We start from the raw sequence: 72089 nt of genomic DNA on the forward strand, positions 1-72089 counted from the left end.
TGATGATATGGAAGTTTTCAAACACATTGCCAGGATTCCCGATGCAATGCTAAAGAGGGTTGAGCCAACAAATTCTATGTTGGTTGAGTACTTGAAAACAATCAATCCTGATGTTGCGACTAGAAAGTTATTGTCGAAAGAAGAGGCTGGTCCTTCGAAGAAACCAAAACGTTCTAAGAAGGATGCAAAGGCTACACCTGAGAAGCCAGTGCACGAAACTAAGAAGTCTCCTGAGAAGCATGTACACGAATCCAAGTTGTCCCCAAAGAAGCCTGAGAAGCCAGAAGTAAATGTTTCGACTGTTGTAATCAAGCCAGTGGAACCTGTTGATGATACTCTAGTTAAGGAGAAAATTCCTTCAAAATCTGGTGTTTTTCGAAGATTACAGAAGAGGACTCGAGGTTCAATAAAATCTTCATATGCTTTGTTCAAATCTTCTCCTTCAAATGTTCATAAACCACAACTTTCTCATCAAGGAGTAATTTTTCGTGAGGTTCCAGCTCCAGTTTTGCCGTTGTCAAAGAAACGTAGAGCTGAAGACGTGGCTAAACACATTTCAAAGAAGAAGAAAAGGCAACGAAAGTTGGTTACACAAGAGGAGTCGTCCGAAGAAGAGATAGTTCCTGAAACACCAGAAACAATTATTTTTCAATCTCTATCTACTCCTGAGAAGACTACTGTAATACCACCCGAAGTTTCATTAACTGAATCACATACTGAGGAGGTTCGAACTTCAGGCATTTCTACACACGTATCTGATACGGTTGTAAATGTCAATATGGGTGAAGGAGAGTCTAACAAAGAAGTTGGTGCTACAACTCATGGTATTCCTGCATCTTCGATAAAGGATACTTTCGTTTCATTACCTCATTTTATTGTTCCGAATACTACAAATTCACCTACCTTTGAAAACATTCTCCATCAACCTTTTACAACTCTTTTTCCATCTCAATCCACTGATCCACCCAAAATCGATTCACCTGTTAAAGGTGTTGGATTAATGTCTAAGTCCATAACTATAATTGGTAAGACTTGACCCGACCCGGCATGGTCCATTTGGGTTGCATGGCATCGGGACAATTGGATAGACAAGATGAGAAAAAAGGATACTAGTGATTTATATTAACATATTATAATTTCTAATATATTAATATATAATCATATTATTTAATTAGTATTGATCAATAATTAATTTATAATTAATTAAGTGATCAAAAGGAACTAATTAAATATGGACTCTAAGATATATGTGTGTGATGGGCCAAGTTCATTTAGGTTGGGCTAAGCTTTCATGGATAGTCCATGGAGTGTTTAACCCATGGATCATATGAAATGAAAGGTCATGGGTATTAGGGTTTAACCCTAATCTCCACACTATATAAAGATGTCCTTGGTTGGTGAAATGGGCACTAGTGTGTGTACACAAAAGGGCAAGGCCGATTTCACTAGAAAGAACCAAAGTATCCTTATTCTCAAGGTTATTCCAAGTGTTCATGGTGTTGTGTGAACCATTTGAGGTGTCACACTTGGGGCACTAGGCACTCAAGCTTCATGAAGACAAGTTACATCAAAAAAAGGTATGTATTCTATCTATTTTATTACCCAAGTATATGATATTTGTATGCTAGTATAGGGAAATATCTTGGAAACTTCATATTTGCATGTATAATAGAGAAAACATAGATCCAAGGTAATTAGGGTTGTATGTGCACCATAGGATGTTGTAGTATACTAAAACCCAACAGTGGTATCAAAGCCTGGTTGTTTTCTATTATATTCATGCAAATGTTTGATTTTCAAAGTTGAAAAAAAAAAGAAAAAAAAACATGAAGTTTGTCAAATTTTAAGATAATTACTTGTTTTGTGAAAAACTAATTATTTGTAAAATTTGAATCATTTGCTATATGAGTTGAATTAAGTCAAATTTAGTAAAAGATAAAATGATATGATTATTTTATTAGTTTTAAAAGTTTGATCCAAATGTTTTACGGAGTTACAAATTTTGTCATAAAATTTTGGAGCTCAAAAAGTTTTTTTTTAAGTTGTGATCTTATGTGTTTTGAAACCTCCATAAGTTATGGATATGAAAAGGTTTTAAAAAAAAATTGATTCAAAGTTTTTATGGAGTTACAAAATTTGGTGTTAATGTTTTAAAGAATTCTATAACTTATTCTTAATTTATGGAACATGAAAAGTTTCATCATAAAACAAGCATTTAACTCCATAAGTTATGGATTACCAAAACTTCTATGTTTCCTTGATTTATGAGTTAGTTTAGATTAATGGAAAAAAAAATTTGTGTTTTAGTTGTTTTCAATCCTAATTAATCTAAAAGTTGTTCATAAAATGTGTTTTTTTGTAACTTGTCCTCAAGTTATATAAAAAGTCACATTTATGAATCTTAAAAACTCATAAATATGCCTTATGTTACAAAAAAAATGAAGATTCTTTTCTTATAAATAGTTTTTATGGCTCCATAACTTGTCCTCAAGTTATGGATGTCCAAGAGTCTCTTCATTAAAAGTTTTAAAGCTTTACTTAAAACTCATAAGTTATGAAAAACCAAGAGTTTTGAATAGTTTCAAAACTTGCCCTCAAGTTTTGGAATTTGAAAAGTTTTCTCTAATGAATACTTTAATTCCAAGTTAAGCCCTTAGAATTTTAAAAGTTAAAATTCAACCCTTATACTTTATAATATTATAAGTTAATAATATATATATGTTTATAAGAGCAAGTCAGTCTTACCATTAGTAGGCCTCATTCACGAAGCCGGTCTATAAGGGGGTATAAGGTTGTTGCCTATAAAATGGCAGCTTAATGGGTGTCCACTCTCATCCACCGCTTCCTTGACTGGTGGAGGATCGCTAGCCGAACAGGTAGGACGAGGACTATAATTCTCCCTTCATTAAAAGTATTAATGATAAATACTAAGTAACTAAACCTTTTATTAATTCCCAATCTTAGTTACTTAGGAAAATATGAATAAGGTGCTACTCCATGAAATTAGACTTTGCACTTTTTTTAAACCGTTAGTGGAGCGTGTGTGGTTAACCGGCACACTAACCTGGATTTAACAAAGTAGGCAAAGGGTAACTTAATATTTATCATAGTATCGGTGGAGCTCGTGTGGTTAACCGGCACATCGATTGAGGGGTAAATATTAAGGGTACCAAGTATATTTGCATGGTTACTTCACACCTTGTTTTGTGATCCTCGGCATTCCAGTCACATAACCTGAAGGGCACACTCGAGATTGAAACATGCCATTAAAAAGTTCAATGAATCTCAAAAGATCTAGGAGTTTCAAATCCAAGTAAAAACCTAATTAAATTATTTCGTTTTTCATGGTGGAAATTGGTAAATCGTCATTTACCTACCTTCAACTATTTTATAACTCGGATTACGGCATCCCTTTTCCAGTTATAAATAAGTTGTTGGATCCTAGCCTTAATATTTCATATTGGGTGTTATATTAAGGACTTTAGATCAACTATCTTGAATATCTCCCAAAAGATGTCTAGTTCAGACATCTATGATCTTCCCAAATCTCTTGGAACTTTACTTCCTCCACCTCCTCTAATTATTCTCCCTAACCCACAAGTTCAAGGTCACTCAAGCCCTAATGGCAAGCAAGGTCTATGTGTGATCACATCTTAGAGATGAAGTCACATATTGACAAGCCGGGAGAGTTGGGTGTCAAATTCTTGAGAAAGTTGGATGTTCAATCACTTTCTAAGTCACATAGTGAGTTCCTTTGGGACTACTATGAAACAGACTATGACATGAACCTTAATGATCATATCTATTTGCTTGGTGCTGCTGAATCATCAATGATTTGGAACGATAGTAAAGCAAATTTTATTAGAAGATCAACTTCCCAAAAACTTTATGGACAATGACAATGGTGACACTAGAAATCCAGAAAAAGCATTCTCTTCCCAATGAAAAGGGATTGGCCATAGTCAACCCGGTTGACCAAATGGTAAAGAGAAAGGCTAAGTCTGAGATAGTCCCATTACCAAAGGGTCCATATGTTTATTTTGCCAAAGGAAGGGGCGTTGATTGCAAAGCTGCCAAATTTACCTAAGGATGTTAAAGTCAATAAGTTTGACTCTACATCAGGTAGAGCCCATTATCTAACTCTGTTAAGTTCTATTCTGAGATCCTCATTACATGATGTGACTGGGTCACATGTTGATGTTTTAAGAATCAAAGAATAGATAGACATCTTAAAGGAAGTATAGGTTGATTCTGATCGCGAAGGTGGATTTCGATCGCATAAGAATTTTGAGCAGTTGCTTAAGAAGTTATGATATATTGCTAAGGAATAGATAACAACAATTTTCCATGTGGATTGTAAGGATAAGTTTTTCCGCAAAGTTTTAAAATAAAAGAAAATTGTTTAATTTTAATTATTTGAAGTATCCTTACAATGGCATTTGTGGAAAATTGTTGCTTATATGATTCCACTGACAGCAATATTGGAAAATGGATTTGATTCTTTCATTTGTGGTAGTGTCTAAATTTACCAAATCAGGAAAGTTCCTCATCGCCCAAGTTTCAATTGGACCGAAACTTGGAATCATGCAAGTTGAATAGTATGATGAATGAGAACTTTCAAGCATTGGAAAATCAAGACTAATTACTTGTTCACATGGATGTGTGAGTCAAGTGAAGGACTAAAGGGATCGAGTACACATTCTTGTGCACTGGTCATCTCCACCACAAAGCTCATTAAGACTATTTGATTTACTAAAGCTTAGTAAATATGGTTATACTTATAAGTTTAAGTATAATTCTGAAACATTGGAAAAGTCTCAATGTATGGCAGAACGAATGGGAAGAATCAAATTAGGCAGAAAGATAAAATTTTCTCAAATCTGAAAAGATGGGAGAGTACTTTAGTATCATGTTTGTGATCATCTTAATGATTTAGAAATCATATCACAATTAGTCCTCTAAAGGTCATCTTAGTGCATTCTTATGACTAAGAAGAGGAGTCATGAATTGTTGAAATGGTTAAATCAGGATGATGAGTCATACTTCGTTCCAAAACAATTCTTAAAGTCATACTCCAAGATTGTAACTTGAGTGACATATCTTAAAGAAAGGTTTAAAACACTTGTAAAATGTAAGAGTAAAAGTGTCCTACTCTTGTACATTTGAAATTGGTAAGTTGTGATGTTTTGGATAAAACAAAGACCAACTAAGGCCAATTGTGTGAAGTGTTTGTCTTGATAAAGAATCTTCACTATCTCTTGAATATTTGCCAAGATAGTCTTATATGTCAAGAGGACAGTGGGAGTCTTAAAGATCCTAAAAAGAATTTCAAGAACTAATCAAGAATAAAACCTGAGGTTCTTCACTAGCACACGACTTGAGGTTTATAACCTATCGTGTTGACATATTATGTGCCCATTCCAGTTAAAGTTGGCTTTGCATAGGAGTTCTGAAAGTTCTCAATTGGTTGCATAACAACTTGGAAGCAATGGCAGGCCCTGTACTGCCAGGTGGAAAGAAGTTAAGATTGCATAAGTTCAGTCCATATGAGTTTGGATTTATCATTATCCTTGTCTTGTGACTATGGTTTTGACGATTCACATGGATAAGAACACATACACCATAAAATCTAAGGGTCATAAGGTTTCTCTCCGATTCATGAAAATGATGGTGAGGAAACACTTCCACCAAGTAGATTTGAAGCAGATGGCAAAAGGTCTAAACAATTGAGACTATGATTACGACATCCCTTTTCATAGTTCTGAAATTGTTTAGACACACATGCATGCTATCTAAGGAAAGGTGTATGATTTTGATAAAGTTTTATCAAAGCATCTCGTATCAGAAATCTGAACTTTGGTAAGAAAGTCAATAAAGTATTCATTTCCAGAAGTCCAACTGATTTCTGAGTACATGTCAAAGCTAGTGGGAGCATAAGTGTTATGCTAATAATCATCATGTTAGTGGGAGCATGATAATTATTGTTAGTGTTGCAAGTTAGCAGTGTTAATTATAGAAAACAAAAGTTTCAATTCGTGAGGCTGCAGGGATTGAAAAAGTTGTTTTGCTATAATTAAGGGAGAGGATATACTTCATTTCAGTTCTAAAGGCTTAGATTGAGACCTTAATGTTGGGTTATGAGCATTCTAACACTCTGAAGTGTACATGCAACCCTAAATACCTTGGATCTATGTTTTCTCTATTATACATACAATTATGAACATCCAAGGTATTATCCTAGTCTAGCATACAAAATAATAAATATAACAAGATAGAATACATACCTCTTTGATGTAGAATGTCTTCATGAAGCTTGAGTGCCTAGTGCCCCAAGTGTGACACCTCAAATGGTTCACACAACACCAAATACACTTGGAATAACTTGAGAGAAACTTGAACACTCCTTGAAATCGTCTAGCCCTCACACTCACACATTAGTGCACGATTTCTTGAGCCATGGGATTCTTTTATATGGTGGCTATTAGGGTTACACCATGTAACTCATAACTTTACCCATTCTTTATGCTCCATGGATTTTAACCTCCATGGAGTATCGATGGGTCACCCCATGGACTTAGTCCAACATAAGGAATCTTGGATCACAAGCCCACATATATAAGAATGAATGATTTACACAATCAACCCATATATTTAATTAGTCTCCTTTTGATCACTTAATTAATTCCAAATTAATTATTGATCAATACTAATTAAATAACCTTATTAATATATTAGAACTTATAATATATTAACCAAGCTTAAGTGTTATTTCTCTCATTATAGTCTATCCAAATGCATGATGCCATGCAACCCAAATGGACCATGCCGGGTCGGGTCAAGTCTTACCAATTATAGTTATGGACTTAGACATTAATCCAACAGTCTCCCACTTGGATAAGTCTAAAACTATTATTGCGTATGAATTCAGGAACCGATCAGCAATCGTAGCTCTCAAAAGCTTCTGTCGAACTCTGACCTTGTCGATGAACTCTGACCTTTGTCAATGACTTGTCCATTAGATAAGGGATCATATATTCCTGCATTCTAGATATCATATGGACTGAGACATGGATTATCAATCATTCTCTCTGTCCATTTGTTGTTTCCCGATTTCCGATTCATGATGACTGAATGATTGAACAAATCAAATCAGTCCTGGCTTGGCCAAGCACTCACATGTATCATCTTTAAATCATCGAGGGGCCCACAGATATCGCTTTTATCCCGAAGGTAAAAGGAATGGATAAACTTCGACTCATATGGCTTGTTCTACTACTTGTTGAATCATACACAAAGGCACGTTTTATAACATCGAGTTACCAATGCGTTTTCGTGCAATCAATGTATAACCAACTCAAAGTAACAACTCATATCTCTAGGTTTGAAGAATATAAGATATTATCGTCTCATGATCACTCGTGATAAAATCCATGAAGTGATTCAAATGAGCGCGGGTTGAATCCAATACTCAGAACTTATGAGCACTCATGAGTGTTGTAGAACCACTTTTGTCCACCAACTTGGACCTCTACAAACCAACCCATGACAGTCTTGATTCATATCTACTTCCAACATATGACCGACTGTGGATGGTTTGAATAACTTAATCATTCAGGAAGAGCGACTTAGTTATTCTGGAAGTCAAAACATGCAAAGTGAAACACAAGAATAAATGAATCAAATATGGTATCAAACCCTATGAATATAAATAAACACTTTTATTTATCACCATACTGGTTACTCATTATTCATTGTTTCGTTTTTATCAACTTTATACTTGAATTTAAAACAATAGTTGTCCCATGCTCCAAGCATGTACACTATGTTTTCTAAACACTAGTCATGCCATACACCAAGTATGCATACTATGTTTGTCTATGATCTTTACTTTGTAAAATAGATCAATTGAACATCACTCCAATGATCCTCTTTTCACAGTCCCAAATCCTTACTGCAAATGCAAGAATTCCAAATTCATGCCATTTACTGAAATCTGTTAGATTCTAAACTTATATGCATTGATCCTCTTAATGATTATGCACGAAGTCAGAAAGACTTGACAACAATCATTACAGAGCATTCCAAAGGAGATCAGCTCCTTGGAAACATCCTTCTTTCATTAAGTTTCCTACTCTTACACAGATTGAATAATTTCTAACTTTGAAACATTTCCATATTCCATTTTGACAATCACTTCTGAACAAGAGTTCCCTCCTTACAGATTATGTCAATATGGTCCTTCCAGAATTAACATTATACTTCCAACTGTCCTTGAGCAACCAATCTTTGGTAAACCTTAGATTGTCCTCGACAATTGCTTAATCATTTTAGTCATATCCAATTCTAGACCTTTTCCCTTCATAATGCCCCAGGCATTTGGAAAATTTTAGAAAGGATGAATATAGCACATGTAATCGATCCTATATCCGAAGCATATGGGACACGATTCATGATGTCTCACATAAAGACTAAACCAGTCTTTTGCTATAATATTTCCATTTCAATTTTCCAAGTTCTCAAAATTCAGATTATGAAAAGGGATGCCGTAATAATAATCGAATTTTAGAACGCAAATAATGGACCCATATATAGAATTTCCTTATGTTGAGCCATTCCAACATGAAATTCATATATATATCCTTGATTAAATACGATTAAAATCTCAATCTAAGCTTTTAGAATTGAAATGAAGTATAATTTCCTCTCCCTTAATTATAGCAAAACAACTTTTTCAATCCCTGCACCCACACGAATTGAAACTTTTGTTTTCTATAATTAACATTGCTAACTTGCAACACTAACAATAATTATCATGCTCCCACTAACATGATGATTATTAGCATAACACCTTTCCTTAGATAGCATGCATGTGTGTCTAAACAATTTCAGAACTATGAAAAGGGATGCTGTAATCATAGTCTCAATTGTTTAGACCTTTTGCCATCTGCTTCAAATCTACTTGGTGGAAGTGTTTCCTCACCATCATTTTCATGAATCGGAGAGAAACCTTATGACCCTTAGATTTTATGGTGTATGTGTTCTTATCCATGTGAATCGTCAAAACCATAGTCACAAGACAAGGATAATGACAAATCCAAAGTCATATGGACTGAACTTATGCAATCTTAACTTCTTGCCACCTGGCAGTATAGGGCCTGCCATTGCTTCCAAGTTGTTATGCAACCAATTGAGAACTTTCAGAACTCCTATGCAAAGCCAACTTTAACTGGAATGGGCACAGAATATGTCAACATGATAGGTTATAAACCTCAAGTCGTGTGCTAGTGAAGAACCTCAGGTTTTATTCTTGATTAGTTCTTGAAATTCTTTCAGAATCTTTTAGACTCCCACTGTCTCCTTGACCTATAAGACTTTCTTGCCAAATATTCAAGAGATAGTGTGGATTCTAATCAAGACAGACACTTAACACAATTGGCCTTAGTTGATCTTTGTTTTATCCAAAACATCACAAATTACCAATTTCAAATGTACAAGAGTAGAAAACTTTTACTCTTACATTTGACAAGTGTTTTTAAACAACTTTTAAGACATGTCACTCAAGTTACAATCTTAGAGTATAACTCTAAGAATTGTTTTTGGAACGATGTATGAATCATCTTCTTGATTTAACCACTTCAACAATTCATAACTCCTCTTCTTAACTATCAGAATGCACTTAGAGGATGAATTGTGATAAGGTCTCAAAATCATTAAGATGATCTTAAAACATGATACTAAAGTACTCTCCCATCTTTTCAGATTTGAGAAACTTTTATCTTTCTGCCTAATTTGATTCTTCTCATTCGTTCTGTCATACATTGAAACTTTTCCAATGTCTCAGAATTATACTTAAGCTTGTAAGTATAATCATATTTACTAAGCCTTAGTAAATCATGACGAATAGTCTTATCAATCTTTTATGGTGGACTTGATCAGTGCACAAGAATGTGTACTTGATCCCTTAGTCCTTCACTTGACTCACATATACATGTGAACAAGCAACTAGTCTTAATTTTCCAAAGTTGAAAATTCTCATTCATCATACTATACAACTTGCATGATTCCAAGTTTCTATCCAACTGAAACTTGGGTGATGAGAATCTTTCCTTATTTGGTAAATTTGGACACTACCACAAATGAAAGAATCAAATTCATATTTTCACTCTTGCTCTTAATGGAATCTTATAAGAAACAAAGATTTTCACAAATGTCATTGTAAGGATATTTTAAAATAAATAAAATCAAAAATTTTCCTTTTATTTTAAAAACTTAGCGGAAAAAACTATCCTTACAGTGCAAAAGCACATGAAAACTTTGTTGTTATCTATTCCTAAGCAATATATCATAACTCCTAAGAAGTAGCTCAAGAATCCGATCTTCAAACTATACGATAGAAATCCATCTACGCGATCAGATTCAGCATATTCTTTCTTTAAGTTTCTTCACTTTTCTTTGATTCTTCAAACATCAACATGTGACCCAGTCACATCATGTAATAAGAATCTCCAAGTAGGAACTTAATAGAGTTAGACAATGGACTTTACCTGAAGTAGAGTCAAACTTATTGACTTTAACATCCTTAGGTAAATTTGGCAGCTTCGCAACCAATGCCCCTTCCTTTGGCAATGGACCCTTGATAATGGGACTATCTAAGACTTAGCCTCTCTCTTTACCATTTGGTCAACCGAGTTGACTATGGCCGATCCCTTTCTATTGGGAAGAGAGAGCTTTACTGGATATCCAATGTCATCATTGTCAATGTCCATAAAGTTTTAGGAAGTTGATCTTAGCAAATAGATAAGATCATTAAGGGTCTTGTCATAGTCTGTTTCATAGGAGTCCCAAAGGAACTTACTATGTGACTTAGAAAGTAGTTGAGCCACCAACTTTCTCAAGACTTTGACACCCAACTCTCCCGGCTTGTAAATATGTGACTACATCTCCAAGATGTGATCACACATAGACCTTTGCTTGCCAATAGGGCTTGAGTGACCTTAAAATTTTCAAGAACTTGTGGGTTTGGGAGAATAATTGGAGGAGGTGGAGGAAGTATGATATCCAAGGGACATCATCTTCATTTAGGAAAGCTTGTTTCAAGAGATTTGGGAAGATCATAAATGTCTAGACCAGACATCTTTTTGGGAGATATTCAAGATAGTTGATTTAAATTCCTTAATATGACACCCAATATGAAATATTAAGGCTAGGACCCAACAAACTATTTTATAACTTAGAAGAGGGATGCCGTAATCCAAGCTATAAAATATTTGAAGGTAGGTGAATGACGATTCACCAATTTCCACCATGAAAAACGAAATAATTTATTAGGTTTTAATTGGATATGAAAGTCCTAGATCTTTGAGATTCATTGAACTGTTCAAAGGCATGTTTCAATCTCGAGTGTGCCCTTCAGGTTTTGTGACTGGGATGCCGAGGATCACAAAACAAGGTGTGAATAACCATGCAAATATACTTGGTACCCTTAATATTTACCCCTTAATCAGTGTGCCGGTTAACCACACACGCTCCACCGATACTATGATAAATATTAAGTTACCCTTTGCCTACCTTGTTAAGTCCAGGTTAGTGTGCCGATTAACCACACACGCTCCACTAACGACTTAAGCAAAGTGCAAAGAGTAATTTCATGGGTTAGCACCAAATTCACATTTTCCTAAGTAACTAAGATTGGGTATTAATAAGAGTTTAGTTACTTAGTATTTATCATTAATACTTTTAATGAAAGGATAATTATAGTCCTTGTCCTACCCGTTCGGCTAACGACCCTCCACCAGTCAAGGAAGCGGTGGGTGAGAGTGGACACCCATTAAACTGCCATTTTATAGGCAGTAACCTTATACCCCCCCTTATAGACCGGCTTCGTGAATGAGGCCTACTAACGGTAAGACTGACTTTACTCTTATACATATATATAAATATTATTAACTTATAATATTATAAAGTATAAGGGTTGAATTTTAACTTTTAAAATTCTAAGGGCTAACTTGGAATTAAAGTATTCATAAGTGAAAACTTTTCAAATTCCAAAACTTGAGGGCAAGTTTTGAAACTATTCAAAACTAATTAATTCCATAACTTATGAGTTTAAAGTAGTTTTAATTAAAAAAAAAAAACTCTTCAAGTTCCATAACTTGAGGACAAGTTATGGAAGACTTTAAACTAATTAATAAAAAAAATAACTTTTTTATTGTAACTTATGGAACTAATTAAGGTTACACTTTTTTTTTTAATTTAATGAAGAGACTCTTGAACCTCCATAACTTGAGGACAAGTTATGGAGTCATAAAACCATTTAATTAGAACTAGACTCTTCATTTTGTAACCTTTGCCAACTTTTATGAGTTGTATGATTCTTAAATGTGACTTTTCATATAACTTGAGGACAAGTTACAAAAACACACTTTGGAATCAACTATTAGATTAAAATGTATTGAAAGCAACTATTTCACACAACTTTTCTATTAATCTAAGAACCTCATAAGAACAAGATAATTCAAATCATCAATCTTCAAGAAATTAGCATGAACATACAAACTAATACAAATCTTGAAATTATGACAATTATCTTAGAAATTGGATTAGCATGAACATTACCACATCAAAAACAAGTTTATAAGTCCAAAAACATCTTAGGGTAATGGTCCTAGTCCAATTCCAGCCAAAACAATCGAATATATGCATCCAACTCGATTTTTCAGCTACTTTTGCAAGTATAACAAGAAAACAAGCCTAGGTTCTGATACCACTGTTGGGTTATGAGCATTCTAACACTCCTAAGTGTACATGCAACCCTAAATACCTTGGATCTATGTTTTCTCTTTTATACATACAATTATGAACATCCAAGGTATTATCCTAATGTAGCATACAAAATAATAAATATAACAAGATAGAATACATACCTCTTTGATGTAGAATGTCTTCATGAAGCTTGAGTGCCTAGTGCCCCAAGTGTGACACCTCAAATGGTTCACACAACACCAAATACACTTGGAATAACTTGAGAGAAACTTGAACACTCCTTGAAATCGTCTAGCCCTCACACTCACACATTAGTGCACGATTTCTTGAGCCATGGGATTCTTTTATATGGTGGCTATTAGGGTTACACCATGTAACTTATAACTTTACCCATTCTTTATGCTCCATGGATTTTAACCTCCATGGAGTATCCATGGGTCACCCCATGGACTTAGTCCAACATAAGGAATCTTGGATCACAAGCCCACATATATAAGAAAGAATGATTTACACAATCAACCCATATATTTAATTAGTCTCCTTTTGATCACTTAATTAATTCCAAATTAATTCTTGATCAATACTAATTAAATAACCTTATTAATATATTAGAACTTATAATATATTAACCAACCTTAAGTGTTAATTCTCTCATTATAGTCTATCCAAATGCATGATGCAATGCAACCCAAATGGACCATGCCGGGTCGGGTCAAGTCTTACCAATTATAGTTATGGACTTAGACATTAATCCAACACTTAATCATCTTTAGTCAAGAATATATATATATATATATATATATATATATATATATATATATATATATATATATGAATCTCATGTTGGATTGGTTCAACTTAAGGAAATTCTATATATTGCGTTCTCAAAATTCGATTATGGTTTCGGCATCCCTCTTCATAGTCAAATTTTGAAAACATGGCAAATAAAAATATTGTAGCAAAAGACTGGTCTAGAATCATGTCTTTATGTGAGACATCATGAATCGTGTACCATTTGCCTTGGGTACAGGATCGATTGCATGTGCTATAATATTTGTCATTTCTAAATTTTTCCAAATGCCCAGAGGCATTAAGAAGGGAAAAGGTCTAGAATTGGATATGACTAAAATGATTAAGCAATTGTCGAGGACAATCTGAGGTTTACTAAAGATTGGTTGCTCAGGGACAGTTGGAAGTATATAGTGCTAATTTTGGAAGGACCATATTGACATATTCTGAAAAGAGGCATCTCTTGTTCAGAAGTGATAGTCAAAATGAGAATATGGAGTTGTCTCCATAGGTGGAAGTTATCTGTGTAAGATTAGAAAACTTAATGCAAGAAGCATGTCCAAAGCAATGTACTTTGAATATGAGACTTAGTTTCCATGGAGTTGATCTCTATTGGAATACCTTATAATGACTGTTGACGAGTCTTTGTGACTTTGTACATATTCATTACAGGAGGGTCGGTGCATATAAGTTAAAAATCTAAACAGATTTCGATAAATGATAGGAATTTGAAATTCTCACATTTTTCGATAAGGATTTGGGAGTGTGAAATTAGAATCATTGAAATTATGTTCAATTGGTTTATTTCACAAAGTAAGGATCATAGACAAACATAGAGTGCATACTTGGTGTATGGCAAAGCTATTGTTTAGAAAAACATAGTGTACATTCTTGGAGCATGGGACAACTAGTGTTTTTAATTCAGGTATAAAGTTGATAAAACCGAAACAATGAAATAATGAGTAATCAGTATGGTGATAAATAAAAGTGGTCTATTTATAGTCATAGGGTTTGATACCATATTTGATTCATTTATTCTTCTGTTTCATTTTGCATGTTTTGACTTCCAGAATAAACTAGGTCATTCTTCCTGAATGACTAAGTTATTCAAACTATCCATAGTCAGTCATATGTTGGAAGTAGATATGAATCATGACTGTCATGGGTTGGCTTGTAGAGGTCTTAGATGTTGGACAAAGCGGTGCTACAACACTCATGAGTGCTCATAAGTTATGAGTATTGGATTCAACCCACGCTCATTTGAATCACTTCATGGATTTTATCACGAGTGATCATGAGACGATAATATCTTATATTATTAAAACCTAGAGATGTGAGTTGTTACTATGAGTTGGTTATACATTGATTGGACGAAAACGCATTGGTAACTCGATGTTATAAAACGTGCCTTTGTGTATGATTCAACAAGTAGTAGAATAATCCATATGAGTCGAAGTTTATCCATTCCTTTTACCTTCGGGATAAAAGCGATATCTGTGGGCCCTTCGATGATTTAGCGATCACACATATGAGTGCTTGGCCAAGCGAAGACTGATTTGATTTGTTCAATCAGTCGATCATCATAAATCGGAAATCAGGAAACAACAAATGGACAGAGAGAATGATTGATAATCCCTGTCTCAGTCCATATGATATCTAGAATGGAGGAATATATGATCCCTTATCTAATAGACAAGTCATTGACAAAGGTCAGAGTTCATCGGCAAGGTCAGAGTTTGATAGAAGCTTTTGAGAGCTACGATTGCTAGTCGGGGTTTGAAGTTATACTCAATAATAGTTTTAGACTTATCCAAGTGGGAGACTGTTGGATTAATGTCTAAGTCCATAACTATAATTGGTAAGACTTGACCCGACCCGACATGGTCCATTTGGGTTGCATGGCATCGGGACAATTGGATAGACAAGATGAGGAAAAAGGATACTAGTGATTTATATGAATATAGTATAAGTTCTAATATATTAATATATAATCATATTATTTAATTAGTATTGATCAAGAATTAATTTATAATTAATTAAGTGATCAAAAGGAACTAATTAAATACGGACTCTAAGATATACGTGTGTGATGGGCCAAGTTCATTTAGGTTGGGCTAAGCTTTCATGGATAGTCCATGGAGTGTTTAACCCATGGATCATATGAAATGAAAGGTCATGGGTATTAGGGTTTAACCCTAATCTCCACACTATATAAAGATGTCCTTGGTTGGTGAAATGGGCACTAGTGTGTGTACACAAAAGGGCAAGGCCGATTTCACTAGAAAGAACCAAAGTATCCTTATTCTCAAGGTTATTCCAAGTGTTCATGGTGTTGTGTGAACCATTTGAGGTGTCACACTTGGGGCACTAGGCACTCAAGCTTCATGAAGACAAGTTACATCAAAAAAAGGTATGTATTCTATGAAGACAAGTTACATCAAAAAAAGGTATGTATTCTATCTATTTTATTACCCAAGTATATGATATTTGTATGCTAGTATAGGGAAATATCTTGGAAACTTCATATTTGCATGTATAATAGAGAAAACATAGATCCAAGGTATTTAGGGTTGTATATGCACCATAGGATGTTGTAGTATACTAAAACCCAACAAAAGGTTCACCTGTTGTTCAAACTGATACTGACAACGAAGGTTTTGGAGGAATGTTTGAAGATTTGGAGTTTGATGATTAAGAAGACAACTTTCCTGATCATATGTTGATGACGATGAAACAATTCAAGATTCTAAACAAGAAATTGAATTCTGTTCTTCAATCTCAAGCAAATTTGGGGAGTAGTTCGTCTCTGTCCAGTATGGAAGTTGACAGTTTGTTGAAAACCTTCGAAGCAAAGGTGGTGAGTAAAGTTTCTGGAATGGTTCGAGACTCGGAGACTAGACTCTTGGACAAGGTTGATCACAATGATCAGAATGATGAGTTACGAGTGAATTCTCTAACTTTGATGTTTAGAGGTGAGGTGAAAGAATTCAAGAATTTAGTGAAGGAACGACATGTGTTATTCGTTCAGGATGTAAAGAAAGTCAGGGAGGATGTGAATTCGCAAATTCAGGAGCTTCGTCAGGATATGCAAAAGGAGATTACAATCGTGCAAAAGGATTATGCTTCGATAAATCAAAAAGTTGACATTATTTGTGATGTTGTTACCAAATATGTCAAGTTGTACGAAAATTTGAGTCCTCAACTTACTCAACTTTCTACAACGGAAAATCAAAGTTTTATGGAAGTGCTCAAGTTGCTGAAGGAGCTGAAAGATTTAACTGTTAAATCAGTTTCATCTTCATTGATTACTCCGGAATTTTTATCTCAGAAGTTCATCCATTTCGAAGCCATTTTACACAAGCAATTGGCTCCTCTTTCTCAAATTTCGAGCCTTCTTCCAATGAATACCCCACTTGTTTACACAGGGGTGCAAGGGGGAGAGAAGAAAGTTGGTGGTACGAAGGTTGGTGGTGAAGATTCACATGCAGATGCAAAGGTTGTTGGAACGGTGTTTTTTCTTCGAAGATTCCAACAACAAAACCAATTATGTCAACAGCTGGGCCAGTTACTTCGACAGTTGTGATAACAATGCCAATGTCAACGAAGCCAATTCCAAGACCAATTTCTAAAGGAATTGTGATTGGGGAAGGTGGCAGCAGTTTGAAGATTAAGGAAGTTGTTGATAATTCCTCAGTTAAAGACAAAGGCAAAACAATTGTGGTCGAAAAATCGAAGGAGGAAAAGAAAGCTGAAGCAGAGGCTGAGGTTGAAAACTTACGAATTGTGCAAAGTATAATGCGACTTCGTGCGAACGATCCACCTGGAATGAACAAGGGTGATCCTTCAACGCATTACAACTATGAAACGATTGAGTCGAAAGTTGCATATAATTGTATGTATGCTTTTGAAAAGAAGCCGAAGCAGAGCTATGTTGTTCTCAACATAGACATGAATCAACTGGATTTTCCTGTTAATGAGATGATGTCTATTATGGCTCAGTATAAAATTGTTGAGAAGTTTGACAATGATGATGAGTACACATACATGAAAATCAGATTTCATGATGTAATTGGAAAGCTTCCGGAGTGGAAAGATACACAACGTCCCAATATACGAATTTCATTGTTCGTATGAATAGCTGCAAGAAGAATAACGAAGGAGATAAGAAGGAGCTAAAGAAGATTATCTCGTGGTACAATGAGATTCGAAGGGTAAAGTTGTATGCTATACAGATACTCTTGAACTGACGAAGGTCGACATTATTACAAAGGGGGAGATTGTAAGTGTCGAATTTAGTTGTAATATGTCGAAGTCTTTTGTACCCTTCAAAGGTTTGTTAAGTTTATTTACTAAGGTGTATTTCGTACGAAGCTTAAGTGTCAATGCCTAAGTATTTTTTGCATGCTTTCACTGTTCCTATAAATATGGAACTTTACTAGAGTTAGACAAGAGAACTTTTACAGAACCTGTCTATTATTCTCTGTAAACATTGAAAGCCTAAATGAGCAGAAACCAGATCTTATTTACATCGTTAGTTCAATCTGCATTCGTTTTACTTTGATATTGATTAATACTTGATTCCACGATTCATCAGGATGCCGTAATCCATTTGCAAAATATTTGAAGGTAGGTAAATGACGATTTACCAATTTCCACCATGAAAAACGAAAATTAATATTAGGTTTTAAATGAATTGAAATTCCTATATTCTTTTGAGATTCATTGAACTTTTCAATGGCATGTTTAATATCGATTATGCCCTTCAAGTTTGTGACTGCGATACCGAGGATCACAAAACAGGGTGTGAATAACCATGCAAATTAGTTTGGTACTCTCGATATCATTAATCACCTAATCAATGTGCCGATTAACCACACACGCTCCATTGATCAATGATAATTTACGAGAAATCCATGTCATCCTTCATTATTCCACATTAGTGTGTCGCTTAACCACACACGCTCCACTAACTGACCAATAAGGTGCAATGTGCAATTACATTCGCTAGCATCAAATTCACATTTTTCCTAAAGTAACTAAGATTGGGAATTTATAAGGTGTTTAGTTACTTTGTATTTCATTATACTTTTAATGAGGATTTAAGTGTCCTATCAAACCAGATCGACTAACGACCCTCCACTGGTCAAGGGTGCGGTGGGTAAGAGTGGATACCCAATCGCGGTCATTTTACAGGCCGCTTCCTTAAACACCTCTTATAGACCAACTTCGTGAATGAGGTCTACTAACGGTAAGACTGACTTTTTAACTTATACATATATAATATATTAGAATTTTAATTTTATATAGTATAAGGGTGTATTTTACACATTTAAAATACTAGGTGGTTTAATCTAATAATAAATTAAACTTTTAGTTTAATTAACTTTAAACCCTATTATTATGGATTTACTAACTTTCTCTTTTAATTAAACATTTAATCAATTTAATAAAATCCATAAGAGTGTAATTTGAACTATTCAAAGGAAACATCAAGGTTCTAAATACAAAATTCAAAATTAAAACTAATTAATTAATTTTGTTAAGTTATGAACCCAAGAGTTGCACCTTTTAAAATTACTACGTTTTTGGAATTCAATGTTTCATAAATGAGACTTTTCAATTTCCAAAACTTGAGGGCATGTTTTCTAACTCTTGAAAACTTTTTGATTTCTAAACTTGATGGCAAGTTTTGTAACTCCTAAAAAAACTTTTTGAGTTCCAAAACATGATAGAAAGTTTTGTAACTCTTCAAAAAACATTTAGAAAAAATTTTAACCAATTATGTCACACCCCCGAACCAGACGGCGGAAACGTCCGAGGGCTCGCGTGACTTAAATTGAAATATCATCACAATGAATATATATGAAACATAACACATGCATCACCAACCATTACATAGTACAACTGGCATTGTTTACATCGAGTACAAGGGTTACATTACATGATTTCAAAATATAAAGTGTTTGGTGATTAGCTACTACAAAAGAAAACTTTCAACACACCGGATGCCTCCTTGTCTAATGATTACCTGAGAATACAAGTTATTTTGAAAACGGTCAACATATATAATGTTGGTGAGTTCATAAGTGTGTTTAACGTAAAGTAGTTTATGTAAGTCCCCAAAATGCTTGTGTGTCAATCAGATCCGTTTGATGGTGCGGAATCCCAATCAAACGGATGATGCCAGATCAAAATAGAAGAGAAAGAGAAGAAGAAGATGATGAATCTTGTATGTATTGATATGAATGAAGATCCAGATACAAGATTCACACACACTAACACACACTTGTTCTTCTCACTAGTTTCTCTCTCTAGAACACCTTCAAATACACACAAACAAGCTCCTTGTTCTTACACTCCTCTAACGTTGATCAATCTCTCCTCAACCACCTAACACCTATATATATACTTGGGGAATATGCGCCATAAATGGGTTTACGGCCGGGAATGGGTTTACGGTCGTAAACACCCATTGGGCCGTAAACAGGGTTTACGGTCGTAAACCTGTTTACGGCCGTAAACACCTACCTGGTCGTAAACCTAACCGTAAACTCATAAAATATTACAGAAAAATACAATTGCCTAGAAAAGCAAAGTATAAACCATATTTTTGACCCAACAATCTCCCCCTTGGTTTATAGCTTTCTTTTCTTTTCTTAAATGACCCAACAAGCTCCCCCTAAAAAGTAGCTGGCTTTCCTTGTTAATCTTCATTGAGAGCTTGGCTTCAACATTAATCTTCAAATTCTTCACAACTTCAAGATGCACTTGATGAATCTTCAATGAATGACTTCATCTTGAGCAGTTGGGCTTTTCTTCAGAATTTGACATTGAACGCACATTGGGTGAGGAGGCTTTTTGTACTGATTCTTGAAAGATAGCGCTTTCAGTTTGAGAATCTTCAGAGAGAACATCAGAGAGAACAAATCTTATGGATCACTTCAGCAGCTTTAAGTCAGCAGCAGACTGATTGAGGAGGCTTCAATGCAATCCGACACATAATCTTCAAGTGCAGCTTCACCTTGCTTCTGGGGTTGAAAGATTGAATGTCGAAAGAATAATCTTCATTTCTTGCTCCTTCGAATGAGAATTCTTCGATGCTCACGGATGAAGCCTTGGCTCAGAAATTTTCGATTCAGTCTCCATGAGTCTCATCTACATCTAGATTCACTTTTAAGATAAAAACAAAACTAAAAGAAAACTTAGCACACAATATTTTTGGATTTTTCATATTTTCTGAAAAAGAAATAAAACATAAATAACACTATTTTTGGAATTTTCTTAATTTCTGATTTTTGTTTGATTTTTTTTAAAACTTTTAATTCTCCCCTAATATTTAAATTAGAAGAAAACTATGAACAAATTTAACAAAAATAAAAATGATATCTAACTTTAAGAGTGATTTGGGATCAAAGTTTTTGAACAACCTTTATCCGTTTATCAGTACCTCTCCCTTCATGAATAGATTTGGTCAATCGCCGGTATTGTGGTCAACTTAAACACGAGAGATTGTGACAAAATTAGGACATACTATAAGTGACAAGACAATGTGATCCTAAGTTGCTAGATAATATTCCTTAAGGACCATTCAGTTGACGACGACCAAAGATATTGTTGTCCACCTAAACTGAGCAGCGAGATCTACAGACAACTTAGTGATTGTTCAATTTTAAATGTACTAGAACATGTTTCCCGCTTCCTGACATACCCCAATAATCAGGAACTTCCAAAGTACTCCACACTTTAGGTGAGCAGACAATTATTATGAGAGAAGTTAGATTTAGAATGCATATGATATACACCCAGGTCGGATCTCTTCCAATCACGCAGAGGGTGAAACATATGACTAACTGAAGTTTTAGAGCGATTGAGAAGAAGAATGATGCATATACTGTGTACTAGGTCGGATTGTAAGTCACGCAAAGGAGACATTATATGGCTAACAGAAGAAAGAATTGCATAGATAGAAGATGCATAGAGATAAAGTTGCATACGTAACAGTCCAGGTCGGATGTATTTCAATCACGCAGAGCAGGCAACATATGACTAACAGAAAGAAAGCAAGAAAATAATTTCCTACAGACCTAATTTATCGGAATTCACCAGTCACACCCATCAATACCGAAATTAAGGACAAAGTCCGTACATCGAGGAAGAGTTAAACCACGGTTCTAGATACAGATTATTTTAGTGTGACCGGTGGATTATCATGTATATCTCCCTACTCAACCTATCCGAGCGTCGTATTGTCAGGCTAAATGGATCTATCTACGTCAAGATTTTTGAAGTCTCTAGATTCCTTAAGTTCATTAATGCCTAGTCAAGTCCATTTTAATCTTTCGTGCCTACCAGCGCATCGAACACAAAGCCTAGACAATTCAGATTCAGTCCCTTACACAGATTCAGATTGCCTGTTATCACATGATTATATCACTTCCCATCACATCACTTGCAAGCACATTCCATAACCAACATATATATATTTTTTTTAATTTTTTTTATAATGTTTTTTTTTTGTATTTTTTAAATTTTCTAATTTTTGTTTTGTTTTTATTTCTCCCCCTAAATTTGTGCATAGGAGAGAAACGAAAGTAAATGCGCAAATTTAAACTATCCTAAAACAAAAAGTAGTCTTTAAAGCGAATCATCTTAAGAAAAACTCAGGAGTATAGAGAAGAAAACTTAAACCGTAAGTCACCGATTGAATTTGCATCCAGAAGGTCTGAGAACAGCACGCGTAATCTCATAACAGATCCGAAAATTCTTCATGTCATTAAGCACTAACCCCGTTTGTGATCTCTTCTTTTTTTCCTTTCCCGCAAAGGACACATACTCTCAAACAAAGATCTGAATGTTGTACAGTTGAGAGATGTCCCCTATCATGTGCCTGGAACAGCCACTACCAACAAACCGAAGTCTGATGATATGCCTCCATAGCTCTTTCGACACAGAGCGGGATCAGTTGGTCTTTGGAACCCAGTCCATTTTGAAACTGGGTCGACCTTTGTCATTAACGCACGATACTCTCTCCCATGACATGTCCTGCTTATCACAAACAGAAGATGTAGAAATATTAGAATCGTTAGAAGATTTGGGAGAGTGAGCCTTTGGAACCCATTTGTATTTGGGTTTAACCCATTTCTTTTTCGATCTGATGGGTGGCTCAGTACTTGCTTTTGATCTTGATGTCGGCCGTTTAGATGACTTTGATTTTGGCTTCACGGGAGCATCTCATGGATTTGGCTTCTTGGCCGACATTCCCTTCTTGCCCTTGGGATTCAGATTCTTGGCCTTGTGGGATTGATTCTTTTCCTTCTGTGCGTTCCAGTCGCCATTGTCTGAGCGAGACCTTGAGGGGTTTCTTTTGGAGTATCTCCCTCTTGGTGCGTTCTGCCACCCTTGTGTATAGCAGGGAACGTATGTGCGATTAGGACAATTTCTGGCAATGTGTCCAGGTGTTCCACAGTGAAAACATGTCTTTTTCTTCACTATGAAGTTGTTTCTTCCTGCCCCTGGTGGTGTATCTTTTCCTTGTCGTTGGTTGTTCCCACATGCACAATTACAACAGGCACTCAGTTTCACTGGAATTGGTGGCCTGTATTTCTCAACAGCAGGTTGAATAGAAGCAGCTGAGTTCGAAGCAACAGATTCAGAGCTCAAGGAGATGTTGGTTTGTTCAGTGGTGTTCTCATTGTTCTCATCCTCTGCTACTTTACCTGCACATGAAGTAGATGTGCTAGAAACAGGAACATCAGTATTTTCAAACAAATAATCAAATATGTCAAAAAAAATTAACTCAACATGATCCGATGCAAAAGCATCAAAAGCATCACAATATGTATCATCAACTTTAATATCAGAAACATAAGGTTTTTAATTGGAAACAGAAACATCAGGTTCAGGCTCAGTTTTGTTATCAGAAACAGATCCTTCAACTTTGTGCTTTGACTGATCTAAGGATTGATCTGCAGGGGAAGTAGAAACGTTAGTACTTTCAACATTAATAAATCCTCCTGAAACGAAACAATATGGCTTGCCGTAAACCATGAATGGTTCGTTGGCAATCTCATCTTTGGATAAGGGTTGATACTGATATGTATGATTATAAGGAGGAGGTACACTATCGTATTCTAAACCCTTTTGTTGGTTTCGTTTGAACTGCATGCAGTGATCAATCATGTTGGCCACTACCTCGCTTGATCCATCAAATTTTCTAAAATCAAAATTTGCAGTTTCCAATTGTCTCTTTAATGTATCAAGCTCAGTAATTAACTCATTATTTTGTCTCATAACATAATCATAAAGTTCACATTTTTCACTGTATTCCGTCTGAATTCTCTTAAAGTCCTTTATTTTTGTTTCTAATTGGGCCTTAAGGGGTTTCTGTTCTTTCCTGAGTTGATATCCTTCATATCTCAGGTCCTCAACTTCTCTTTTTAATAAATCAATTTGTTCCCGAAAAAATTTAATCGTAGTTTCACAAGCTGGAGTACATGAAACTTTATTTACCGGAATGGATTCGGAACTCATTTTTTTTTAATTAAAAAAAATGCCCTTTGACTAAAAACTCAAAAGTCAACCTCAAAAGTCAAATTTAAAAGGTCAAACTCAAAAGTCAAACTTAAAAGTCAAGCCGAAAAGCTAAATTTGAAAATTTAGAAGTTAAACGAGAAAGTCAAAGTTTAAAGTCAAAGGTCAAATTTTAAAAATCAAAGTCAAGATTTTAAAAAAATCAAAAATAAAAGTCAAAATTTAAAAACTAAAATTTTTGGTTGAAAATAGAATTTTAAAATAAAAGAAATTGAATTTTTGGGCTAAAATTGTTAATTTGCGAAACTGGGAACTGAAGGTATTGTATTTAAGTTAAAAAGGGAAGGAATGTAACATCCACCAATCTAGATCAACTGGTAAGGCGGGAAGCTGATGAACCAAAGGTCGCGGGTTCGATCCCCGGTACCCCCAAATCCGTTCCCCCTTTTTTAATATGCAAAGGAAGATGCTGCTGCGAACTTCGGATCCTATGCGAGGCTGAGAACCGATGCGAGGATGCTTGCATGCGAGGACGAGGCCGTAAACGTTGCTGAGCCGTAAAGCACCGAGGACCGCAAACCGAGGCCGTAAACTCCGAGCCGTAATCTCGGACCGTAAACTCCGGACCGTAAACTTCGGAAACCCTAGCTGCTGGCCGTGAATGCCGTCACCCCCTCGCTGGTTACGACCAAAAACAGCGATTTTTGCCCTTTTTTGCTTCAAAACTCGATCAAAAACCCGTTTTTATGAAAAACGCGAAGAACAAACCCCCTCTAATTTTCAGAGATCTATCTAAAAACGCAGGAATTTTTCAAAAATAAGATCAAATAAGCTCCAAATCTGACAAAATTGACAGATACAATCCAAGCTCTGATACGAATTGTAAGTCCCGAAAATGCTTGTGTATCAATCAGATCCGTTTGATGGTGCGGAATCCCAATCAAACGGATGATGCCAGATCAAAATAGAAGAGAAGGAGAAGAAGAAGATGATGAATCTTGTATGTATTGATATGAATGAAGATCCGGATACAAGATTCACACACACTAACACACACTTGTTCTTCTCACTAGTTTCTCTCTCTACAACACCTTCAAATACACACACATAAGCTCCTTGTTCTTACATTCCTCTAACGTTCATCAATGGGTTTACGGCCGGGAATATGGGCCATAAATGGGTTTACGGCCGGGAATGGGCTTACGGTCGGGAATGGGCTTACGGTCGTAAACACCCATTGGGCCATAAAGAGGGTTTACGGTCGTAAACCTGTTTACGGCCGTAAACACCTACCTGGCCCTAAACCTGACCGTAAACTCATAAAATATTACAGAAAAATACAATTGCCTAGAAAAGCAAAGTATAAACCATATTTTTGACCCAACAGTTTATGTCATTGGTAAAACCCATAAAATCCGATATTTTCTGTAATAAAACTTTCTTGAAAAATATTGTGATGATCCTGTAAGTATATGCGTGAATGATTTCAAAACATGAATAAATGAGAAGTTTTGCATTATAATGTTTGAAAGTACAAGTGAGTGCGATTTATTTCCCCGGAAAACCCGATCTCTTCCGAATAAAAGTTATGATTGTTTTGCTTTATTGAATCGTTACATCGAATGAATATGATTTCCATTGATTAATGATCTTCCTTTGATTAATGATTTCCCTTGATTAATGATTTCCCCTGAATAATGATGTCGGATTTCTACGTGACTCGTTATAACCATGCATGATAATGACTAGTTCGTCTGTCTTAGTATTCTAATGAACACCGAATTTTGATCTTAAGACTTTGTCACCCTAGACTGGCCGAGATCTATACACAAACTCTCGCTCTCCCTCCAGGAGACTTTGATTACCACTACAGACTACGACCGACACTTTTTGGTGTCACCCGTTATTACTCACTCAATCCACATGAGTTTGATTAACCTTGATTAATGATCAAATTTTATTTTATACAAAAAGAAGGTAAGCCTAACAAACGAGGAGAAGAGGACTACTAGGCCCTACTAATTTCGTATGTTATATAAGGCTGTCGAGTATACGAAAAGCGCATTGGCCCCTTTCGCATATAATTTACATGGACCTTACTAGTAATGCATAATGGGCCACCGAGGCCCAATAGCATGTAAAAACCATTGAGGGTCCATTAAGCATGTAATTGGGTCACAGGAGGCCCAATAACATGTATTATTTATGTTGGGCCCAAAAGCCATGTTAATGAGTCACGAAGGCCCATTAAGCATGTTTAGAATCTCTCAAGCCCAACCACTTGAACGTTTACTTGTTTTATATAGAATTAATGTTGCGAGTTATTTAATCGATGTGTCGTATAATTCACGAATTTGTTTTATAACGATTTATAGATTTGTAAAAATAGCTATTTTTCTATTTACAACGCGTAAGTTATAAAGTTTTGCATATATTGACCAAATTTTTATTATCAACATAATTGACCAAAAACATTAGTTTGACCTATTCATCCCTTTATTTTTGTAAAGTTGGCAAATTTTGCCCTTTTTATAAAAACATGACATTTTAGGTCCTTGAACCATTTTTCTTGACATCTTTGACCCATAGACTTGTTTAAGTAATGTTTTTAGCTCAAAATTTACTCTTTGACAGTTTCAACCCTTTCAGCAAAGAGTTTTTTAGTTAATGTCCAAACTTTTTGCAACTTTTACAATTTTGACCCAATTTCAAAAAACTTTACATTTTTGATCCTTTTTGGAAAAAAAATCATTTTAACCCTTGAAATAGTTTTGTTTACCCTTTTAACCCCTGTTTTGAGAAATTTACCATTTCAAACCCTTGAAAATCACATTTTTCGCATATTTTGGGCTTATGGGCCGAAAAGCCCAAAATTTGGCCCATTAAGCTACAAATCACATTTCTAGTCCCTGAAAGAGCATAATATTCATAAAAACTTTTATTTTAATTGTTTTGACTCTTTTGGTCCTTAAGAAAACCGTGAATGACCATTTTTTACCCAACTTTTGTGTATTTTACAAATATAGTCCAAAAATGAGTTTTATGTTGCAATATGTTTATTACAACCTTAGAGGGTAATTTTTCATGACTTGTTTAGTGTAATACATCTTAGATCATGTTTGTTTTCCTTCTTTTGCCATAGATCTCGAGATTTCTTTCTTTTTGTTACATATTTACCACATAAACACATGAAATCACACATAACATACACATACACATAGATCTACACATTTTACTTGTATTCTCCCCCATAAAACTTGTTAAAAAACCGAAAATAGAGGGGTATGAACTCACCTTTTCTTGTTGTTTTCGATTTGAAGAAGAAAGGGAAGAGTTTGATGCTATTTTTCGGCCCTAAGAAGCTTTCTTGGGTTGATTTCGAACTTAAGAAGCTTCTAAGAAGTAGATCACGAAAATGGTGTGAGTTAGGAAGAAGTTTTGATGAAATAAAGAGACTAGGTTATGGATCTAAACAATAACTTACCAATGATGATGATTATTATGGAATAACCTCCTTGAAGAGCCCTAACTCTCGAAAATTTTGAAGGAGAAGTGAAGAAGTTGTTGTGAGTTCTTGAGAGGATTTAGAAGTGAAATAAGTGTGTGTGTGTGTGTTGATACTCTCGGCCGAGAGTAGTAGAAGGAGAAAAGAGAGAGGTGATAGGATGGATGCATGGAAGTATGTGACTGGATGCATGGATATCCCATGGATAATTATGAAGTGGCCCCATGGAAAGTCAACCCTCCCTTGTCCCTTCTTTTCCTATTTGTTTTGTTTTGTTTTACTTGGGCCGAGAGAGAGAGAGAGAGAGAGAGAGAAGAAAAGATTTGGGCCTTGGTGTTAGAGTCCAAAATATGGACCCCAATTTAATAGCTTTCGACCCATTTGAGCCTTTGGAGTGGGTTACGGCCTAAATGTGCATGCAAGAATGGATTTGTGGCTTTTTAGGGCTTATTGGATTGTTATGGCCCAATAAGGCCCATTAAAGGTAACTAGTCCATTTTAGACTTATAAAGCCCAAAAATGTTAAGCCTTATGAGAGTGGGTCCAATTAGAGCCCATTTAAGAGTTCTAAGCCCAAGATAGTCACATTGGAGGTTTATTGGCCCATTAGGCCCAATAAAGAAATCCTAGTCCATAATGGACTTAAACCGGGATTTATAGGGTTTCCAACCTTGTGTTGACTATTTGAGTGTTTTGAATAGAGTTTTTGATGGAATTTGGTTGTCATTCAATAAGCATCATACATTGCTTTCAAGTTTTTAGTTACAATGTTATCCTTGTTCAACGTTTACAAAGCATTAGAATTCCTAATTGTGACATCATCCCCCTGTTAGAGGGAATTTCGTCCCGAAATTCTATTTGAAACTAGATTTGAGAATGCGAGAATAGGTGAGGGTACTTTTGCTTCATCTGGTCTTCGCATTCTCAAGTGAATTCCGGTCCACGCCTTGCGCTCCACCGAACCTTCACTATTGGAATGCGGCTTTGCTTAGTACGCTTCACTTCCCCGTCCATGATTTCGACGGGTTCTTCGATGAACAGGAGATTCTCGTTGATTTCGATTTCTTCTAACGGGATGACGAGAGTCTCATCGGATAAGCACTTCTTCAAATTGGAAACGTGAAACACGGGGTTTACACTGTTGGGTTCGGTAGGTAGTTGCAGTGTATAAGCCACTGGACCGATTCGGGCAAGAATCTCGAAGGGTCCAATGTACCGTGGGTTTAGCTTTCCCCGTTTCCCAAAACGGATCACCCCTTTCGAGGGGGAGACCTTTAACAACACTCGATCCCCGACTTGAAATTCCAAAGGCTTTCACCGCTTATCGGCGTAGCTCTTCTGTCGGTCGCGTGATGCTTGAAGTCGAGCTTTGATTTGGGCTATCTTCTCTGTCGTTTCGCGTATGATTTTTGGTCCTGTCAATGCATTGCTAGATGTCTATCCTCTTGCCAGCTGAGTGTCGCCTACCTCTGTCCAACACAACGGTGATCTACATTTACGGCCATATAATGATTCGAAAGGAGCAACTTTGATGCTTGTGTGATAACTGTTGTTGTATGAAAACTCAATTAAAGGTAAGTGGTTATCCCACGACCTTCCAAGGTATATGACACATGTGATGGGTTTTGAGCATTCTAACACTTCCTAAGTGTACATGCAACCCTAATAACCTTGGATCTATGTTTGTCTAATTATCATGCAAAGTTGAATTCCAAGGTTATATTCCTATCTAGCATACATGGGGAACAAATTTTAACTTGCATGAAAGATAGAATAACTTACCTTGTTGTTGCTTATGATCCTTAAAACCTTGTGAGCCTAGCACCCCAAGTGTGATGCCTCAAATGCTTCACACAACACCAAATGCTTTTGGAATGACTTTAGACAGAATACACACTTCTAAAATCGGCCTAGCCCTCTTGTTTCTTATGTGTAGCCGATTTTGGTGGAGAATGGGTTTCTTATATAGTGTTGACACATCTAGGGTTACACCATGTAAACCCTAATGTGTCATGACTCTTCATTTCCATGACCCATGGGTTTGTAACTCCCATGGAGCATCCTATGGGTGGAACCCAACTTGATAATCCATGGAGCCTCTTAGCCCACTATATAAGATATGGAAGATTTACATAATCTACACATATATTTAATTAGTCATCTTTTGATCACTTAATTAATTCTAAATTAATTCTTGATCAAACTAATTAAATAATATTATTAATATATTAGAACTTATAATATATTAATAAACCATAAGTGTTATTTCTCTCATTTTAGTTTATCCAATTGCATGGTGCCATGCAACCCAAATGGACCATGCCGGGTCGGGTCAAGTACATACCAGAAATAGTTATGGACTTAGACACCTTATCCAACAGTCTCCCACTTGGATAAGTCTAATACTTCAGGAACCGATCGGCAATCGTAGCTCTTTCAAGGTCTCTCGGAACTGAGAAGATGATGATACGCCATTTAAGATAAGTGATCATATAATCCTCTGTTCTAGATATCAGCCGGACAAATGCATGGAACAATGTCTTACTTATTGTCCAGCAGTTTGTTTCCCGATTTCCGATTTGTTTGACAAAGCACTTAATTGAACACATCAACTTAGTTCTGACCGGGCCCGGTACATAGGTCAAAACAAAATCATCGAGGGGCCCAGATATCAGCTTCTAATCCAAGAAGGAACAGAAAAACTTCGACTCATATGTTTGTTCTACCAGTCATTGAATTATACACAAAAGCACATTTTATAACATCGAGTTACCAGTGCGTTAACGTACAATCAATGCATAACCAACTCATAAGTAACAAATCATATCTCTAAGTTTTAAGACTTATATGATATTACCGTCTCACGATCACTCGAGATAAATTCCATGAAGTGATTCCAGTGAGCGTGGGTTGAGTCCAATGCTCAGAACTTATGAGCACTCATGAGTGTTGTAGCCATGTCCAACAACTTAGACCTCTCCAACCAATCATAACCGTCTTGATTCATACCTACTTCCGACATATGACCGACTGTGGAGGTTCGAATAATATGATATACCAAACATAATTATTCTGGAAGCAAAACATGCAAAAGAAATATAGTAAACGATCGACAAGAGATAGCAAGACTTTACTCATAAATAAAACACCTTTTATTCATCATCTAATGTCAATTACACTTTACAAATTTCAAGGTTATCTAACTACTAAATCTAATATCATCCTTCAACCCGATGCTCCGAGCATGCTGGAGATGCTTAACCCGAGTCAGTCCCTTCGTGAGGGGATCTGCTGGATTCTCATCCGATGATACCCTCTTTGCCACGAGGAGTCCTTCTTCTATTCGATGTCTGATGAAATGGTATTTTCTGTCGATGTGTATGGATCTCCCGTGATCCCTTGGTTCCTTGGCTAAGGCAACTGCACTTTCACTATCATAGAAAATTTCCATTGGCTCTGTAATAGCTGGTACAACTCCAAGGTCTCCAATGAAGTTCTTCAGCCATATTGTCTCCTTTTCTGCCTCGCTAGCTGCTATATACTCTGATTCGCAAGTTGAATCAGCCACTGTCTCTTGATTGGAACTCTTCCAAGAAATTGCTCCTCCGTGTAAGGTAAAGACCCAGCCTGACTGAGAGCGGAAATTATCCCTATCAGTCTGAAAGCTAGCATCACTATACCCTACAACGCTCAAGTCTTCACTCCCACCGAGGGTAAGGACCCAGTCATTAGTCCTCCGTAGGTACTTGAGGATATTCTTTACCGCAGTCCAGCGTGCCTTGCCAGGGTTCCCCTGATACCTGCTAACCATGCTCAAAGCAAAGGCTACATCAGGTCGAGTACACGTCATAGCATACATGATCGATCCTACAGCCGAAGCATAAGCTCTTCGACTCATTTCTGCTATATCAGCCTCAGTACTAGGGCTTTGTGTCTTACTCAATCTGGCATTACTCTGGATGGGTAACTCTCCTTTCTTGGAGTCCTGCATGCCGAATCTCTTCAACACCTTATCCAAGTAAGTACTATGACTAAGTCCAATTAGTCTTTTACTCCGGTCTCTCAAGATCCTTATCCCTAGAATATAGGCAGCTTCTCCTAGGTCCTTCATAGAGAAACACTTGCCAAGCCAGGACTTAACTTCCTGCAGAGTTGGGATGTCATTTCCTATGAGTAGTATGTCATCCATATACAATACCAAAAGGCTAACTATACTCCCACTAGCCTTGACATATACACAAGATTCATCTTCACTCCTAGAAAAGCCAAATTCGTTGACTTTCTCATCAAAGCAAAGATTCCATCTGCGAGGTGCTTGCTTTAACCCATAAATGGATTTCTCAAGCTTACACACTCTATTAGGGTACTCTGTGTTGACAAAACTCTCTGGCTGACTCATGTAAACATCCTCAGCCAACTTTCCATTAAGGAAAGCGGTTGTGACATCCATTTGCCATATTTCATAGTCATGAAATGCGGCTATGGCTAACAGAACCCTAATGGACTTAATCTTGGCCACTGGAGAAAAGGTCTCAACATAATTAACTCCCGGAGTTTGTAAGAAACCCTTTGCAACCAGTCGTGCCTTATAAGTGTGTACATTACCATCCATGTCGGTCTTCTTCTTGAAGATCCATTTGCACCCTACAGTCTTACGACCTGGTACATTCTCAACCAAGTTCCAAACTTGATTGTCATACAGGGACTGTATCTCGCTGTCCATTGCCTCTTTCCACTTGGCTGACTCAGGGCCTGCCATGGCTTCCGCGTAACTGTTAGGTTCATCAAGATCTATCAGTGTCTCATCACTGATAAGTGTATCACCTTCCGCAGTAATATGGAATCCATAGTAATGCTCAGGTGCATTCCTAACCCTTGTGGAACGCCTCAGAGGTACAGACTTGTCAATTGGCTCAACACAAGTTTCCTCCTCAAGTTGAGTGCTAGGGTTTGAAGTTCCTTCACCACTTGACTCTTGAATTTCTTCAAGGTCAACTTGCCTCCCACTGTCTCCTTGGCTTATGAACTCTCTCTCTCTCGAAAGAAAGCCCTCCTAGCTACAAAGACCACATTCTCACTAGGTCTGTAGAAGAGGTAACCAAAGGATTTATGTGGGTTGCCGATGAAAATACACCTCTCACTTCGAGGTTCGAGCTTATCATGAGTCTCGCGTCTCACGAAAGCCTCGCAACCCTAAATCTTAATGTGGTCTAGTTTGGGTACTTTACCAGTCCACATCTCATGAGGAGTTTTGGCAACTTTCTTTGTGGGAACTAGATTAAGGATATGGGCGGCAGTCTCTAAGGCATACCCCCAAAATGAGATTGGTAGCGAAGCTCGACTCATCATGGAACGAACCATATACAACAAGGTTCGATTACGCCTCTCAGCTACACCATTCAACTGCGGTGTCCTGGGAGGTGTCAATTGTGAGACAATCCCACATTCCCTAAGATAGTCGAGGAACTCTGAACTAAGATACTCACCACCTCGATCGGATCGAAGCATCTTAATGTTCCTGCCCAATTGATTCTCGACTTCCTGTTTAAACTCTTTAAACCTCTCAAAAGTCTCTGACTTATGCTTGATTAAGTAGACATATCCATATCTACTGTAATCATTAGTAAAAGTCAAATAATAACGATTAGCATCCCTTGTGGCATGTTTGAAGGGCCCACACACATCCATGTGTATAAGATCCAACAAACCTTCACCCCTCTCACAAGAACCTGTGAAGGGTGACTTTGTTATTTTTCCAAGTAAGCATGATTCGCAACTATCATCTGACTTTAGGTCAAATGACTCCAATACTCCATCCTTTTGGAGTTGGCCTATGCGTTTCTTGCTTATATGTCCAAGACGACAATGCCATAATGATGCTTTATCCAAGTTATTATCATTAACAGAATCAATACACAATACATTATTTCCTAAGTTATCAACCACATATACAGTTTCATACACACCATCACAAGGTAATGCTTTAAAATAAAGAACATTATTAAAGAAAGCATTAATCGAACCAACTTCATTATCAAATGAAAAGGTGAAACCTTGTTTATACAATGCATGAAAGGAAATAATATTTCTTTCCATTTCTGGCGAATAACAACATTTATTCAAATCTAAACTAAACCCACTACTTAGCGATAAAGTATAAACTCCAATCTTGGTGACAGGTAAAGCTTTCCTATTCCCCATGATTAAGTTTATTCTTCCATGCTCCACATTCTCACTTCTTCTTAGTCCCTGCAAATCAGAACATATATGAATACCACAACCGGTATCAAGGACCCAAGAGTTAGAACGGGGTGAGTTATTAGATAAGATAGTGTAAATACCTGCATGGTTTGGTTTAACTTTCCCATCCTTCACATCTTGCTGGTACTTTGGGCAGTTCCACTTCCAATGTGACTTTTCATGGCAATAGAAGCATTCAGCCTCTTTAGGGTCAGAAGAAGGAGTGACAAAACCTTTCTTGGTTCCACTTGAAAAAGAGCCATCAAGGGTCCTAGCCTTGGTACCCTTCGAAGAGCTCTTCCTCTTCTTCCCTCTACCTTTCCCGATTGCCAAAACCGGGGCGGAGTTTGGAGTAGGAGTGTTAACAACCGACTTACCCTTAAGACCTGTTTCTGCGGTCTTGAGGAGTCCCTGAAGTTTGCTGAGTGTGACCTCTTCCTTATTTATGTGATATGTCATGCGGAATTGATCATAGCACGATGGTAAGGAGTGCAAAATGATATCTATTGCAAGCTCCTCAGGGAAGTTCACATTAAGCTTCAGCAACCGATCCACATACCTTTGCATTTTCTGCATGTGGCTCATGACGGATTCCGCGTCCTTCATCATGGTTGTTATGATAGAGCATATGATTTCATACCTCTCTTGTCGTGCACTTTGATGGTATCTTTCCATCAGATCTTGGTGCATTTCAAAAGGGTAGAAGTCCTCATAGGACTTTTGGAGTTCCGTTGTCATGTTGGCCAACATGATGCATGCCACTTTTGTAGCATCCCTTTCATGTGCCCGGAAGTCAGCGATCTCCTGGGGAGTTGCAGTGGTCTCATCAATCTCCTTAAGCTCCTTGTCAAGGACATATTCTTTGTCCTCGTAGCGGGTAATCATCCTGATGTTTCTGATCCATTCATTGAAGTTGGATCCATCAAAAGTGACTTTCCCACACAAGTTCATAAGGGTAAAGGAGCCATTAGGATTAGAGCCAGAAGCAACATTGTTTGAAGACATCTGAAAGAAGAGAACAAGATTAGTTTTGATATTAAGAGAGTCCTTAATAAAACACCCAAATGTAATATTAAGGCTAGGATCCAATCACAATATATTATAACTTAGAAGAGGTATGACGTAATCCAAGCTATAACATATTTGAAAGGTAGGTGAATGACGATTCACCAATTTGCACCATGAAAAACGAAATATAAATATTAGGTTTTTAATTGGTTCATAGAAATTCCTAGATTCTTTTGAGATTCAATGAACTTTTCAAAGGCATGTTTCAATCTCGAGTGTGCCCACCAAGTTTTGTGACTGGGATACCGAGGATCACAAAACGAGGTGTGAAGTAACCATGCAAATCACTTGGTACCCTCAAGGTTTATCACTCAATCGATGTGCCGGTAAACCACACACGCTCCACCGATGCGATGGTAAACCTTAAGTCACCCTTTACCTACCTTGTTAAGTCCAAGTTAGTGTGCCGGTTAACCACACACGCTCCACCAACGACTTAAACAAAGTGTAAAGTGTAATTTCATGGATTAGCACCTTATTCACATTTTCCTAAAGTAACTAAGATTGGGAATTTAATAAAAGCATTTAGTTACTTTATAATATTCATCATACTTTTAATGAGAATTTATAAGTCCTTGTCTTACCCGTTCGGCTAACGACCCTCCACCGATCAAGGAAGCGGTGGGTGAGAGTGGACATCCATTAAGTTGCCATTTTATAGGCAACAACCTTATACCCCCCTTATAGACCGGCTTCGTGAATGAGGCGTACTAGCGGTAACACGACTTGACGTTATACATATATATATTAGTAACTTATAATATTATAAAGTATATGGGTTGAATTTTAACTTTTAAAATTCTAAGGGTTAGAACTAAAGTTTTAATCAAGACTTTACATGTTCCAAAACTTGAGGGCAAGTTTTGTAAACTTCCAAAACTTTTCATTTCTTATAACTTATGAATTAATTGAGTAATAAAAATGAAGACTCTTCATTTTTATAACTCTTGTGTTCTTTTAATGGCTTTAATAAAAGTGAGACTTTTGGTTTTCCATAACTTGAGGACAAGTTATGGACTCCATTAAAACACATTATGATCATGAATTAAACTACCATGAAGGTTACAAACAATTCCTATGATCATCTAATCTTCATAAGTTCAAGAACATGAATATGAACACTTTCAAGAATCAAAAATTACACTTAAAAAAAACTTGTAATTTTAATAATTGCCATTGTAAATGGATTAGCATAAACATTACACCATCTAAAACAAGCTTTAAAACCTCAAAACAGTTTAGGGTAATGTTTCTAGTCCATTTCCAGCAACAAATGTGCAAACTTTCATACGAGCAGAAAACAGAAAAACGATTTTTTTCAAGCTGTTTGCACACAAAAAAAAAAAAAACAACAACAAACGAACCTGGCTCTGATACCACTGATGGGTTTTGAGCATTCTAACACTTCCTAAGTGTACATGCAACCTTAATAACCTTGGATCTATGTTTGTCTAATTATCATGCAAAGTTTAATTCCAAGGTTATATTCCTATCTAGCATACATGGGGAACAAATTTTAACTTGCATGAAAGATAGAATAACTTACCTTGTTGTTGCTTATGATCCTTGAAACCTTGTGAGCCTAGCACCCCAAGTGTGATGCCTCAAATGCTTCACATAACACCAAATGCTTTTGGAATGACTTTAGAGAGAATACACACTTCTAAAATCGGCCTAGCCCTCTTGTTTCTTATGTGTAGCCAATTTTGGTGGAGAATGGGTTTCTTATATAGTGTTGACACATCTAGGGTTACACCATGTAAACCCTAATGTGTCATGACTCTTCATTTCCATGACCCATGGGTTTGTAACTCCCATGGAGCATGCTATGGGTGGAACCCAACTTGATAATCCATGGAGCCTCTTAGCCCACTATATAAGATATGGAAGATTTACATAATCTACCCATATATTTAATTAGTTATCTTTTGATCACTTAATTAATTCTAAATTAATTCTTGATCAAACTAATTAAATAATATTATTAATATATTAGAACTTATAATATATTAATAAACCATAAGTGTTATTTCTCTCATTTTAGTTTATCCAAATGCATGGTGCCATGCAACCCAAATGGACCATGTCGGGTCGGGTCAAGTACATACCAGAAATAGTTATGGACTTAGACACCTTATCCAACAACATGCTCGAAGCATATCCTCAAGCGTTTGAATGGTTCGCTCACTCTGACCATCCGTCTGGGGGTGGTAAGCAGTGCTCATGTCGATTTGTGTCCCCATGGCCTTCTGTAGTGATTTCCAAAAGCGTGAAGTGAACCTACTATCTCGATCTGAGATGATAAATAGTGGTACTCCGTTGAGTCGCACAATTTCCTTGATGTAGATCCTTGTTAGTCGCTCCATCTTTATGTCTCCTTTATTGGCAGGAAATGAGCGGATTTCGTCAATCTGTCGACTATCACCCATATGGTATCCAATCCATCTGTTGTTTTGGGTAATTTGGTCACAAAGTCCATAGTAATCCTTTCCCATTTCCACTCGGGTATTACCGGCTGCTGTAATAGTCCCGAGGGCTTTTGATGCTCTACCTTCACTTTAGCACAAGTGAGGCATTTGCTAACGTATGTGGCAATCTCTGCCTTCATGTTAGGCCACCAATAACATTTCTTGACATCTAGGTACATTTTATCTGACCCTGGATGGATGGAGTATCGTGTCTTATGAGCTTCATTCATGACTACTTCTCTTAATCCTCCAAGTTTAGGGACCCAAATTCGGTTCATGAAATAATATGTTCCATCCTCCTTGACTTCGAAGTTCTTTTCCATCCCACGTAACGCTTCGCTCTTTTTGTGTTCTGTCTTCATGGCGTCGAACTGGGCTGCTTTGATTGGTGAGGATAGATAAGATGGGATGGTTATTGAAAGAGTCTTCACACGACGATGGGAGTATTCCTTCCGACTCAAGGCATCAGCTACCACGTTAGCCTTGCCTGGGTGGTACTTGATTTCGTACTCATAATCGTTTAGCAGCTCAACCCATCTTCGCTGCCTCATGTTCAACTCCTTTTGATTTAATATGTGTTGGAGACTCTTGTGGTCGGTGAAAATGGTGCACTTGGTACCATAAAGGTAGTGCCTCCAAATTTTCAAGGCGAAGACCACAACTCCTAATTCGAGATCATGGGTGGTATAATTCACCTCATGTGTTTTCAGTTGTCGGGATGCATAAGCTATCACCTTGCCACACTGCATGAGTACACAGTCTAAACCCTAATTCGAAGCATCGCAGTAAACTACGAAATCCTCTGTTCCCTCTGGTAGCGATAATACTGGTGCACTACAGAGAGCTTGCTTCACAGTTCAGAAGGCAACCTCCTGTTTTTCCGTCCATTTTAATGGTACACCCTTCTGTGTAAGCATGGTAAGTGGCTTGGCTGTTTTGGAGAAGTTTTGAATAAATCTCCTGTAATAGCCTGCGAGACCTAAAAATTGACGAATTTCTGTGGGTGTTGCTGGGACTGCCCATCCTTCAATGGCTTTGATCTTAGAGGGGTCCACATGTATCCCTTCTTGGCTGACAACAGGACCTAAAAAGTTTACGCTACGGAGCCAGAACTCGCATTTAGAGAGTTTTGCATATAACTTTTCAGTTCGTAGGGTTTCTAAGATTTGCCAGAGATGTCGGCCATGCTCCTCTTCGCTTCGAGAATAGACTAGAATATCGTCGATGAAAACGATGACAAAGTTGTCGAGGAATGGTCGGCAGACTCGATTCATTAGGTCCATGAATGCGGTAGGGGCATTCGTTAGACCGAAGGGCATCACAAAGAATTCATAATGTCCATAGCGGGTTCGAAAAGCGATTTTGGGGGTATCCTCTTCCCGGACCTTAAGCTGGTGGTAGCCGGACCGTAGATCTATGTTAGAGAAATAATTTGCTCCCTGGAGTTGGTCGAACAGGTCGTCGATTCGTGGAAGTGTGTAGCGATTTTTTATAGTGACCTTATTCAGCTCTCTATAATCGATACACATCCTAAAGGATCCGTCCTTCTTTTTAACAAAAAGGACCGGAGCTCCCCAGGGTGAGAAGCTTGGTCGGATGAATCCTTTACTCAAGAGCTCGCTGAGTTGGCTTGACAGTTCTTGACTTGTATTTTCGGGGGTATCTCCCGGTACCAGGTCAATTCGGAACTCGACTTGTATTTTCGGGGGTATCCCCGGAAGATCTTCGGGAAAGACGTCCAGGAAGTCGCAAGCCACTGGGATGTCTCGAATATTGACCTCTTCCTTGGACTTATCCACGATGTGTGCCAGAAACACCAAGTCCTTCTTTTGTGCTTTAATTCAAGAGATAAGATGAAGGTTCGTACTGGGTTTGTCTTCGTATATAATTAGGGTTTCGTGATTAGGGAGGTGAAGGCGAACGACCTTCTCGCAACACAAAATTTCGGCATGAAGGGGGCTTAACCAGTCCATCCCGATAATCACATCAAAACTCCTAATAGTTACAGGCATCAAGTTTATTTGAAAGGTATGCTGATTTAAAGTTAGGGTACATCCTACATAGATTTCCCCAGCTGATTCGGTTTTCCCATTGGCCATTTCCACCGTAAAGGTTTCATTTAGCTTCTGGGGTTGTTGTTTTAGCAAGTGTTTGAATTTGTTACTCACAAAGCTTCGCTTTGCTCCGGTATCAAACAGGATGCATGCATATGAGTGGTTAAGGAGAAACGTACCGGTGACGACAACGGGATCCTGAACCGCTTCTCCTTGCCCCATAGTCAGCACTCTTCCTGCTGCTCCTGTCGCCTGGGTGTTCGCATTGGGACAATTTCGTCTGAAATGTCCAGTCTTCCCGCACCCATAATAGGTATAACTGGGTCTGTCCTTGGTGGTGGTGTTGTTGTTGTTGTTGTTGTGCATCTGGTTTTGTGGAAACTAGGCCTTACAATATTTTGCTGTATGGCCCTTCCGGTTGCATCTTGTGCACATCATCTCTCGGCATTCCCCGAGGTGATGGTAGTTGCACTTGTTACACTTGGGAAGATTCCATGTGTACTGCTTCAGAGTATTCGGCGTGGATGAGGCTGGAGCATGTGGTGCTGGGGTAGCTTGGGTTGCTGCATGGACAGTCACTGTCTGTTGGTTCTTAGATGACTCTGAGTTTTGTTTACCTATTCTCTTGTTACTCTTTCCTTTCTTTTTCTCTTCTTCCTTCTTGACATCCGTTTCCACGATCTTAACACTCTTCTTGTTGCCATGAATATACAGTTTCTTGGCCAATCTTTTGGCGCTATCAAATGTCTCGGGGTTTGCCGCAATGACATTCCCTTGGATAGGTGCAGTCAATCCCCAGATGAACCTCTCAATCTTTTTCCCTTCTGAGGTGATCATACCAGGACACAGAAGGGATAGCTCGCTAAACCTGGATATGTATGCTTCGATGTTGGAGTTCTGAACCGTCAAGTTCCACTATTCTTGTTCCGTCTTTTGTATCTCGCCTCGACGACAGTACTCTGCCAACATCATCTCCTTCAGTTCTTCCCAGGGCATCGCGTTTGCCACTGGAAGGGTCATGGCTTCAATGTGACCATTCCACCATGAAAGAGCTTGATCAACAAAGGTACATGCTGCGAGCTTGACCTTGCACCCATCTGGACACCCGCAAATTTCAAAGACGAATTCGATTTTCTCAATTCACCTCTTTAGGGTTATGACGCCTCCCGTTCCATTGAAGGTTCGTGGCTTGGCGTTGGTGAAGTCTTTGTAAGAGCATGTTTTGGTAGGTCCTTGATTTATTCCATTGTTTGAACTTCCATCTCCATGCCTGTTTTCTCCGCCATTGTTCCCCTGGTGGCCTTGCGCCATGGCTGCTGTGACTGCAGCAGATACAGCGGCTTGAAACGTGGCTGAGTTGACTTCCGGTGGCATCGGTGGTTGCTTATTTTCGCGGTTTGGTCTTTGGGGCATCTTGCTGTTATGGAACAGAAAGATGTTGAGTATGAATTGTTTTTAAGTTGAAGATTTCGTGAATCGATTTTTGTCTCTAAGTGTTCCCATAAATTCGCACCACACAATAATAGTATAAAAACACATAACAGGTCACAACATCACCATAAAACACATAGTATTTTTCACTACTAATATTCGTACTTTGATACATGAAAATTTGCTCGAAAGAGCATACATAGAGGTACAAAGTTCGACAGCATAACGACTCTATGAGTAGTGTAATCACTTAAACATGGAGTCGGTAGTACATAATATAGCGAACAAAGAGAACCTAGCACTAGTAGGGAAAAGCTACTGGTCTGAAGTGCTCTGAGATGCATCGGGTGGTGGGGCTGATGATGTGGATGCGCCCTAAAGTCGCGCCACCTGACGTTCTGTGGCTCGTAGTCGATCCTCCCACATCGCTTGACGTACTTGAAAATTATGGATTACTTCTTGAGTTTCTCGCTCCGCCCGGGCCACTGCGGCTTGTATCTGATTTAGTTGCTCGGCCGTGTCCTGGGCCAGGTCGCCAGTGTTCCGTAATCGTCTCACCATGACAGGAAGTGCTCGGTCAGCCAGTCCTCCCTCCCTCAGGTCAAAGAACTGGCGAGCCATGCCAAACGGGGGTCGCTGTCCCTGTTGTCTGCTCTATCTCCAAATGTCGATACCCCAGGGAGGGGTAGGGCCGTTAGGGCCCATCCGGTGAGCTGGCACCCTCACTGGGTATGGGGGGTTGATGACTACAGACTCAGTGTCTGAATCATCGCTGCTGTCGCCACCCGACTCTTCTTCTTCCATGTCTGCCACAGGTTCTGCAGGTCCTTCTTCGATTTCCTCTTTCGGTTCCTCTTCTTCCATGGGGTCCTCTTCAGGCTCCTCGTCAGATTCCTCTAGCCATCCGTTATTTCCCTGATTGGGGAAATACGGATCTCCAGTTAGATGGAACCCAGCAATACTGTCTGCACGGGGGGGACGGGGGGGGGGGGGGGGGGGGGGCTATACGTGAAGAGGTATATAAATAAGCTATTTTTAATCCTAAAATATTTTTAGTTGTTATAAAAAGAAATTGGGTTGATGCATTCCTCTTGTTTAACAATAGGGTGTGCCTTAGGTTACTGAAGAAATGTAGATAATTGTATTACGAAGAAATGTAGTTGATCAGGCTATATTCATCCCTAATACAGCTGTGAACAGTCCTGGCTTAACCGGGATGTCAGGTTCTCCCAATTGTTTTATTCGAGTTGTTATTGTGTTCGTTTTTCTAAGTCGCACAAATAAGAGTGTTTATTGGTATATTTTATTTGTTTTGTTCAGAGTTATTTAGTCCCTTGCTGGGTTTATATTTGCATATCAATGTGTGGTTAGATATGCCAGTTCACTATAAACAGTGCTCTGATACCAACCTGTCACACCCCCGAACCAGACGGCGGAAACGTCCGAGGGCTCGCGTGACTTAAATTGAAATATCATCACAATGAATATATATGAAACATAATACATGCATCACCAACCATTACATAGTACAACTGGCATTGTTTACATCGAGTACAAGGGTTACATTACATGATTTCAAAATATAAAGTGTTTGGCGATTAGCTACTACAAAAGAAAACATTCAACACACCGGATGCCTCCTTGTCTAATGATTACCGGAGAATACAAGTTATTTTGAAAACGGTCAACATATATAATGTTGGTGAGTTTATAAGTGTGTTTGAGGTAAAGTAGTTTATGTCATTGGTAAAACCCATAAAATCCGATATTTTCTGTAATAAAACTTTCTTGAAAAATTTTGTGATGATCCTGTAAGTATATGCGTGAATGATTTCAAAACATGAATAAATGAGAAGTTTTGCATTATAATGTTTGAAAGTACAAGTGAGTGAGATTTATTTCCCCGGAAAACCCGATGTCTTCCGAATAAAAGTTATGATTGTTTTGCTTTATTGAATCGTTACATCAAATGAATATGATTTCCATTGATTAATGATCTTCCTTTGATTAATGATTTCCCTTGATTAATGATTTCCCCTATTTAATGATGTCGGATTTCTACGTGAGTCGTTATAACCATGCATCATAATGACTAGTTCATCTGTCTTAGTATTCTAATGAACACCGAATTTTGATCTTAAGACTTTGTCACCCTAGACTGGCCGAGTCTAACTGTAGCGAACATCTTAGGTGTGGGGGAGTCACCCCCGTATAGATCTATACACAAACTCTCGTTCTCCCTCCAGGAGACTTTGATTACAACTACAGACTACGACCGACACTAATTGGTGTCACCCGTTATTACTCACTCAATCCACATGAGTTTGATTAACCTTGATTAATGATCGAATTTTATTTTATACAAAAAGAAGGTAAGCCTAACAGACGAGGAGAAGAGGACTACCAGGCCCTACTAATTTCGTATGTTATATAAGGCTGTCGAGTATACGAAAAGCGCATTGGCCCCTTTCGCGTATAATTTACTTGGACCTTACTAGTAATGCATAATGGGCCACTGAGGCCCAATAGCATGTAAAAACCATTGAGGGTCCATTAAGCATGTAATTGGGTCACAGGAGGCCCAATAACATGTATTATTTATGTTGGGCCCAAAAGCCATCTTAATGAGTCACGAAGGCCCATTAAGCATGTTTAGAATCTCTCAAGCCCAACCACTTGAACGTTTACTTGTTTTATATAGAATTAATGTTGCGAGTTATTTAATCGATGTGTCGTATAATTCACGAATTTGTTTTATAACGATTTATAGATTTGTAAAAATAGCTATTTTTCTAGTTACAACCCATAAGTTATAAAGTTTTGCATATTTTGACCAAATTTTTATTATCAACATAATTGACCAAAAACATTAGTTTGACCTATTCAGCCCCTTATTTTTGTAAAGTTGGCAAATTTTGCCCTTTTTATAAAAACATGACATTTTAGGTCCTTGAACCATTTTTCTTGACATCTTTGACCCATAGACTTGTTTAAGTAATGTTTTTAGCTCAAAATTTACTCTTTGGCAGTTTCAACCCTTTCAGCAAAGAGTTTTTCAGTTAAAGTCCAAACTTTTCGCAACTTTTACAATTTTGACCCAATTTCCAAAAACTTTACATTTTTTATCCTTTTTGGAAAAACAATCATTTTAACCCCTGAAATAGTTTTGTTTACCCTTTTAACTCCTGTTTTGAGAAATTTACCAGTTCAACCCCTTGAAAATCACATTTTTTGCAATTTTTTGGCCTATGGGCCGAAAAGCCCAAAATTTGGCCCATTAGGCTACAAATCACATTTCTAGTCCCTTAAAGAGCATAATATTCACTAAAACATTTATTTTAACTGTTTTGACTCTTTTGGTCCTTAAGAAAACCGTGAATGACCATTTTTAACCCAACTTTAGTTTATTTTACAAATATAGTCCAAAAATGAGTTTTATGTTGCAATATGTTTATTATAACCTTAGAGGATAATTTTTCATGACTTGTTTAGTGTAATACATCTTAGATCATGTTTATTTTCCTTCTTTTGCCATAGATCTCGATATTTCTTTCTTTTTGTTACATATTTACCACATAAACACATGAAATCACACATAACATACACATACACATAGATCTACACATTTTACTTGTATTCTCCCCCATAAAACTTGTGAAAAACCGAAAATAGAGGGGTATGACCTCACCTTTGCTTGTTGTTTTCGATTTGAAGAATAAAGGGAAGAGTTTGATGCTATTTTTCGGCCCTAGCAAGCTTTCTTGGGTTGGTTTCGAACTTAAGAAGCTTCTAAGAAGTAGATCACGAAAATGGTGTGAGTTAGGAAGAAGTTTTGATGAAATAAAGAGACTAGGTTATGGATCTAAACAATAACTTACTAATGATGATGATTATTATGGAATAACCTCCTTGAAGATCCCTAACTCTCGAAAATTTTGAAGGAGAAGTGAAGAAGTTGTTGTGAGTTCTTGAGAGGATTTAGAAGTGAAATAAGTGTGTGTGTGTGTGTGTGTTGATACTCTCGGCCGAGAGTAGTAGAAGGAGAAGAGAGAGAGGTGATAGGATGGATGCATGGAAGTATGTGACTTGATGCGTGGATATCCCATGGATAATTATGAAGTGGCACCATGGAAAGTCAACCCACCCTTGTCCCTTCTTTTCCTATTTTTTTTTTGTTTTGTATTACTTGGGCCGAGAGAGAGAGAGAGAGAGAAGAAAAGATTTGGGCCTTGGTGTTAGAGTCTAAAATATGGAGCCCAATTTAATAGTTTTCGGCCCATTTGAGCCTTTGGAGTGGGTTACGGCCCAAATGTGCATGCAAGAATGGATTTGTGGCTTTTTAGGGCTTATTGGATTGTTATGGCCCAATAAGGCCCATTAAAGGTAACTAGTCCATCTTAGACTTATAAAGCCCAAAAAGGTTAAGCCTTATGAGAGTGGGTCCAATTAGAGCCCATTTAAGAGTTCTAAGCCCAAGATAGTCACATTGGAGGTTTATTGGCCCGTTAGGCCCAATAAAGAAATCCTAGTCCATAATGGACTTAAACTGGGATTTATAGGGTTTCCAACCTTTTGTTGACTATTTGAGTGTTTTGAATAGAGTGTTTGATGGAATTTGGTTGTCATTGAATAAGCATCATACATTGCTTTCAAGTTTTTAGTTACAATGTTATCCTTATTCAATGTTTTCAAAGCATTAGAATTCCTAGTTGTGACAAATTAAATAATCATATTATCCTTTACCAATTTGACCTAATTACAATTCATGTAGCAACATTAATCAAATAATACAACCAATTAGCTTATCATATAACTTGTAATTATCTTAATCGTTGACATTTATCTTTAAATTGGATGAGGTTAATCAGTACCATATTAAAAAATAGATTTTATGATATAAAACAGTTCATGGTAATGATCCTAATCCAATTATGGCCAAAAAAACCCGAAAAACTGCAACCAGCCTATCCAACTCGGTAAGTCAGATATTGGACTTGTTGAGTTTGTTGGGTTATGAGCATTCTAACACTCCTAAGTGTACATGCAACCCTAAATACCTTGGATCTATGTTTTCTCTATTATACATGCAAATATGATTATCCAAGGTATTATCCTAACTAGCATACCAAAACATTGATACTGGGATAATAAAATAGATAGAATACATACCTTGTTGTTGTTGCTTGACTCCATGAAGCTTGAGAGCCTAGTGCGCCAAGTGTGACACCTCAAATGGTTCACACAACATCATGAACTCTTGGAATAACCATGAGAAGAAGACATACATGTTCAAATTGGCTAGCCCTCAATATATGTATCACTAGTGCCAATTTCTTGAACTAAAGGGGTTCTTATATAGTGTGGCTATTAGGGTTACACCATGTAACTCATGACTTTACCCATTCCTTATGCTCCATGGGTTTTAACCTCAATGGAGTATCCATGGATCACCACATGGGTTAAACCCAACATAAAGGAATCTTGGATCATAAGCCCACATATATAAGAATGAATGATTTACACAATCAATCCCCATATATTTAATTAGTCTCTTTTTGATAACTAAATTAAGTCCAAATTAATTCTTGATCAATACTAATTAAATAACATGATTTCATATTAATATATTAGAACTTATAATATATTAATATGTCACAAAATGTCTTTTCCTCATAAACGGTCTATCCAAATGTTCCGATGCCATGCAACCCAAATGGACCATGCCGAGTCGGGTCAAGTACATACCAATTATAGTTATGGACTTAGACACTAATCCAATAGTCTCCCACTTGGATAAGTCTAAAACTATTATTGCGTATGACTTCAGGAACCAACTGGCAATCGTAGCTCTCAAAAGCCGCTGTCGAACTCTGACCTTGTAGATGAACTCTGACCTTTGTCAATGACTTGTCCATTAGATAAGGGATCATATATTCCTCCATTCTAGATATCATATGGACTGAGACATGGATTATAATCATTCTCTCTGTCCATTTGTTGTTTCCCGATTTCCGATTTATGACGATTGACTAATTGAACAAATCAAATCAGTCCAGGCCCGGCCGAGCACTTACATTTGTCATCACCAAATCATCGAGGGGCCCACAGATATCGCTTTTATCCCGAAGGTAAAAGGAATGGATAAACTTCGACTCATATGGCTTGTTCTACTACTTGTTGAATCATACACAAAGGCACGTTTTATAATACCGAGTTACCGAATGCGTTTTCGTGCAATCAATGTACAACCAACTCATAGTAACAACTCATATCTCTAGGTTTGAAGAATATAAGATATTATCCTCTCATGATCACTCGTGATAAAATCCATGAAGTGATTCCAATGAGCGCGGGTTGAATCCAATACTCAGAACTTATGAGCACTCATGAGTGTTGTAGCCCCTTGTCCAACATCTTAGACCTCTACAAGCCAACCCATGACAGTCTTGATTCATATCTACTTCCAACATATGACCGACTGTGGATAGTTTGAATAACTTAGTCAATCAGGAAGAACGACCTAGTTATTCTGGAAGTCAAAACATGCAAAATGAAACACAATAATAATAGAATCTAATATGGCATCAAAACCTATGAACATAAATAAAACACCTTTTATTTATCACCATATGATTACACATTATTCATTGTATACTGTTTTAGCTATCAACTTTATTCTTGAATTTAAAACAATAGTTGTCCCATGCTCCAAGCATGTACACTATGTTTTCTAAACACTAGTCATGCCATACACCAAGTATGCATACTATGTTTGTCTATGATCTTCACTTTGTGAATTAGATCAATTGAACATAACTCCAATGATCCTCTTTCACAGTCCCAAATCCTTACTGCAAATGCAAGAATTCCAAATTCATGCCATTTACTGAAATCTGTTAGATTCTAAACTTATATGCATTTATCCTCCTGTAATGATTATGCACAGAGTCAGAAAGACTTGACAACAACCATTACAGAGCATTCCAAGGAGATCAATTCCTTGGAAACATCCTTCTTGCATTAAGTTTCCTAATCTTACACAGATTGAATAATTTCCAACTTTGAAACATTTCCATATTCCATTTTGACTATCACTTCTGAACAAGAGTTACCTCCTTACAGATTATGTCAATATGGTCCTTCCAGAATTAACACTATACTTCCAACTGTCCTTGAGCAACCAATCTTTGGTAAACCTTAGATTGTCCTCGACAATTGCTTAATCCTTTTAGTCATATCCTGTTCTAGACCTTTTCCATTCTTAATGCCCCAGGCATTTGGAAAATTTTAGAAAGGATAAATATAGCACATGTAATCGATCCTATATCCGAAGCATATGGGACACGAGTCATGATGTCTCACATAAAGACTAAACCAGTCTTTTGCTATAACATTTCCATTTCTATTTGCCAAGTTCTCATAATTCAGATTATGAAAAAGGATGCCGTAATCATAATCGAATTTTAGAACGCAAATAATGGACCCGTATATAGAATTTCCTTATGTTGAGCCATTCCAACATGAAATTCATATATATATCCTTGACTAAATACGATTAAAATCTCAATCTAAGCTTTTAGAATTGAAATGAAGTATAATTTTCTCTCCCTTAATTATAGCAAAACAACTTTTTCAACCCCTGCAGCCTCACGAATTGAAACTTTTGTTTTCTATAATTAACATTGCTAACTTGCAACCTTTATCATAATTATCATGCTCCCACTAACATGATGATTATTAGCATAACACTTATGCTCCCACTAGCTTTGACATGTAATCAGAAATCAGCTGGACTTCTAGAAATCAATACTTTATTGACTTTCTTACCAAAGTTCAGATTTCTGATACTAGATTGCTTTGATAAAACTTTATCAATATCATACACCTTATCTTAGATAGCTCACAGGTGTGTCTAAACAATTTTAAGAACTATGAAAAGGGATGTCGTAATCATAGCCTCGATTGTTTAGACCTTTACCACTTCTCACAAGTCCATGTTAGTGTGCTGGTTAACCACACACGCTCCACTAACGACTTTGAGAATGCAAATATCACAATTGCTATCTAGCTAAAATCTACTTAGTGAAAGTGTTTCCTCACCATCATTTTCATGAATCGGAGAGAAACCATATGACACTTAGATTTTATGGTGTATGAGTTCCTATCCATATGAATTTTGTCAAAACCATAATCACAAGACAAGGTTACTGACAAATCCACACTTATATTTATTAAACTTGTGCAATCTTAAATTCTTGCCATTTGGCAGCTCAAGGGCCTGCCATTGCTTCCAAGTAGCTGTGCAACCAATTGAGAACTCTCAGAACTCCTATGCAAAGCCAACTTGAATAGGCACAGACATGTCGACACGATAGGTTATAAACCTCAAGTCGTGTGCTAGTGAAGAACTTCAGGTTTTATTCTTGATTAGTTCTTGAGACTTTCAAGACCTTTAAGACTCCCACTGTCCTCTTGACATATAAGACTTTCTTGTCAGATATTCAAGAGATAGTGTAGATTCTAATCAAGACAAACACTTCACACAATTGGCCTTAGTTGGTCTTTGTTTTATCCAAAACATCACAACTTACCAATTTCAAATGTACAAGAGTAGAAAACTTTTACTCTTACATTTGACAAGTGTTTTAAACCTTCTTTAAGACATGTCACTCAAGTTACAATCTTAGAGTATAACTCTAAGAATTGTTTTTGGAACGAAGTATAAATCATCTTCTTGATTTAACCACTTCAACAATTCATAGCTCCTCTTCTTAGCTACCAGAATGCACTTAGAGGATGAATTGTGATAAGGTCTCTTAATCATTAAGATGATTATATAACATGATACTAAAGTACTCTCCCATCTTTTCAGATTTGAGAAACTTTTATCTTTCTGCCTAAGTTGATTCTTCTTATTCGCTCTGCCATACATTGAAACCTTTTTCCAATGCTTCAGAATTATACTTAAGCCTGTAAGTATAACCATATTTACTAAACTTTAGTAAATCATGACGAATAGTCTTATCGATCTTTTGTGGTGGGCTTGATCAGTGCACAAGAATGTATACTCGATCCTTTACTTGACTCACACATCCATGTGAACAAGTACTTAGTCTTAATTTTTCCAATGCTTGAAAGTTCTTATTCATCATGCTATACAACTTGCATGATTCCAAGTTTCTATCCAACTGAAACTTAGGTGATGAGAATCTTTCCTTATTTGGTAAATTTAGACACTACCACAAATGAAAGAATCAAATTCATATTTCCACTCTTGCTCTTAATGGAATCTTATAAGCAACAAAAGTTTTCACAAATGCCATTGTAAGGATATTTTAAAATAAATAAAATAAAAAAAAAATTCTTTTATTTTAAAACTTTGCGGAAAAACTATCCTTACAATGCAAAAGCACATGAAAACTTTGTTGTTATCTAATTCTATGCAATATATCATAACTCCTAAGATGTAGCTTAAGAATCCTATCTTCAAACTATGCGATAGAAATCCATCTACGCAATCAGATTCAGCATAATCTTTCTTTAAGTTTCTTCACTTTTTTCTTTGATTCTTAAAACATCAACATGTGACCCAGTCACATCATGTATCAAGAATCTCAGAATAGAAACTTAGTAGAGTTAGATAGTGGACTTTACCTGAGGTAGAGTCAAACTTATTGACTTTAACATCCTTAGGTAAATTTGGCAGCTTCGCAACCAATGCCCCATTCTTTGGCAATAGATCCTTGATAATGGGACTATCTCAGACTTAGCCGTTCTCTTTACCATTTGGTCAACCGAGTTGACTATGGCCGATCCCTTTCCACTAGGAAGAGAGAGCTTTACTGGATATCGAATGTCATCATTGTCAATGTCCATAAAGTTTTAGGAAGTTGATCTTATCAAATAGATAAGATCATTAAGGGTCTTGTCATAGTCTGTTTCATAGGAGTCCCAAAGGAACTCACTATGTGACTTTGAAAGTGATTGATCATCAGCTTCCTCAAGACTTTGACACCCAACTCTCCCGGCTTGTCAATATCTGACTACATCTCCAAGATGTGATCACATATAGACCTTTGCTTGCCAATAGGGCTTGAGTGACCTTAAACTTTTCAGGAACTTGTGGGTTAGGGAGAATAATTGGAGGAGGTGAAAGAAGTATGATTTCCATGGGACATCATCTTCATTTAGGGAAGCTTGTTTCAAGAGATTTGGGAAGATCATCTTTTGGGAGATATTCAAGAGAGTTGATTTAAAGTCCTTAATATAACACCCAATATGAAATATTAAGGCTAGGACCCAACAACCTATTTATAAGTGGAAGAGGGATGCCGTAATCCAAGTTATAAAATAGTTAAAGGTAGGTAAATGACGATTTACCAATTTCCACCATGAAAAACGAAATATAATTAAGTTTTAATTGGATTTGAAACTCCTAGATCTTTTGAGATACATTGAACTTTCAATGGCATGTTTGAATCTCGATTATGCCCTCTCAAGTTTGTGACTGGGATGCCGAGGATCACAAACAAGGTGTGAATAACCATACAAATTGACTTGGTACCCTCAACAATATTACCTAATCGATGTGCCGGTTAACCACACACGCTCCACCGATCTATAATAAAGTTAAGTTACCCTTTGCCACTCTTACTAGTCCAGGTTAGTGTGCCGGTTAACCACACACGCTCCACTAACGACTTGGTAAGGTACAAAGTGTAATTTTATGGGCTAGCACCAAATTCACATTTTCCTAAGTAACTAAGAATTGGGAATTTATAAATGTTTAGTTACTTAGTATTTATCATTAATACTTTTAATGAAGGGAGAATTATAGTCCTTTCCTACCCGTTCGGCTAACGACCCTCCACCAGTCAAGGAAGCGGTGGATGAGAGTGGACACCCATTAAACTGCCATTTTATAGGAAGTAACCTTATACCCCCCTTATAGACCGGCTTCGTGAATGAGGCCTACTAACGGTAAGATTGACTTTATCTTATACATATCTATATAATTAGAATTATAATAATAGTATAAGGGTTTGAATTTTAACTTTTAAAATTCTAAGGGCTAACTTGGAATTAAAGTATTCATAAGTGAAACTTTTCAAATTCCAAAACTTGAGGGCAAGTTTTGAAACTATTCAAAACTAATTAATTCCATAACTTATGTGTTTAAATTAGTTTTAATTAAAAAACTCTTCAAGTTCCATAACTTGAGGACAAGTTATGGAAGACTTTAAACTAATAAAAGAATGTAACTTTTCTTTATTTTGTAATTTATGGAATTAATTAAGGTTACACATTTTATTACTTAATGAAGTGACTCTTGAACCTCCATAACTTGAGGACAAGACTCTTCATTTTTTGTAACCATTACCAACTTTTATGAGTTTTATGAAACTTAAATGTGACTTTTCATATAACTTGAGGACAAGTTACAAAAACACATTTTAGAATCAACTCTTAGATTAAAATGGATTGAAAGCACATAATCAATTAACTTTTCTATTAATCTAAGCAACTCATAAGAACAAGATAATTCAAATCAAACTTTTTCATGTAATTAGCCTAATCACTAAACTAATACAAAACATGAATCTATTGACAATTATCTTTGAAATTGGATTAGTATGAACATTACCACATCAAAAACAAGTTTATAAGTTCAAAAACATCTTATGGTAATGTTTCTAGTCCATTTCTAGCCAAAAAACTCGAAAATATGCTGTCTGGGGCTCCTACTCGTCGAGTGTATCAACCTACTCGCCGAGTAGGATGATTTTCTTCATGGACTAGGCGAGTTCATCAGTGGACTCGGCGAGTCCAGTGCCCAGAATGCCCGAAATTCGACTTTTTCAGTATTTTTCAGCAATTTGCATCAAGTATAATTGAAAACAAGCCTAGGCTCTGATACCACTGTTGGGTTATGAGCATTCTAACACTCCTAAGTGTACACGCAACCCTAAATACCTTGGATCTATGTTTTCTCTATTATACATGCAAATATGATTATCCAAGGTATTATCCTAACTAGCATACCAAAACATTGATACTGGGATAATAAAATAGATAGAATACATACATTGTTGTTGTTGCTTGACTCCATGAAGCTTGAGAGCCTAGTGCCCCAAGTGTGACACCTCAAATGGTTCACACAACATCATGAACTCTTGGAATAACCATGAGAAGAAGACATACATGTTCAAATTGGCTAGCCCTCAAAATATGTATCACTAGTGCCAATTTCTTGAACTAAAGGGGTTCTTATATAATGTGGCTATTAGGGTTACACCATGTAACTCATGACTTTACCCATTCCTTATGCTCCATGGGTTTTAACCTCCATGGAGTATCCATGGATCACCGCATGGGTTAAACCCAACATAAAGAAATCTTGGATCATAAGCCCACATATATAAGAATGAATGATTTACACAATCAATCCTCATATATTTAATTAGTCTCTTTTTGATCACTAAATTAAGTCCAAATTAATTCTTGATCAATACTAATTAAATAACATGATTTCATATTAATATATTAGAACGTATAATATATTAATATGTCACAAAATGTCCTTTCCTCATAAACGGTCTATCCAAATGTTCTGATGCCATGCAACCCAAATGGACCATGCCGAGTCGGGTCAAGTACATACCAATTATAGTTATGGACTTAGACACTAATCCAACAGAGTTGGCTTGATATGTGCTTGACTCATCGAGTCAGATCATAGGACTCGTCGAGTCCACTGTCCAGACAACAAATTTTCAATTTTTCCAGCTTTGAACAAATAACCAATACATCTATATAACAGAAAACAACCCATGTCTCTGATACCACTGCTGGGTTTTATGTACTCTAACATCCCTATGGTGCACATATAACCCTAATGCTTTGGATCTAAATTTTCTCTAGTTATACATGCAATAAAAAAAAATCCAAAACGTGAAACCTATAACTAGCATACAACTTGATTTTTGAAACATAAAAACAAGTTAAGTTATTACCTCTTTGTTGTAGCTTGTAGAGTTTTGGCCTTTCAAGACATTAGCACCCCAAGTGTGATGGCTCAAATGGTTCACAAAACACCATGATCAAGAGGATGACAAATTAGAGAGAGGTTGGAGCACACAAAATCGACTATACTCATGTTATGACACTTGTGTATCGATTTTGGGCTTAAGGGAATACATATATATAGTGTAGAATTCCAAGAGTCATATGTAAACCCTAATTCTTACAATTAGGCTTATGATCCAATAACTCATATGGACTAACTCTTCATGGACTCTCACATAAACTTAGTCCATCATGGATCAATAGCCCAAACCATATGTATCACTGATTTACATAATCATTCCCCCTTAATTTAATTAGTCTCTTTTGATCACTAAATTAATTCCAAATTAATTCTTGATCAATACTAATTAAATAATATGATTTCTCAACTAATATATTATACTTATAATATATTAATAAATGAAAAATAAGCTCATTCTTAAATATCCATCCTATAAAATTGCTCTGGTGAATGCAACCCAAAATGGACCATGCTACTCTCGGGTCAAGTACATACCAATTATTGTTATGGGCTTAGACACCTAATCCAACATGATTTCCCCCTATGGAGATTTTGGTATGATCCCTAGGCCTATTCCTATAAAGTTTAAGGATCCGTCAGTGAAGAATGTCCATGTTCCCATGCTTTCCTCTTATTGGAGTTATTTGCACTCCAACTCTACTTCATGTGACTTTATTGCTGATATTGGTTCATATTTGATGTGATATGTGATTAGTTTCACGGACCACTTTGCCATCCTTCTTGACATTAATGGTTCTCTCATAACATTTTTAATGGGATAATTAGTTCTTACATTTATAGGATGTGTTTCAAAATAGTGTCTTAATTTAGTAGAAGGAGTTACTAATGCAAGTATTACATTTTCAAGATGAGATTACTTGGTCCTAGGATCTAGGAGACTTTTACTTACATAGTAGATAGGATGTTGGTCCCCATTAAGATCCTTGGCTAAAACGGCACTTACAATGTTAAAGGATACTTAAAGGTAGAGTATGAGTGGTTCCCCATCTAATGGTTTTACCAATATGGATGTTAAAGTTAAATATCTTTTAAGTTCCTAGAATGTATTTCATGCTCCTTGGTCCACTCGAACCTTTTGTTTTTCTTCAAGATGTCGTAGAAAGGTTTTCACCTTTATGAGGATCTTGAGATGAACCTGTTAAGCACCACTATTCTTCCTGTTAGTCTCTGAATATTTTTTATCGAGGATGGGGATATTAGATCAATGATGGCCTTGATTTTCTCCAGGCTTGCTTCTATTCATCTTTTAGTCACCATGTATCCAAGGAACTTTCCTGACCTCATTCCAAAAGTGTCACTTGGAAGGGTTCAGCTTCATGTTATATTCGTCCAGTATGTTGAAGGCATCTTCAAGATCCTTGAGGTGATCCTCAGCTTTCTTTGATTTTACCACCATGTCATCAATGTAGACTTCCATAGTGTCCCCCAATGTCTCTTTCAACATCTTGTTGATTAGCCTTTAGTATGTTTCACCTGCATTTTTAGGACCAAATGGCAAGGCGGTATAAGAATATATACTTGTTGGGGTTATGAATGTCATATCCTCTTGGTCAGATGGTTCCATTTGGATTTGTTGAAACCCTGTTGATGCATCCATGAACGTTAGTAATTTATGGCAAGCTAGCGTCTATCATGGAGTCTATGTGTGATAGAGGTAAAGGATCCTTGGGAAAAGCCTTGTTGAGATCCATGTAATCCACACATACTCTCCATTTACCATTCTTCTTCTATACTACAAACATATTGGCTAGCCACCTTGGGAACTTCACTTCCTTCATCATTCCTGTTTTATGAAGTTTTTCTACTTCTTCTTGTATGATTTGGCTTCACTCTAGTGAAACTTTCCTTCACTTTTGGTGTATTGGTCTGAAAGAAGGCTCAATGTTAAGTTTATGGCTTACAATACTTTTGTCTATACCTGTCATGTCATCGTGCTTCCATGAAAATGTATTGCTTCTTGCTCTGAGGAACTTTAGTAGTTCCTGTTCGATTGGTTCTGGCATTGAGGATCCTATGAGAACTTTCGCATCAGCATCCTCAAGGTTCAGGGGCACTTCCTTTACTTCTTGCTATCTTGTTCCTAGCACATATTGTGCCCCTGCTTTAATTTCTATTCTTGTCGTGGTATTGTTGAGGATTTCATAGAGGTCTTGTAGTACTCTTTGGATTCTTGTTGATCACCTATGATCTTCAATATCCACCAAGGGGTGGGCATCTTCATAAACTCATGGTATGTCGAGGGGACATCCTTCATATCATGGATCCATGATCTACCTAAGATAACATTATAGGAGGACAATGTATCGATTACACAAAAGAGTTGCATAGAGTTTATCCCTTCAATGTACATAGGTAGCTTTATTTCGCCAACTGTATGTTTTGTGTCGCCACTTTATCCGATTAATACTGAGGGTCTTTTGATTATTTTGGACTTTAGGATGTTCATTATTTTGAAAGCAACCAAGAGTATAATGTTGACTGAAGAACCTCCGTCGACAAGGATCCTTCTTACGAAGTGGTTAGTGATGTAAATAGTGATCACCAGTCCATCGTGGTGAGGATCCTGAATGTCTTTGTCTATCTGCTTCATCGAAGGTGATCTCCTTCTCATTTTTTATTGACGTGTTCTTCCATGACCTTTCTTCTTTTTCTGTCTTTGACACCTTGGCATGACTTTTTGCTGTAGAATAAGAGGTACCACAAATATTAGTTCCACCAATGATCACATTAATTACCTTGGCGTCAGTAGGAGGGGATCCTGTCTTCTCGAGGATCTTCTGGGGATCCTGATCTTTTTCTTTAGACCATTCCTTTCTTCTTCCGAATATTTCTTTGAGGTATCTTTTTCTTTAGACCAAAGTACTCATGGTATGCACACCATTTGGATTTGTCTTTCCAAGTGGTGGATTTCTCTCCCTTTCTTGGCCATCTTTCTTTGTCGCCAAGATCATGTAAAGCAAATATTATACCTGAAATACCCATAGAAAAGAAATATTCAGTAATCTTAGGAAATTCTTCTTCCTCTCCTTCATCTTCAAGGGCATTGACCCTATGATGATCAGGTTTGGAATATGGTTTTGATTTATAAGATCCTTCTTACAATGCGTCGGCCTTCATATTGGGGTGATCGTATGAGCTTGGTGGGTAGCTCTCTTTTGGATCTCCTTGTCTTCTTCGAGCCTTATGAATCTTAGTTCTTTTCTTCGGACCTCGTCCATTCTCTTGCGTGGGGTCATTATAAGGTCTTCGTAGAAAGGGGAGTCTTTCATTAGGCCTATTTTGAAGGCTTCCATGGCAGTTGCAATGTCGATGTTAGGGATACCTAGAGCTTCCCTGCCAAACCTATTCATGAAATCCCTGAGGGATTCCTTAGGATCCTGAACTACCCGATAGAGATCACTAGTGATCTTTTCAAATGTTATGCTATAATAAAATTGGTTGTTAAAAATATTAACTAAATGTGCAAACGAAGTAATAGAGTAAGGAGGGACATTTAGTAGCCATTTCAAGGATGATCCTGTGAGGGTGGAACCGAAACCCTTACATATGAATGCTTCCTTCAAGTGTGTGGGAATAGGGATGATCTCCATTTTTTCCCTATATTGTGCCACATGTTCTTCAAGATTTGTGGTCCCGTTGTAAGGCTTCATGTTGGGAGTTTGAAGCGCTTTGGGACCTCGGTGTCAGCGATTGTCGGAGCGAATTTCGAGATCCTTTGGCTTGTTAGGGATACTTCTGGTATGGGTTGGTGTGACAATCCGATATTTCGAATCAATGTAATGACCTAAAAAGTCAAGAATTGTAATCTCTTTGGATATAATGAAATTATCGACAAAAAAATAAAATGTTCAAAAGTCTCTACTGGATTTCATAAATGATAGATATCGTGTCAAGGGTTTCAGAAATATAAAGAACACTAAAATCGGGGTTAAAACGAAGAAGTTATGACCAACCTAAGATACACAGCAAAACCGTCAATACTGTTAAACGTAAATCGTAAAGTTTCAATACAATTACTTTTAGCCTTAGGTATCTAAATGAAAGTTATAGATTTCATAAAACCGTAAACGTACGTGAAAAGAACGTCCAAATCTGACTTCGTATGAGGAAGTTATGATTTTTCGAAGTTTCAGATATAACAGTAAACAATCTAAATGAGAATTGAAGATCTCAACAATAGTAGAGCAACGGTAAAAAGTCTGACGAAAACGGGCATCGGATGAAGAAGTTATGGATTTATGACGGAGTTTTCGTGTCCATGCCTGTTAAAAGTAATTAATTAAAAATAAAGTCAAAATTAGCCGACGAAATCTAAACGAGAGTTGTAGAGCATATTCTCACCTACGCGTGCATATATAGAACGTCGAAAACGGAGCTCGTACGCGGAAGTTACGGATTTTACAAGTTCGAGACACAAAATCTGAGGCTGTCAGGCTGGCCACGACGTGGCACAGATGGCCACGACGTGGGGCCCTGATTGATGGGTTTTCAGGCTTGGGAGCAGACGTCTCGTCCATGGAAGAGGATGGGATCGACTCCACGACGTGGCAACCTTATGGCCACGAAGTGGGACCCAAAAATTGGGCTATAAATAGAGCTCAAGGGGTTCCGGGTTTCATTGCTCAATTCTCTTCTTTCTCGTGCCGAAGCTCTGCATTTTAACCCCCGAAGCCATCCCAAAGCCCCGGTCTTCGCATCCAAGTTCTGAAGGAAGGTCTTACACTCTCGAGAATTCCCGAGAATCCTGAGAAATCCGCTTTCTCCTGTCGAAGTTCTGCTCGGTTTTTATCTCACCATCTTCACTCTATCAACTGAGTTCATACCCCTATAACTACGTTTTCAAATGCTTTGTAAATGCTTTTATACACTTTTAAGGGGGGGGGGGAATACAAGTAAACACACGATTATCATCGTGTGAAAAACATCAATCTTTTGCTATGCTTTTTGTTATGAAATCAATCATATGTGATTTATAACTATCGTACGAAAACGTTCTCATACAACATATCACGATAACACTTGTCTTTTTGGAATGAAACATGTTGTTATGTAAATATCAAACACTTTATTTATATTTTGAGTATAAATATTCAATAATGTTATTACAAATGTTATACTTTACATACAAAGTCGACACTACACTAGGGTTTATCATACAAACGAATCACACTTTTGGAAAAACTATAATAGGTATAGTTGACTAGATATTCATGAGATTCTACATACTATAAATACCATTTCCAGGAAATACTTTCATATACAAGAACAAATGGACTTTTCATACGTAAATCTATTTGATACTAAGTTTTGTGAGACATTCAACTTCACGTACGTTCAAGTATGCAGTTAAAGTCCTGTATTATATACCATAATCTCTTGTAGGGAGAGCGTGATTCTTCTATATAGATCTATACGGGATTGACAATCCCGCACCTAAACTGTTACCTACAGTTAGACTGGCAAGTCTGGGGTGACAATCATCATAACATTCCAACGCCTGAAGAACGTTGTTACGGGCAGTCTGGGTCAATAGCATGGTTATAAAACTCATATGGAGTATTAAAAACACGTTGGTTTATGGGATTATCAAATGCCTTAGTGATTTTATACATACATAAATCTACTATTCTAGGCATGAAAAACACTTTTGCATTTCAGTTTTGGAACTTTTAAACTACCACACATTTATGGAAAAACATTGGATATCTAGAAGCAAACATTTAAATCAGTCGGGTCTTGGTAGAAGACTACCTTTATACTAGTAGGAAATATGCTATTTGTAGGAGTTTTCAAACATCTACAAACAATTTCATACAGATTTATACAAACATTAACATTAAATACTTATGAACTCATCAGCTTAAATGTTGATCTACTCTTTCAAATCTACTTGTATTTCTCAGGGATTCAGTAATACAGGTAAACTTCAGCTTTTGGATAAGTGATGCTAATGCGTCAGTATAAAACTCATTTTATCATCATATTGTAATTTGTTTTGAAACAAGTATCATTCAACAATGTAACTTTTAAATTATATATATGATGGTTGTTTTACTTTCTTTACTATGTATTCAACTGTTACGATACTACATGAAGTCATCCGCCCTCGAACGATTCCGCCGTTCTGGTTTGGGGGTGTGACAGATTGGTATCAGAGCATTGTTTATAGTGAACTAAGTATATCGAACCACATAGGATATACAAACTATAAATGCATAGGGACTAAAACTCTCTGACTAAACATTTTCCTTTTCACCTAAATCGTGTTTCATTCAACTTAAATTATTTGGGTCGTAAAAGCACAAATACATGCATACAACAATTCATTTTCATAGTTAGAACTATACAAGAAGTATTAAGACAAGTTGGACACTACGACTAGGCCTCGGAATATGTAATCAGATTTGGGACGAATATAGGCTGATCAACTATATTTATCCGAGATCGGACTAATGTATGTCGAGGAATGGTCGTAGTGAGCAACAAGTCAAAACTTACCAAAAACATGACCTTTTGAATCAAACATAACATTTAGAATACTACAGGAGTATTTGGTAAATGCAATAAGTTAAACTTTGATACTTCAGTACGTGCTTTAGATAATAGTCAATTCTTAACTCGATTCTCGTATAGACACAATGGCTGGATTCCACCTACCAGGGGACCCCTACTACCCCAATCAAGGCAATGGGGGATGGGAGGATGACGGCCCAGAAGAGGAAGAGGAACCCATGGAGGAGGAGGAAGAAGAAGGCTCTGATGGGACAGACTCAGAACCAGAAGTAATCAATCCACCAGTCGTCCGACCTCCTGCGGTTCGAAGAGGTTTTCAGGGACCAAATCCCGTCTGGGGAAGTCACATTCACCATTGGAGTCAAGAGCAAGGACTGCGCCCTCCCTACAGCATGTGTCGAGACTTCTACGACGTCAGTGGTGGAAGTTCAGCTGACCGAACTCTCCCAGTCATGGTGGGCAAAATAGCCAACCAGTCCTACCAATCAGGAGTCCAAGCGAATCGGATTCGCTAGGCCGACGTAGAGGTACAAGGTAACACAGCCGATATCTGTCGCCTGGACAGGTTGCAGGAGGATGCCCAACTCCACACCGACGCACTCCGAGACCAACTAAACACAGCCCTCTCTGAGATAAGGGAAATGAGGGAGCAGCAAGCCACCTTTGACAGGCTTATTATGGGGGCAAAGTAATCAGACACGAAGTCAAGCTCCAAGTGCAAACCACATCGCAAGTAGTACTTGCCCGACTCCCAAAATTTTGTCATAGAATAGGATCTCGGCTAAAAGTCTTACTTTTCTTTAACTTCTGTATCGGAAACCCTTAAAAGGGTCGAAATTTTCCTAACTTCAAATGTAACTCAACGTATGTTTAATATATATGAAGAAATTCCTTTGTGTGTTAATTCTTTGAATACCAATCAGATTCATAAGGTTATATATCACTATGCAAACTTTTATTATGAATCAAGCTCTAAACCTTGGGTAGGTCAGTCAAATTCATAAATTGATAAAAAAAATAGCAAATTTATTAACACACGGCTTCCAATCATTAAAGACTTAGGTTCTTCATTCTATTTCTCTAGCAGAACGATGCCGCCCCGTAGATCTGCACGCCGTGTCAACAACACAACACCTCCACCACCACCACCTCTATCAACGGATAACGCCGCCTTGATTGCTGCTGTAACAGCTGCAGTAACAGCAGCAATGACACAGATAAGTAATAGTGGGTCCGGAGGGGGAGTAAATAGCTCTACGAATGGCCAACGTCAGGGTCGTTCAGGGGACTTCACCTTCAAGGACTTCACCAATAGCAAGCCCATATCTTTTAATGGGTCAGGAGGGATAATGGCTCTATCACAAGGGATAGAGAAAACAGAAGCGGTTTTCGAGATTTGTGCATGTCTGGAAGTGAGCAAGGTAAAATTTGCTGCTTGTACATTCTCCGAGAGAGCTGTGACGTGGTGGAATGGCCATGTCAAGTCACTAACTCTGGTAGTGGCTAATTCTATGGGTTGGGAGAATCTAAAGCAAATGTTAACGCAAGAGTACTGTCCACGGGGCGAAGTACAAAAGCTAGAGCACGAACTTTGGGGCCTTACTATGGTAGGCTCGGACATCACAACCTATACCAATAGGTTTAGTGATTTGGCAATCCTTTGCCCAGGGATGGTTGCTCTAGAGAGCAAGAAGATCGAAAGATACATCTGGGGACAGTCACCCCAGATTCGAGGAAGTGTACTAGCTTCCAAACCAGTCACTTTCGATAGCGCCAAACAGTTGGCACAAGCTCTCGTTGACCATGGAATCTGTCAAGGCTTCACAACTGCTGTCCCGGAGCAAACCATAGGAAACAACAACAACAACATCAGTGCCAACAACAACAACAACAAGAAGTTTTGGAACAAGAGGAAGAGTCAGTTCTCACAGGAACCTTCCAAGAAGCAACAAATAGTGGCAGTCCATGCCGCTACTACCCACACTGCTGCTCCTGTTACCCCTGCACCAGCGAAGCAATATGCTGGGAACCTATCGAAGTGCAGCAAATGCAATTTCCATCACAACGAAAATTGTCGGGAGATGCACTGCAACAACTGCAACAAGAAAGGACACATTGCCTATTAATGTAAGGCACCGGCAAGACCAATCACCCAAGTCCCTGGAGTCGGTGTGGGCCAAGCGTGTTATGGGTGTGGTGAGGCTGCACACTACAAGAGAGACTGCCCTAAGGCAAGGAATGTTGGCGGCATAGGAAGAGTGCTGGCAATAGGGCAGAACGAAGCAATAGCTGATCCCACGGTGGTTACGGGTACGTATCTCCTCAATAGCGCTTATGCATGCATACTCTTTGATTGTGGTGCGGAGAGGAGTTTCGTGAGTCATAAATTCAAACAGATACTAAAACAGAACCCTAAATCACTCAATAAGATATTTACAGTAGAAATGGCAAACGGTAGAACAGAAAGCACAAACGATATGTACATAGGCTGCACACTAACTCTAAACGAGTATTCATTTCCAATCGATCTAATGTCGATCACTATAAAGAGCTTTGATGTCATCATCGGTATGGATTGGTTAAGCCTGCACCATGCCGATATACTTTGTCACGAAAGGGCCGTTCACCTAAATCTGCCAAACGGCGAAACTCTTGTCGTTTATGGTGACAAACCCGGTACCAATTTACAAATCATCTCTTGCGTCAAAGCCCAGAAACACCTGCATAAGGAGTACCATGCCTTCTTAGCCCATGTAGTAGATAAGGAAAAAGAAGCGAAAGACCTCAAAGATATTCCAAAAGTCTGCAATTTTCCCGATATCTTCCCTGAAGATCTTCCAGGAATCCCACCAGAACGACAAGTCGAGTTCAGAATCGATTTAATCCCCGGAGGTACCACAGTAGCTAAGTCGCCGTATCGTCTAGCGCCAGCTGAGATGCAAGAATTATCCAGCTAATTAAAAGAACTACTCAACAAAGGATTCATCAGACCGAGATTCTCACCTTGGGGAGCGTCGGTCCTGTTCATAAAGAAGAAGGATGGATCTTTCCGCATGTGCATCGATTACCGGGAACTCAACAAGCTCACTATCAAGAACCGATATCCCCTACCACGCATTGACTACTTGTTCGACCAACTCCAAGGAGCGAGTTATTTCTCGAAGATCGATTTGAGATCCGGGTATCATCAGCTACGAGTCTTGGAAGGAGATGTTCCCAAAACAGCCTTTCGAACTCGTTATGGTCACTACGAGTTTGTAGTGATGCCCTTTGGATTAACAAATGCACCGGCGGTGTTCATGGACTTAATGAACCGAGTGTGTCGTTCATTCCTGGACAAATTGGTGATCGTGTTCATAGACGATATACTCATTTATTCAAAGAGTAAAGAGGAACATGCTCAACACCTCCGACAAATCTTGGAAACTCTAAGAAAAGAGAAACTATACGCAAAATTATCAAAGTGCGAATTTTGGAATCGGAAAGTAGATTTCCTAGGTCACGTGGTTAGCAAAGACGGGATACACGTGGACCCTTCCAAAATCAAGGCAATAGAGAACTGGTCTGCGCCAAGAACCCCAATGGAAATTCGACAATTCTTGGGCCTTGCTGGCTATTACCGAAGATTTATACAAAACTTCTCGAAGATTGCTAAACCACTTACCACCTTGACCCAGAAAGGCGTAACTTTCAATTGGGGAGAAAGACAAGACGCTGCATTCCAAACACTGAAGCAAGCACTATGCAGTGTACCTATATTGTCCTTGCCAGAAGGAACTGAAGACTTCGTGGTCTACTGTGATGCATCTAATCAAGGTCTTGGATGTGTTCTAATGCAACGAGGAAAGGTCATCGCCTACGCCTCGAGACAACTCAAGACGCACGAGGTCAACTACACTACATATGACCTCGAACTGGGAGTAGTCATTTTCACCTTAAAGATTTGGAGACACTATCTCTATGGCACAAAAGGCACAATCTTTACCGATCACAAGAGCCTTCAACACATCCTCAATCAAAAGAAACTCAACATGAGGCAAAGACGATGGGTTGAACTATTGAATGACTACGAATGTGAAATTCGTTATCATCCAGGAAAAGCGAATGTGGTAGCTGATGCTCTTAGTCGAAAGGAATACTCGGGCCGCCGAGTGAAATCCTTAACCATGACGATCCATTCACACCTGTCCACACAAATCAAGGAAGCTCAGAGGGAAGCCTTGAAAACAAAGAATCTGACGAGTGAAGCCTTAAGGGGAATGGATAAGAATCTTGAACTCAAGGGCGACGGAGTTCGCTACTTCATGGATCAGATCTGGATACCGAGGTTTGGTGGATTCAGAGACGTGGTCATGAATGAGGCTCGTAATACTCGATAGTCCGTGCATCCAGGTTCGGACAAGATGTATCAGGACCTCAAGAAATTGTATTGGTGGCCGAAAATGAAAGCAGAGATCGCTACCCATGTGGGCAAGTGTCTGACTTGCGCCAAAGTCAAGGTAGAGTACCAAAAGCCATCAGGATTACTACAACAACCCGAAATACCCGAGTGGAAGTGGGAACGGATGACCATGGATTTCATAACCAAATTACCCAAGACAGCAGGTGGGCTAGACATCATCTGGGTAATCGTCGATAGATTAACAAAATCCGCACACTTCCTACCCATAATGGAAACCTACAAGATGGAGAAGCTAGCTCGAACATACACCCGAGAGATTGTACGACTGCATGGTGTACCAATATCCATTATCTCTGATAGAGATAGTAGGTTCACCTCGCAATTCTGGCAGTCGCTGCAAAAGTCTCTAGGAACGAGGCTAGACATGAGTACCGCTTACCATCCACAAACCGACGGTCAAAGTGAGAGGACCATACAAACCCTGGAAGATATGCTAAGAGCTTGTGTAATCTATTTTGGTAAAGCATGGGATACCCTTTTACCACTAGTCGAATTCTCATACAACAATAGCTATCACTCCAGCATTAAAGTTGCTCCATTCGAAGCCCTCTATGGCCGGACGTGCTGATCACCACTGTGCTGGGCTGAAGTGGCAAACACGCAACTAGCCAAGGGACAAGTACCCGACAACGCTCTCACAGGCCCGGAAATCATAAGAGAAACAACTGAGAAGATTGTTCAGATTCGGGAACGACTAAAGGCTTCAAGAGATAGACAAAAGAGTTATGCGGACAAAAGACGAAAGCCCATGGAATTTCAGGTCGGGGACCGTGTGCTATTAAAGGTCTCGCCCTGGAAATGGTTAATACGTTTCGGAAAACGTGGGAAACTAAACCCAAGGTATATCGGACCATTCAAGATCCTTGCAAGGATCGGTCTGGTAGCATACAAACTTCAACTACCGCAGGAACTCAATAACGTACATCCTACCTTTCATGTGTCAAACTTGAAGAAATGTTTGTCCGATGAGACCCTCATCGTCCCTCTAGACGAAATCGAAATCAACGAGAGTCTCCACTTTATATAGGAAACAATTGAGGTCATGGATAGGGAAATTAAACGAACAAAACAAAGTCGCATACCCATTGTGAAGGTCCGCTGGAATGCAAAACGGGGACTTGAATACACTTGGGAGCGCGAAGATCAAATGAAACAAAAGTATCCGCATCTCTTTCCCTAATCCACAAATGTTTATCTTACATTAAATTTCGGGACGAAATTCCCTATAACGGGGGGATGATGTGATAACCCGATATTTCGAATCAATGTAATGACCTAAAAAGTCAAGAGTTGTAATCTCTTTGGATATAATGAAAATATCGACAAAAAAATAAAATGTTCAAAATTCTCTACTGGATTTCATAAATGATAGATATCGTGTCAAGGGTTTCAGAAATATAAAGAACACTAAAATTCGGGTTATAACGAAGAAGTTATGACCAACCTAAGATACATAGCAAAACCGTCAATACTGTTAAATGTAAAACGCGAAGTTTCAATACTATAACTTTTAGCCTTAGGTATCTAAATGAAAGTAACAGATTTCATAAAACCGTAAACGTACGTGAAAAGAACGTCCAAATCTGACTTCGTATGAGGAAGTTATGATTTTTCGAAGTTTCAGATATAGTAGTAGACAGCTAAAAACTCGAAATAGAGATCGAGAGATTTTTGGCCGAAACAATCTAAATGAGAATTGAAGATCTCAACAATATTAGCGCAACGGTAAAAAGTCTGACGAAAACGGGCGTCAGATGAAGAAGTTATGGATTTATGACGGAGTTTTCGTGTCCTGGCCTGTTAAAAGTAATTAATTAAAAATAAATCAAAATTAGCCAACGAAATCTAATCAAGAGTTGTAGAGCATATTCTCACCTACGCGTGCATATATAGAACGTCGAAAACGGAGCTCATACGTGGAAGTTACGGATTTTACAAGTTCGAGACACAAAATCCGAGGCTGTCAGGCTGGCCACGACGTGGCACAGATGGCCACGACGTGGGGCCCTGATTGATGGGTTTTCAGGCTTGGCAGCAGACGTCTCGTCCATGGAAGAGGATGGGATCAACTCCACGACGTGGCAACCTTATGGCCACGAAGTGGGACCCAAAAATTGGGCTATAAATAGAGCTCAAGGGGTTCCGGGTTTCATTGCTCAATTCTCTTCTTTCTCGTGCCGAAGCTCTGCATTTTAACCCCCGAAGCCATCCCAAAGCCCCGGTCTTCGCATCCAAGTTCTGAAGGAAGGTCTTACACTCTCGAGAATTCCCGAGAATCCTGAGAAATCCGCTTTCTCCTGTCAAAGTTCTGCTCGGTTTTTATCTCACCATCTTCACTCTATCAAGTGAGTTCATACCCCTATAACTACGTTTTCAAAAGCTTTGTAAATGCTTTTATACACTTTTAAGGGGGGGGGGGGGGAATACAAGTAAACACACGATTATCCTCGTGTGAAAAACATCAATCTTTTGCTATGCTTTTTGTTATGAAATCAATCATATGTGATTTATAACTATCGTACGAAAACGTTCTCATACAACGTATCATGATAACACTTGTCTTTTTGGAATGAAACATGTTGTTATGTAAATATCAAACACTTTATTTATATTTTGAGTATAAATATTCAATAATGTTATTACAAATGTTATTACACTACACTAGGGTTTATCATACAAACGAATCACACTTTTGGAAAAACTATAATAGGTATAGTTTACTAGATATTCATGAGATTCTACATACTATAAATACCATATCCAGGAAATACTTTCATATACAAGAACAAATGGACTTTTCATTCGTAAATCTATTTGATACTAAGTTTTGTGAGACATTCAACTTCACGTACGTTCAAGTATGCAGTTAAAGTCCTATATTATATACCATAATCTCTTGTAGGGAGAGCGTGATTCTTGTGTATAGATCTATACGGGATTGACAATCCCGCACCCAAACTGTTAGCTACAGTTAGACTGGCAAGTCTGGGGTGACAATCGTCATAAGATTCCAACGCCTGAAGAACGTTGTTACGGGCAGTCTGGGTCAATAGCATGGTTATAAAACTCACATGGAGTATTAAAAACACGTTGATTTACGGGATTATCAAATGCCTTAGTGATTTTATACATACATAAATCTACTATTCTAGGCATGAAAAACACTTTTGCATTTCAGTTTTGGAACTTTTAAACTACCACACATTCATAGAAAAACATTGGATTTCTAGAAGCAAACATTTAAATCAGTCGGGTCTTGGTAGAAGACTACCTTTATACTAGTAGGAAATATGGGATTTTCTAGGAGTTTTCAAACATCTACAAACAATTTCATACATATTTATACAAACATTAACATTAAATACTTATGAACTCACCAGCTTAAATCCTGATCTACTCTTTCAAATCTACTTGTATTTCTCAGGGATTTAGTAATACAGGTAAACTTCAGCTTTTGGAGAAGTGACGCTAATGCGTCAGTATAAAACTCATTTTATCATCATATTGTAATTTGTTTTGAAACAAGTATCATTCAACAATGTAACTTTTAATTATATATATGATGGTTGTTTTACTTTCTTTACTATGTATTCAACTGTTACGATACTACATGAAGTCATCCGCCCGCGAACGATTCTTCCGTTCTGGTTTGGGGGTGTGACAGTTGTACAACTCCATGTACACTTGACATCATCTGTCGTAGCTGCTAAAGTTTTTTGGCCATGAGCGGGCTCATTACTGCATCAATATAAATAGAGTTAGTAGTAACAATATTATTATCGATGAAGTTACCTGGATCCTTGTTATTGGGAGTAATGAAGGTTTCGCTAGGATCCTGGGTCGTATGGGCTTGCTCTCTTTGATTTTCACCCCAAGCGGGAATAATGGACAATATTGAGGATCATATCTCACGGCGATTCGCTGAGGATCCCGTCTTATCAAATTTCAGGATCTTGTGCTGCAAGATTGAGGGTGCTGCTTCTTGAGGCTTGTGGATTTCTTCCCTCATTATCTCCACTTCCTTGAGCATTGTCTTATTATCCTCCTGCTGTTGAGTGACTTGTCGTTCCAGTCTCTTCATCATAGCGAAGAATTCTTTATTAGAAATCAACACAGGAGGATCATGAAGTCCTTGGTTAGCGACCGAAGAGATGTTTTTCTTCGGTGCCTCAAAGGCTTTCTTGTTAGCTCCCTGTAACGCTTGGTTCCTGGTACGCATTTAAATTATAATTTATTCATTTTTGTGGAACAACTCGACGAGTTGGGAGCCCCAAACTCGTCGAGTAGAAATCAGAATGGACGCGGGTTTTAAGTAACCTACTCGACGAGTTGAGAGCCCTCAACTCGATGAGTAGGGCTGCCATAATGAAACCTTAATTTCGAGGATTTTCACCCTATTTAAGCATCCTAATCCCCACTTGCTGGCCTCATTTACAGCCTCCAGGTCCCAAACCCTAGATTCAGAAACCCTAATGCATTTGTGAGCTTGTGAGACATTTTGAGTGAAACCTGGTCTATTTTGAAGCTTGTGAAGGAAGGAGAAGCTTGGGGATTCAAGAAGAAGCTAGTAGATCCAGAGACTCCATCTCATCCTCAACATTTTCTAGTAATCAAGTCTCGAACTTGCTTAGTAGCTTCTTAGATCACTTTATTATCATTTTATTGAGTTTTTGGTCCAAGAAGCTTGATCATTGGGATATAGATGTGCCAAGTGAGTATACCTTCGAATCTGGAATCATGGAGGGCTTTCATGGCATAAAGGTGCAAACTCTATGGCTATTAAAGCCCCATACAAGCCATAAGATGTCATTTTGGCCTTTTAAGCTCCAAAAGGCCATGCATAGAGTGAAAGGTGGTAGTTTTACATGTTCATGTAGTGTTTAGGGTCTAGATCTTTGCTTGTATGCTTTAGTTTGGAGTATGGATGGCGTGTTAACCAAGATCTAAGACCTAAAGAGTTAGGGTTTGAGCTAAACCCATTAAGTAAAGGTATTATCGGGTAAAGTTGGAAACTTTACCCTTAAAAGGACATTTTCAGTGTATGTCAGATGCATGAAGCTTAGATCTGAAGAGTAGGGGCTTAATCCATTAAGATGGCCCAAACAGACTGAGGAACTCGTCGAGTCCATAGACGGAATCGACGAGTTGAGTCGATTCGTCCAGATTCTGAATAGTGTAGAACTCGACGAGTCTGAGGAGGGACTCAACAGGTTGACTCGCTTTATCACGACTACGAGTAGCAAGGGAACTCGGTGAGTCAGGGGGATGAATCGACGACTTGGATCACAATTTCAGGGTTCCTTATTTATGGAACTCTGCGAGTTGATGGTTCAACTCGGCGAGTTGAGACAACCTAGAATGTTGACCTTGACCAGGGGTAAAATGGTCATTTTACCCTAAGAAGGATTATTGGATTTTGACTAATTGTTATTGTGATAATGATAGTTGGGGAGTCGTTGGAGCTGCCGTTAGAGATTTCGTCACCACGAGATTTCACAGTCAGCTTTGCGAGGTGAGTTTTACTCCAGTAGGAACGGGTCGAAGGCACCAATGTTGGTCCGTTTATGTATGCTAGTTTATGTCGGACTAAGTTTCGATGCGGGGATATGCCCGATGTAGGTAGGTACGATGCGGGGATATGCCCGATGTAGGTAGGTCCGATGCCGGGATGTGCCCGATGTAGGTTTATATGCTTCTGGATTTTGGTGTGATGATGGGCAAGCCCGAGGAATGTTTGTATGCTTGATGTCTTCGTGATTCCTGCATGTGTCTGTTAGAATGTTTCCGGACTTCGGTTTGATGTCGGGGAAAGCCCGAGGAATGTTAATATATATGATAGATGTTTATGTTTATATGTATTTGTTGCTATGCTTATGTATACCGAGCTTTGCTCGATGCCGGGCGGGGCCCGATATCGGATTTCGGTCCGATCCCGGGCGGGGCCCGATGTCGGACTATGGTTCGATGCCAGGCAGGGCCCGATGTAGTGGGCTAGGCCCTAGTTATGTTGTTATGTGATTATGTGATATGTGTATGGTATGTGGTAGTTTCGGGGGACTCGCTAAGCTTTGTGCTTACAGTTTTCAGTTTTGGTTTCAGGTACTTCCGCTAGTAAGGGGAAGAGCTCGGGATGACTGCATTGCACACACCACAATGTTTAGCCTGGGATGATTTACTCTGATATTTGGACATGTGATTTTGATACAGTGTTTTGATATGATGTTTTGAAATATTATCACTTATGTTTATGATATAATTTGGATTACTATGGTTTTATTTATTAATGAAAATGATTTTTTTGGACCGTATTTTTGGGATGTTTCACTCCCCCTGGGGGTGGAGGAAGATTTTCATAAGAAATGGGAGGAATGGAGGAAGACGATAAGTTCGATTGGGTATACATGATTCCCGAATGATTATGAACACCACGACCCCACCATGGGCGGCAAATTGTTTTGGTCAAAAATCGACTAAGTGGAATTCATCCAAATTGTATGAGAGGTTGTGATGTTCGTAGTAAATCAAGAATGAAATGATGATCAAAGTGACACAAGTAAGTTACAAGGAAAGCCCTTGATCCTTGATAGGATATACGACATAAAACATTGGGAGGTGATCATATTCACCGGCCTTGATGTTTTTATTGATATAAAAAGTTGATTTACAGGGATGAATATGCAAAAGTAAGTAGAAGTATCGTAGATAAGTCAAATGTGTGTGTGGTATGTTGTTACATGTGTTATTTATAATCTAATGTTAATAACAAGAAGTCCGATAATTCTGGGATCCTCCAAAATCAACATATGAATGGTTTTTGAATTGGTATTCTTTGTATTTTGCCTGGATGAGGTGACTCTCTATTGATAATGGGTATTGTGTTGACTAGTTCCGTACATGTGAGATAAAAAGAGAAAATATTGTCGTTACATGTGTTAGAAATATTAGTGATAATAGTCTGGATCCCAGGATATATTTAAGGATCTTGAGGCTTTATAAGTATTTGAGGATCCTGAATATGAGTCAAGGATCATGCCCCTAACACCAGCCTAAGGGGGAGGATGACTTTGAGTCGACTTAAATTCCAGGGCCAACCATCGAAGAGGTCATTCCGACTTCTTCCCGGAAAAGGCAAAATGAAGAACACTCCCCGCAAATGTGT

Source organism: Lactuca virosa, chromosome 4 (assembly GCF_052849685.1).
Source record: "Lactuca virosa cultivar CGN04683 chromosome 4, Lactuca_virosa_CGN04683_v6, whole genome shotgun sequence".
Lineage (NCBI taxonomy): Eukaryota > Viridiplantae > Streptophyta > Magnoliopsida > Asterales > Asteraceae > Lactuca > Lactuca virosa.